Here is a 70,959-nt window from a genome sequence, read left to right as displayed (position 1 = left end):
TAGTCCCAGCTTCTTGGGAGGCTGAGGTGGGAGGATCACTTGAGCCCAGGAGGTTTGAGACTGCAGTGAGCCATGATCACACCACTGCACTCCAGCCTGGACAACAGAGTGAGACCTTGTCTCAAAAAAAAAAAAAAAAAAAAAAAGGCCCAACCCCCTTCAAGTAACTGAACGGACCACATCTTGGCCAAGTGAACCCCAGAGTAACTTTGAAAACTAAGTTCTTGGCTGGGCATTGTGACTCACACCTGGAATCCCAGCATTTTCGGAGGCCAAGGCAGAAGATCTCTTGAGGCCAGGAATTCAAGACCAGCCTGGGCAACATAGTGAGACCTCATCTTTACAAAAAAAATTTAAAAATTAGCTGGGCTGGCCGGGCATGGTGGTTCACGCCCGTAATCCCAGCACTTTGGGAGACCGAGGCGGGCAGATCACGATGTCAAGACATTGAGACCACCCTGGCCAACATGGTGAAACCCCATCTCTACTAAAAATACAAAAACCAGCCAGGCGTGGTGGTGCACACCTGTAGTCCCAGCTACTGGGGAGGCTGAGGCAGGAAAATCGCTTGAACCCAGGAGTTGGAGGTTGCAGTGAGCCGAGATCGCGCCACTGTACTCCAGCCAGGTGACAGAGCAAGACACTGTCTCAAAAATAAATAAATAAATAAATAAATAAATTAGCTGGGCTTGGTGGTGCACACCTGTATCCCAGCTGTTTGGGAGGCGGAGGTGGGAAGATCACTTGAACCTGAGAGGTCAGATCTGCAATGAGCCACGATTATGCCACTGCACTCCAGCCTTGGCAGACAGGATGCGGATCAGGCACACCTCCTTATACGCCCTCCCTCACTAACTATGATTAACCTTTTTCCCTAAGGGCTTAGAAGAAACCAGCTCTTTCAAAAGATTCCACCGCTGATGTCAACCAATGGGGATGCTGCCCCTTCTTTTTTGACCTGGTAAGAGACCCAGTAGGGTTTTCACCTCCTCTGCTTCACATTTTGACATCTGAGGGCCAAAAACCCCACCTTCAGATCATGCCAACCTGGCCGTTCTTTTATTCATGGAACCCATGATGCTCAGTGTTTTTCCTTTCATAAATATTCATGACTCCTCCTATAGCTTTTTGAATATGTATATTTGGCCGCACTGTCCAGCATACATTCCTGTTCCCTTTGCCCCTCCCTCCAAGTGTCTGTTTCTGGCTTCTAGCAGGAGGCTGTGCTTCGCAGCCTGTCAGAATGGCCACCTGCAGGCTGCAACCCTTTCTGAGAAATAAAGCTGTCCTTTGCAGATTTATGAACCGCCTCATTCTTCAGCTGACAATGTATACCAATGAAAAGATGGATGAAGACATAGATAGTGCCGGCTCATGCCGGTAATCCCAGCACTTTGAAAGACCAAGGTTTCAGGATCGCTTGAGCCCAGGAGTTCAAGACCAGCCTGGGCAACATAATGAGACACCATCTCTACAAAAAATGCAAAAATTAGCTGAGCATGGTGGCACACACCTGTAGTCCCAGCTACCTGGGATGCTGAGTTGGGAGGATCACTTGAGCCCAGGAAGTCACAGCTGCAGTGAGCCATGATCGTACCACTGCACTCCAGCCTGAGCAACAGTGTAAGACCCTGTTTTTTATTTATTTATTTTTATTTATTTATTTTTTAAAGACATAGATAGGTAGCTAGAGTAATACAGAGATGAAAGGGAGAGTATTCACACATGCTTCTTAAAATAGAAATTACTAAATTTTATTTTACTTAAAGTTAACAGAAAATGACATATTTGTGAAATCAAAGAATTTTTTTTTTACTAGTAGAGATATTAATTCCCAAAAGAGTCATTTAACATTAAGAAAAATGATTATGGTTAGAAAAACTACTAAATGGGCATATTTCACAGCACACACACAGACATACACACACAGTCACACACGCACAACTCTAAGAGTGATTCTGTGTTTTCTAGGGGAGAAAATATAATTTATTTTCTTTCCCTCATAGGTTCTTAGGTGAAATAGCCTCCTAAAAATAAAAGTCAGCAGAAGTTTGGCTGGGCACTGTGGCTCATGCCTGTAATCCTCGCAATTTGGGAGGCTGAGACAGGTGAATCACCTAAGGTCAGGAGTTTGAGACCAGACTGGACAACATGGTGAAACCCATCTCTACTAAAAATACAGAAAGTAGCCAGGTGTGGTGGCAGGCGCCTGTAATCTCAGCTACTCAAGAGGCTGAGGCAGGAGAATCGCTTGGACCTGGGAGGCAGAGGTTGCAGTGAGCCAAGATCGTGCCTCTGCACTCCAGACTGGGCAACAGAGCAAGACTCCATGTCAAAAAAAAAAAAAAAGTTTATTGAGTCATTGCTGTACCCATCATACAGGAAAGGCTTCTCAGTTCAAATGGATTTCTTTCTCAAGGCAGTGGCTTAGGGGCCTTGCTTAAATAGTATTTTAACAAAGACTCATAAATCCTATATAGACAAGAAAGCATCTTCAGGTTTCCAAAAGGTGGGAAAATGTCAGAAGGTAAATCTATGGGAAGAGTAAAGTCTCTGGCACTTTTGTCTATGAGCTTATAAGCAAACCCTGCAAATCCTATCTTTAGGTGGGAAAGGCAGAGAGGAGGCAGGAAGACCTTTTGTCTTTGTAAATTGCTGTCCTGCCATCAGGCAAGCAGAGGGAAGGGTAGAGCGTCCCCTGCCCTTTAATCTTCTTCAACTCCACAATCCCTAGTATATTACAGAAGAATATTTTGGTTTCTTTCAGTGTTAGCCACATATTTCCACTTTTAAAGCATCCATTGATATCCTGGTACATGGTAAAACGTTCTCTTTGGTAGACTGCTGCAGATATCCAATTCCAAGAATGTCTGTAAGGACTTCATCACTGTTACACTCTCTCCCACTACTCCCTTTTGCTGACCTCTTTATTATTATTGCTTAGAATTCTTTTTCTTTTTTGGCTTATGGCTATGATGTGGCTGGAAGGTGCACTGTCTTAAAAGAGGAGAAGGATAGCTTGGGATTTAAGTCTGATAAGGCCAGTATCATACATATTGTATTAGTCTATTCTCATGCTGCTATGAAGAAATACCCGAGACTGGGCAATTTATAAAGGAAAGAAGTTTAATTGGCTCACAGTTCCACAGGGCTAGGGAGGCCTCAGGAAACTTACAATCATGGGAGAAGGGGAAGCAAACACGTCCTTCTTCACATGGAGGCAGCAAGGAGAAGTGCTGAGCAATGAGGGGAAAGCCCCTTATAAAACCATAGGATCTGGTGAGAACTCACTCACTATCACCAGAACAGCATGGAGGTAACAACCCTCATGATTCAATTACCTCCCACCAGGTCCCTCCCACCACACGTGGGGATTATGGGAACTACAATTCAAGATGAGATTTGGGTGGGGACACAGCCAAAGCATATCACCAAACCATATCATATTCAGCAGGTTTGAGGGAAATGCTATACATATTTATAAGGGGATTGGGTAAACACATATGTCACATACATCCCACATTTACTTTAAGACTGAGTTTTAGCATTAAAACGAGATGGAATTTGGCTCTTTACAACAAAAAGTGAACTACAGGATACACAGACAGTTTGTGCAAATCCTCTATAAGCTGCTGAAACTGGCCAAAGGCCTGCAGTAGCTTATCAGAAAAGAATGTTTGTGAGGCCCGTCCTCTGTCCAATCAGAGTTGTAGTGGTCTGGGTTGTAAATCAGAATTGATAGCTCCTATTGTTAGAGAGTTTAGCCAAAGGAATTTAGACATTTGCCATGCCAGCCAGGCCCTGAACCCTCTGCCCGTAGATAACTTTATTTCCTGAAGCTTTGAGTGCAACTTAGTTGATAAAGTAGTGTCTATTTTGGTCTCTCAGATCACACACTTTCTTTTTCTTTTTTTCTTTTTTTTTTTTTTTTGAGATTACTCAGGGATTACAGGCCTAAGCCACCACACCTGGCTTCAGATCATACTTTCTTCCATGCCATTAATTTGCTTTCAGCCTTGTTTAGTCTGTTTCTTGTTGCATCTAGTTAATTTATTACATTTGTAATGTGGAGAAATATGAGTCAGTACAAAGAAGTAAGAAAGTAAAAAAAAGTAAAAATCAAAACCAAAACAGCAGAACAAAGAGAAAGTCCAAAATGGTGACTATCTTCTGTCTGTGTTGAAAAGACTGTGAATTAGGGCACACCTCCATAAGAGAAATCAAAGGGAGCCACATCTACCCACCCATATTTATGTCCTTTGACTTGCTTTTTTCTTCTTCTTTTGTGTTTATTCCTCCTCTGCAAGTAAGTCACTGCACTCAGGAGAGAGACCATTGGATAGGAGGGGGGAACAGGTGTTGTTCCTCTGGTGATCTTGGACATCAGATTATTTTTTTGCAACCTACAAAACTATAAAGTGAATTTTTGGCAGTTCCTCAGAAAGTTACCAGTGGAGTTTCTTTTTCTTTTTCTTTAACAAGAAGTTTATTTAAACAACAAGACGGTTGACTTGAAGGGAAAACTATCTAGAATTCTTTTTTGTTTTAGAGTAGTTTATCCCTACTTAAAGACAGACTGCCCTACATGTAACAGCTACATACAAAAAAGTTATAAAATTGTCCTTGGTTTTACAATGATACATGAAAAACATTAAAATTCTGCAATTGAACAAGGTATGTAAGGATTTTTATGGGTTTTTTTTTGTTGTTGTTGTTGTTGTTAAAACAGTGAGAGCAAAATAACTTACTGGAATATAAAGATAAGAGCTGAATGAGCATGCCACTAATGGAGAAAGGGGGTATTTTCACAGAATCAGTGTTTCTCCCCATCCCGTCTCCACTTGATGTCAATCAAAACATACCAATGGCTGTTTAGTTAAAAAAAAAATGCAATATGCTTGTGCACATATACCAGCTACTTTATGTACAATAAAGGAATGGGGAAGGGGGAAATGAAAGAATAGAGAAAACTATACGGTAGTAGTCAGGATGTGGTGGAACCAAATTGCAGTTTTATAATTGAGGATATAATCTTGGTCTTTAAAGAACAGAGTTCTGGAGTAAAGAAGCAGTTTCCCTTTTCAGTAGACACCTCCCGTCTGCTATTGGAACACATCAATTGTATCTTCATCCTCCATTTCCAACTGTGCAGGTGTGTCTTTCATTGATTGGTTGCCCGTCGAATCGGAATCTCATCTGCCTCACTGAAAATCCCTGTCGTTCACAATAGGCTTTCATTAGTTTACTAAGTGGTGTATGCCTCTTAATCTTAAACTGCACCACAGAACCATCCTGCCCTGCCACCTTCAAATTAATATGATCGTTGTTCTCAGACTTGACTCCTTCCTTGGGCTTTTCATTGGCCATGGCGAGCGCTGGAGTCTCCTCAGCTGCTGCTTCACAAAAGAGGTACCAGGTCCGCACCAAACGAGCACACCAGCAGCACCAGGAACAGCAGAAGAAGGAGGCGGCAGCGGTGGACGAGGATAGAGGATAGAGCTACCAGTGGAGTTTCATATGATCCAGTAATTCCATTCCTAGTTAGTGTCAGGTTTTTTTTTGTTGTTTTTTTTTTGAGATGGAGTCTAGCTCTGTTGCTCAGGCTGGAGTGGCGGGATCTTAGCTCACTGTAACCTCGCCTCTCAGGTTCTAGCAATTCTCCTACCTCAGCCTCCCAAGTAGCTGAGACTGCAGGTGTGTGCCACCACAGCCGTCTAAGTTTTGTGTTTTTAGTAGAGATGGGATTTCACCATGTTGGCCAGGCTGGTCTTGAACTCCTGATCTCAGGAGATCCACCTGCCTCAGCCTCCCAAAGTGCTGGGATTACAGGTGTGAGCCGCTGCACCGGGCCCCATACTGTCAGTTCTCATTATATGTAGTAATTATGTTATAAAGTCCCAGCAAATACTGAACTAGCACACACTGAACCATTGCTTTTAGGAGAAATTCTGGGTTAGGTTTCTGCAAGGCTTTGGTCACAATATTCCCTCAATTGATCAATACATAATCTTATTTTATGTGTGTTTCTGTTTAAAGACAGTTTATTGGCCGGCTCGCACCTGTAATCCCAGCACTTTGGGAGGCCGAGGTGGGTGGATCATGAGGTCAGGAGATCGAAACCATCCTGGCTAACACGGTGAAATCCCGTCTCTACTAAAAATACAAAAAATTAGCCGGGCGTGGTGGTGGGCGCCTGTAGTCCCAGCTACTTGGGAGGCTGAGGCAGGAGAATGCAGTGAACCCGGGAGGCGAAGCTTGCAGTAAGCTGAGATAGCGCCACTGCACTGCAGCCTGGGTGACAGAGCCAGACTCCATCTCAAAAAACAAACAAAAAAAAGTTTATTTAGGCTAATTGCTTTCGGGCCTGAGTGAAGCTTATCTAACACATATTTTTTTCTCATCATCAGGGTTCACTTGTACTTAAGAACACAAGACAGCCCTTCAGCACTGTGCTTAGGGCCGCTTAAAAGAGCAAAATCACCAATAAAAAGCACAAAAATGCAAAAAACATGACACTAAATATACTGTGAAAATTATGCTTGTTTACAGTATGAGAGCTGAAACAAAGGCAGATCTTTCTTGACCTCGGCTGAAAATATGGACCATTTTTTCTTTTTTCTTTTTTAAAAAATTGAGGTATAATTTTAAAGTGAAATGCGTAGATCTTAACTGCATATTTTGATGAGTTTTTTTCCTTTTTTTTTTTTTTTAAGACAGGGTTTCACTGTATCACCCAGGCTGGTCTTGAAGTGCTGGGCTCAAACAATCCTCCTGCCTCCGTCTCTTCAGTAGCTGGGACTACAGGCACAAGACACTATCCCTGGCTCCACAAACTTTCCTACTCAATTATTTTTCTCACACAAATGTCCACAAAATGTAAAAATGGCAGATGTGGCCAGGCATGGTGGCTCACTCCTGTAATCCCAACACTTTGGGATGCCAAGGCTGGCGGATCACGAGATCAGGAGATTGAGACCATCCTGGCCAACATGGTGAAATCCCATCTCTACTAAAAATACAAAAAGTTAGCTGGGCATGGTGGCACACACCTGTAGTCCAAGCTACTCTGGAGGCTGAGGCAGGAGAATCGCTTGAACCAGGGAGGCGGAGGTTGCAGTGGGTTGAGATCACGCCACTGCACTCCAGCCTGGGCGACAGAGTGAGACTCCATCTCAAACAAAAAAACAAAGACAAAACAAAACAAAAAATGCCAAACATACTGATTTTGAGGTTATAAATAAACTGTAGCAAGTAGGCTAATTTGCAAATAGGGTATCTTCGAACAAGGATCAACTCTATCCTCATTTTACAAGAAACGAAAATACGTGACCACACAAAAACTTGCTCACAAATGCTCATAGTAGCATTATTCACAATAACTAAAAAGTGGAAAAATCCAAATGTCCTTCAACTGATACACTGAGTAAATATAAAAAATAATAAATATTTAAAATTTAAAAATACTATTAATATTCTAAATATATTCTTCCAGGATTTTATGCATACTTAGAATTTTATTTCTAAAAATATCATGATGTGAATACTGTTTGGAAGCCAGCATCTTCACATAATATATCATCTAATATATTGTATCTTTCCTTATCATTACATATTCTTATAAAAACATCATCTTGATGTCCGTTAAACACCTTTTCTCTTACCTAAGAAGTTTGTTACAAATGCTTAGAATATTTGAAATGTATTAAAAAATTTACAAGAGATTTGTCTTAGTGGAGCACAGTGGCTCACGCCTGTAATCCCAGCACTTTGGGAGGCAAAGGTAGTAGGATTGCTTGAGCCCAGGAGTTCAAGACAAGCTTGGGCAACATACGGAGACCCTGTCTCTACAAATAATTTTTTTTTTTTTTTTTGGAGACGGAGTCTCACTCTGTCCCCCAGGCTGGAGTGCAGTGGCGCCATCTCGGCTCACTGCAAACTCTGCCTCCCAGGTTCAGGCCATTCTCCTGCCTCAGCCACCCGAGTAGCTGGGACTACAGGCGCCGGCCACCATGCCTAGCTAATTTTTTGTATTTTTAGTAGAGACGGGGTTTCACCATGTTAGCCAGGATGGTTTTGATCTCCTGACCTCGTGCTCTGCCCACCTCGGCCTCCCAAAGTGTGGGATTACAGGCGTAAGCCACCGCGCCCGGCCGACCGTTTTTTAATATGCTTTTTAAAAATAAACATTTTCCAATATCAATAAGTATATTTTTATAACACGACTTTTATGGCTGTGTAGATGTATGATAATTAATTGAAAGTTTCATATTGGATTATTTCTATTACTAATGATACTGTAAAGCATATTCTTACAGCTGAGTCTCTGCCTGTATTCTTAATTACTTCCTTGGGGTAAATTGGTAGAAATGCTGTTGCTGGGTCAAGCTTATACCCATTCATAGAGCTTTTGTTACATATGGTCAAATTCTTCTACAAGTTACTCTTAACTCTTTGTGGTTTCCCCTTCTGGGGAATGATTTCCAAACCACAGGGTGGGCTCCAGTAGTTAAGTCTGCACTACAAAGCACTGGTCTGCTCATAGCTGATTGGTGGGCAGGGCTGCAGTCCCAAGCCAGTGATGTAAAACACTGATGCTGGGAAAGACCTATTTTCTTTCTGGTAATGGAGCTGCCAGATGTTCAAGTTGAGAGATGTCAAGGGCATTGTTTTTTGATATGTGGCAGAAGACAATCTGCATCTTAGAACAAAGCCCATATACAAACATGCAGAAACAAGAAACGGAGACAGAGCATGTCAGCAAACAGCCATATTGGTTCTAGTGATTCCCGAACTCCTCCTAGCAGGGGAAACCTGGCCACTTCTTTGAATTGGATACAACTCCTCAATTGAGTGAAAACCTCTGGTATTCCTCAAATGATTTTTTTAAATTCCCTATGTGAAATTTGGAGTTCTGTTACTTGGCATCAAAAAACTTGGCCGGGCGCAGTGGCTCATGCCTGTAATCTCAGCACTTTGGGAGGCCGAGGCGGGCGGATCACGAGGTCAGGAGATCGAGACCATCCTGGCTAACACGGTGAAACCCCGTCTCTACTAAACACACAAAAAAATTAGCCAGGCATGGTGGCAGGCTCCTGTAGTCCCAGCTACTCGGGAGGCTGTGGCAGGAGAATGGCGTAAATCCGGGAGGCGGAGCTTGCAGTGAGCTGAGATCACGCCACTGCACTCCAACCTGGGTGACAGAGACTCCGTCTCAAAATAAAAAACCAACAAACAAACAAACAAACAAAACTAAACCAAAACAACAACAACAACAAAACAAAACAAAATCATGCATCCCTTTAAATGCTGTAACAATGTACTTCATTGTCTTAATTTTCTTTTCTTTTTTTGAGGAAAGTTGAGACCTTTTATTTTCTGAGAAACAGTCTATAGATTGGGGAGGTGCAGCCTTTGGTACAAGTGAAAGTACACTCTCTATTTTTTTTCTTTTTTGTTTTTGAGACAGAGTCTTGCTCTGTCACCCAGGCTTGAGTGCAGTGGTGTGATCCGGACTCACTGACACCTCCACCTCCCAGGTTCAAGTGATTCTCCTGCCTCAGCCTCCCCAGTAGCTGGGATTACAGGCACGTGCTACCACACCTAGCTAATTTTTGTATTTTTAGTAGAGACAGGGTTTCAGCATGTTGGCCAGGCTGGTCTCGAACTCCTGACCTCCAGTGATCCGCCTGCCTCGGCCTTCCAAAGTGCTGGGATTACAGGTGTGAGCCACCGCACCCAGCATATTTTATTTTCTTGATTACTAGTGAGGGTGAATATATTTATTTGCATTTCCTCTTTTCTGAAGTCTTCGCCTATGTATTCTGACTTCAGTTTTGTTGTACTGCTGCATAATATACTACCCCAAAGTTTAAAAACAACAATCTAATATGCTTACAAATTCTGTGGGTCAGGAATTTTGGCAGGATATAGCAGTCATGGCTTTGTCTGCTACATGATTTTTACTGCTCAAATGGCTGGGCTGACTTGAACATACGGCAGATGGCTAATCCAGGGGCTGCTTTACTCACATTTTTGCTACCTATGCTGGGTGGCTGAGGTATGGGCTCAGGTGTGAATGTCAATCACAGAGTCTGCCTGTGACCTCCCCAGCATGGAGGCCTCTGGGTAGTGGGACTTCTTACAGGGATGAGGACTTAAGGGGCAAGTATTCCAGTGAACCAGGTGGAAACAACATGGCCTTTTATGATCTAGCCCAGAAGTCACGGCCCATCAGTTAGACTGTATTCTATTGGTCAGCACAGCTGCGGGCCTATCCAGATTCAACAGGATAATCATAAACTCCACTTCTCAATGGGAGGAGACTTAAAGAATTTCAGGCCAACACAGATGGGGTATTCACTTACACTTACACATTTGTTTTGTCATATAGTCATAAGGGTTTTTTTGTTTGTTTCTTTTGAGACAGAGTCTCACTCCATCTCCCAGGCTGGAGTGCAGTGGTACGATCTCGGCTCACTGCAATCTCTGTCCCCGGGGTTCAAGCGATTCTCTTGCCTTAGCCTCCTGAGTAGCTGGGATTACAGGCGCCTGCCACCACACTCAGCTAATTTTTGTATTTTTAGTAGAGACGGGGTTTCACCATCTTGGCCAGGCTGGTCTTGAACTCCTGACCTCGTGATCCACCCGCCTCAGCCTCCCAAAGTGCTGGGATTACAGGCGTGAGCCACCATGCCCGGCCGTAAGTATTTTTTTTTTTTTTTTTTTTTTTTTGAGATGGAGTCTTGCTCTGTGGCCAGGCTGGAGTGCAGTGGCGCGATCTCAACTCACTGCAAGCTCCCCCTTCCGGGTTCACGCCATTCTCCCGCCTCAGCCTCTTGAGTAGCTGGGACTACAGGCGCCTGCTACCATGCCCAGCTAATTTTTGTATTTTTAGTAGAGATGGGGTTTCACCATGTTAGCCAGGATGGTCTCGATTTCCTGTCCTCGCGATCTGCCCACCTTGGCCTCCCAAAGTGTTGGGATTACAGGCGTGAGCCACAGCGCCTGGCCAAGTATTTTTTTAACTTATCATTTCTCTTTAAAAAATTTGTGACATTTTTTAATAACAAGATTTTTTTTTTTCTTTTTTGAGACAGAATCTTGGTATGTTGCCCAGGCTGGACTTGAAATTCTGGGCTCAAGAGATCCTCCCACCTCAGGCTCTCAAGTAGTTAGGACTACAGGCTCCTGGATCCTGCCACCACAAGCAGACGTTCGTTTTTATTTTATTTTATGTATATTTTTAGACAGGTTCTCACTCTGTCACCTAGGCTGGAGTGCAGTGGTGTGATCATAACTCATTGCACCCTCCATCTTCTAGGTTGAAGGTGATCTTCCCACCGCAGCCTCCGAAGTAACTGAACGGGGACTACAGGTGCAGGCCACCCTGCTCCGCCATTTTTTTTTTTTTTTTTTTTTTTTCGAGACAAGGTCTCTCTCTGTCACCCAGGCGGATTATGCAGTGGCGCAATCATGGCTCACTGCAGCCTCAACATCCAGGGCTCAAGCGATCCTCCAACATCAGCTTCCCAAATAGCTGGGACTATAGGCACACACCACCACATCTGGCTAATTTTTGTTTGGTTTTTGTTTTTCTTTTTGAGACAGGGTATCACTCAGTTGCCCAGGCTGGAGTTTATTTTTTCTGTAAAGTAGTGATTATACCTATGACCTTATACAGAGTTGTCATGAAGATTGGACTTCTTGGCATCTAGTTCAAATGATCAAGTTTCAAATCCCAAGTCTTTACCAATTAATATGTACTGTATGTTTAGCGTCTGAGCCTAGAAACTAATTCAGCAACAAGATATTTCCCCAAATTGCCATAAGAGGTCAGTAGGCAAGATAAGTATAATCTGTTTTATAGTCAAGGGTGGAAGTAAGAAGTTACCTGACTTGCCTGAAGCCACAGAGACATAAGTGAAGCAAAGACTGGACCAAAGTATATGTGTAGTGAATGAACTGAATGTCTGAATTCATGCCAATAAAATGTATAACAATTTTTATTATCAATGATTATATACTTCAAAATCAAGGTATTGTTTGACAATACAAAGATGACATGCAAAAGTACTTTTTGGTGGTCAATGCCATTAATAGACTTAATAGACTGCAATCAGAAAGTTTTTTCTTCTTTTTTTTTTTTAGAGATAGAGTTTTGCTCAGTCGCCCAGGCTGGAGTGCAATTGTGCGGTCTTGGCTCAGTGCAACCTCTGCCTCTGTGGTTCAAGCGATTCTCCTGCCTCAGCCACCAGAGTAGCTGGGATTATAGGCATGCAACACCACACCCGGCTAATTTTTGTACTTTTAGTAGAGATGGGGTTTCGCCAGGTTGCCCAGGCTGGTCTCAAACTCCTGAGATCAAGCAATCTGCCCCCGTTGGCCTCCCAAAGTGCTGGGATTACAGGGGTGAGTACTTTTTGTATTTTTTTGTAGAAGTGGGGTTTTGCCATGTTGCCCAGGCTGGTCTCAAACTCCTGGGCTCAAGTGATCCTCCTGCCTCGGCCTTCTAAATTGCTAGGATTACAGGAGTGAGCCACCAGCCCCTCTGTTTGTTTTTAAAATCAGAGGTAGATGTTGAATTTTATCTCATGCCGTTTTGAGTCTATGGCCACATGATCTTAGAGCTTTTTTTCCCCTCTTCTGTCCTATAATTTTATTAATAGGTGTTCTATTTCTAGAATAAGCTCTAAGATGAACAATGAACATTTTTCTTGTTATTCATGTAGTTTCTCATTCGATCCCTGAAACCTAATAGATTATAATAATCTTATAATTATTGTTTTATCTTCATCTTACAGAGAACACTGACATTTTGTTAATTTGCAGAAGCTCATCTAGGTAGTCCATGTAATGGTATATTTTTCCTTTAACATACATTTTTTATTTTTTATTTATTTATTTTTTTTGAGGTGCAGTCTCACTCTGTCGCCTGGGCTGGAGTGCAGTGGTGCAATTTAGTGGCACAATCTCGACTCACTGCAACCTTTGACTCCCAGGTTCCAGCAATTTTTCTGCCTCAGCCTCCCAAGTAGCTGGGGCTACAGGCCGTGCCACCACACCCTGCTAATTTTTGTATTTTTAGTAGAGACAGGGTTTCACCATGTTGGCCAGGCTGGTCTTGAACTCCTGACTTCAGGTGATCCAACGACCTCGGCCTCCCAAAGTGCTGGGGTTATAGGTGTGAGCCACTGCGCCTGGCCTAATATACTGTTGAATCCAATTTTATCAAGTTTTATTCAGTATTTTTGCATTTATATTTATGAGTTAGATCGTGCCCTGTGTTTTCAGTTTTATTTTTCTTTTTTGTTGCTCTCTTTGCCAGGTTTTGGTATCAGAATTGTGATTTGCTTTCATTATTCCAAAATTTTAATAAATTATAACAGCCAATTCCAATTCCAAGTGCATCTGATTAATGGATTCCTGTGGCATCTGGGTCTCTATGATGAAGTCCTCCCTGGCATAGGCTCGTATATGGGAGCTTGTGGGATGTCTGCAAGTATCAGCTCACAGTGAGGCCACTGATGGCTTGGGGGACCCTCACGGTGCCTTAAAACTTTTGCCTAGACAACTGTCACGGGAGCCTCTCGCAATACATGCCTCCCTTTTCTTTTTTTGGAGACAGAGTCTCGTACTATCGCCAGGGCTGGTGTGCAGTGGCGCGATCTCGGCTCGCTGCAACCTCTGCCTCCCGGGTTCAAGCGATTCTCCTGCCTCAGCCTCCCGAGTAGCTGGGACTACAGGCACGCGCAACCACGCCTGGCTAATTTTTTTGTATTTTTAGTATAGACGGGGTTTCATTATGTTGGCCAGGATGGTCTCCATCTCCTGACCTCGTGATCCGCCTGCCTCGGCCTCCCAAAGCGTTGGGATTACAGGCGTGAACCACGGCGCCCGGCCTCCCTTTTCCTTTAAGTAGTACAAAAAAAAAAAAAAAAAAAAAAAAATCCTGAAGGATGGTTTCAGTCTCTTTCAAGGTAGTCCATACCCTTGTAACTAAGTTTAAAAAAATAAAATCTAATTTTCCCTCCCTCTCCAAAGCAGCAGGGGGAAATTGGATCCACGGCCACGTAGGAGCCCCTCACGGCACCAAACCCGGTGTCTCCAGGGAGGGGCGGAGACCAGCGGGTGGGCTTGGGCAGTACGCGCTTTTCTCTTCCGACTTTGGGCCAAAGCCTTGTCCGGAGATCCCAGTGTCTCGCTCGGGGACACGCCCTCCCTAGGCCCAGACTGGGTCCCCACTGGAGTTCCCAGCCCCCCTCCCCGCTCCGGCACGCACATTCCCAAGGCCGGGCGGGGCAGGGCGCAGCAGGCCCGCCCTCGGCGCGCGGCCAGGCTGGGCTCCTCCCCTCGAGCTGCGGCCGGGGGGCGGGGGAGAGGGGGTGGTGGCTGCAGCCCGGGTAGGGCCAGGAGACCGTTCCACGTTTGCAAACGCAGCCGCACGTCCAGGCCGACCCGTGCCGCCCGAGATCCGCGCTGCGTCCGCGCCACTCTCCTCGCCGCCCCGATGGCGTTCCAGGGCTGGAGGCCCCCACCGCCACCGCTGCTCCTGCTGCTGCTCTGGGTGACCGGGCAGGCAGCGCCCGTGGCGGGCCTGGGCTCTGACGCGGAGCTGCAGATCGAGCGGCGCTTCGTGCCCGACGAGTGCCCGCGCACCGTGCGCAGCGGCGACTTCGTGCGCTACCACTACGTGGGGACGTTCCCCGACGGCCAGAAGTTCGACTCCAGGTACCGCGCCCTTGGCGCCCGGCGCGGCCTCAGCGGATGCGCGTCCCTCTCTCCGGACAGGCCTTTCCCTCCTGCCGGACCTCCCCTAGCTCCGCCCCGTGCATCCGCGCTCCTCCCTTCTTCCGCTGCCCAGATCCTCCCGGACCCTAGACCCTCCGCCGTGGGTGAGCCTCCCGGCCCTCACGTGCCCTAGGCCGCCAGCCGGGGACTGGACCCTTGGAGGACCTTGGAGCAGCGGGGTGGGGGCAGACCACGCCCTCCCTTTCCTCCCAGCGCATGGACACACGCAAAATCAGTGTAAAATAATCAGTGTAAGTGGGGGCCACGTTGCACAACTGGACCCCCAAGAGTGGATGTTCGTGCCTGCCTCTCTTCTCCCTTTCCTGTTCCTTCCCTCTGCTCCGTTGGGAATCTATTCAGATGGTGCTTCTCACACAGAACGATGATGAAGAGGCTAGCAGCCCCAAACATACAATGAGCTGTTAACAATGTGTAGGTGTAGTTCTAAGTACTTTCCATATTGTAGTGAACTCATTTAATTGTACAGCAGTCTTGTGAGGTAGGTACTATCACTACCCTCATTTTATCAGTAAGGTAACAAGCAACTGAGGCTAAGAAACGTATTTAAACAATGGAGTCAGATTGTTTAATCCAACTCCAGAGTCTGTGTGCGCAACTACCACTGCCCTTCCTTTCCTGCCATACAAAAACCTCTCTTGGGGCTGGGCGTGGTGGCTCGTGCCTGTAGTCCCAGCACTTTGGGAGGCCGAGGCGGGAGGATCGCTTGAGCCCAGGAGTTTGGGGCTGCTGTGAGCTATGATCATGCCACTGCACTCCAGCCTAGGAGACAGAGAGAGATCCCATCACAAAACAAAACACAACACAACACCTCTCTTGGGCAGGAGGTAGTCCAGGACCTTCACTCCGCTTTGCACCAGGCCCTATGCCAGGTCCAGAACTCCTTCTCTCAGCTCTGCCTCAGGATCACAGCACCGCTCTCCAGTTTCCCTCCAGTTTAGGTTCGGGGTTAACAGGCCTCTCTTCGTCCAGCACCAGGCTACTCCTCCCCAATGCTTTTGTTACAAACCCTGGTCTGTGCCAGCACTTCCCTTCGTGAATCACTAGATCAGGCAGAGAGAGCTATTTGTTGAGTCCCTGCTATGTGCCCCAAGGCCTAGGGTCATTATGAATATTTTGTAGACTCTTGACTTTTTTGAAGTTCCAGACAATGAATATACAAAAGCTGTTCAGCATAGTATGTGGCACTAGCAAGCGCTTAGAAATGGTCGTTCTTACTACTATTTTAGTTGCTTTAAAAAAAAAAAAGCTTTATTGAAATATAATGCCATACAATTTGCCCATTTGGTGTGTGCAATTCAGTGTTTTTTAGTATATTCACAGAGTTGTGCAAACATCACATCTAGCTAATTCTGGAACATTTTCATCACCCCAAAAAAAGAAACGCTGGACCCATTATCACTCACTCCCCCAACCCCAGTTAGACTGCCCTCCAGTCCCTTTCAACCATGAATCCACTTTATGTCTCTATGGATTTGCCTCTTCTGGACATTTTGTATAAATGGAATCATATAATTTGAGGTGCTTTGTATAATTGGCTTCTTTCATGGTTCATTTACGTTGTAAGCTATATCAGTACTTCATTCCTTTTTGTGGCTGTATATGTAATATTCCATTGTGTCCATTCATTAGTTGATGGACATTTGGATTGCTTACACTTTTTGGCTATCACGAATGATGATGTTATGAACATTCATGTGCAAGGTTTTGTGTGGATGTGCCTTTTCCTTTTTTTTGGATGTATACCTAGGAGTTGGAATTGCTGCGTCCTGTGGCACCTATGTTATAAACGTTTTGAAGAATAGCCAACCCGTTTCCCCACAATGGCTGCGCCATTTTACATTCCCACCAGCAGTGTATGAAGGTTCATAGTTCTCCACAGTCTCAACAACACTTCTACTTGTCTTTTTTTTTTTTTGAGACGGAATTTCGCTCTTGTCACCCAGGCTGGAGTGCAATGGTGCGATCACAGCTCACTGCAACCTCCCTGCCTCCCGGGTTCAAGCAATTCTCTTGTCTCAGCCTCCTGAGTAGCTGGGATTACAGGTGCCTGCCACCACGCCTGGCTAATTTTTGTATTTTTAGTAGAGACGGGGTTTCACCATGTTAGCCAGGCTGGTCTCGAACTCTGACCTCAGGTGATCTGCCCACCTCGGCCTCCCAAAGTGCTGGGATTACAGGCGTGAGCCACCGCGCCCGGCCTGTGTCTTTGGTTATAACCATTTAGTGGGTGTGAAATGATATCTCATTGTGGTTTTGATCTGTATTTCTCTAATGGCTAACGATGTTGAGCATCATGTGCTTGTTGACCATTTGTGTATGTTCTTTCATGTGCTTCTTTCATAGGGAAGAATTTCCTGCTTGAGTTGATGGTAATTAATTCCAGTAGAACAAGTTGTCCTACTATCTAGAACATCTCTAGGGCTGGCAGCCACTGCGAGGCAGTGTAGGGCAGTTGAAAGAGCATGGAGGATCTACCATCCATTCATCAAACATTTTGCAGTGTCTATCCCTCAAGACAGAGACTAGTCCTAGTCTAGTATGTCTCTTCCCCATCCCTACCACTTACAGCCTAGGCTATTACAACATAGTGTGATAAGTACAGTAAGACAATGGCGCACACTCTGTCTCTCATAGAGTTCACGCATAGTTCTTACCATGTGCCTTCACATATGTTAACTCATTTAATCTTAGAAGAATTTGTTTAACTTCACAAGACAGTGAGGTAGGTACCTCATTACAAATGAAGAAACTGAGGCTCAGAAAGTTCAAATGATTTGCCCAAGGAACCTAACTACTAAGTGGTTGAGTGGAGATTCGAACCCAGGTAGTTCATGGCCATAATCTATGCTCTGTAGTCCACCCGCGTATATGATAGAAGAAAGGTAAGTAGCTATGAAAGCACAGAGAAGGCTTAACTATATGTTTGTGTGTCTGTGTGTGGGGGAGGTTAGGATGGAATCCTGGGATGGCAGGGATAAGACCCAAGGATGACTAAAATTCACCAGGGAGGAGCTCAGGGGTGTGTCTGCAGACCCCAAGGTCCAGGCTTGTCTTTTGATAAATATTATTATGTGCCTACCACATACCTTTTTGGGTATACAGAGTTCTAGATGCTCTAGCACAGTAGTGTTTAAACTGCATATACTTCTGAATCACGTAGAGAGCTTGTTATACGGTTTCCGATTCAGTAGCTCTGGGATAGGGCCTAGGAATTTGCTTTTCTGATAAGTTCCCAGCTGATGCTACTGGTCTGAGGACCACACCTTGAGAACCATTGCTCTAAAACAGGAGTACTGAAATGGGATATCAATTTACAAAAATAAATAAATAAGTAAATAAATAAATAAAACAGGGGTCCCTAACGCCTGGGCCATGGACCTGTTGTGGTCTGTGGCCTGTTAGGAACTGGGCTGCACAGCCGGAGGTGAGCAGCAGGTGAGCAAGCAAAGTTTCATCTGTATTTATAGTCTCTCCCCACTGCTCACATCACCGCCTGACCTCGGCCCTCTGTCAGATCAGCAGGGGCATTAGATTCTCATAGGCACATGAACCCTATCGTGAACTGCACATGGGAGGGATCTAGGTTGCATGCCCCTTATGAGAATCTAATGCCTGCTGATCTGTCACTGTCTCCCATAGCCCCCAGATGGGGCCATCTAGTTGCAGGAAAACAAGCTCAGGGCTCCCACTGATTCTACACTATGGTGAGTTGTATAATTATTTCATTATATATTACGGCATAATAATAATGGAAATAAAGTGCACAATAAATGTAATGTATCTGAATAATCCCAAAACCGTCCCCCCACCCCGGTCATGGAAAAAGTGAATTCCTTTCATGAAACTGGTCCTTGGGGCCAAAAAGTTTAGGGACCACTGCTCTAAAAGAATCACAGACTCGGCCGGGCGTGGTGGCTCACACCTCTAATCCCAGCACTTTGGGAGGCCGAGGCGGGCAGGTCACCTGAGGGAGTTTGAGACCAGCCTGACCAACATGGAGAAACTCTGTCTCTACTAAAAATACAAAAAATTAGCCAGTTGTGGTGGCGCATGCCTGTAATCCCAGCTACTTGAGAGGCTGAGGCAGGAGAATTGCTTGAACCTGGGAGGTGGAGGTTGCGGTGAGCCGAGATCGCACCATTGCACTATAGCCTGGGCAACAAGAGCTAAACTCCGTCTCAAAAACTAACTAACTAAATAAAAGAATCATGAACTCATTAACAGGGATCAACTTCATTTCATATATTCATTCATTTATTCATTTATTCATTCCATTTTTTTTTTTTTTGAGACACCTTCTCACTCTGCTGCCCAGGCTGGAGTGCAGTGATGCAGTCTCACATCACTGCAGCCTCTGCTTCCTGGGTTCAAGCAATTCTTGTGCCTCAGCCTCCTAAGTAGCTGGGATTACAGGCGTGCAACACCACACCCGGCTAATTTTTGTATGTTTAGTAGAGATCGGGTTTCGCCATCTTGGCCAGGCTAGAATTCATTTATTCATCCAACAAATATTTACTGAGTACCAACTCTTGGAGGTGCTAAGGATGTAACAGTGAATGAAACAGAAATCTCTGCCCTCATGGAGCTTACATACTAGTGAGAGGACAGACATACTCTTAAGTTATATGGCAAAGTAGAAGTTGGTGAGGGCTATGGAGAAAAAGCAGTAGGAGTGAGGGTTGGGAGGATGGGGCAACAGGCCCAGAAAGGTGAGAGGACAGTGGCCACCCAGTTAATATAACTGACCTCCAGATTCTGGACTGGATGCTCTGATGCCTCACACAAAGCAGACAGCATGCAGTGAGTGCCTTGTGAGTAGTATGCATAGATACCTCTACCCATTCCAGGGAGGGAAGGATTTCTTCTTGCTGAAGCCATAGGAGAGGCTTTGAGGAGGAGCTGATGCTTGAGTTGGGCCTTGAGCATGGATGGGATTTCATTCCTTGAAGCGGGGAGTGTGTTTAAGAGAGTGGGTGGTGTGGACCAGGGTCTGGGCCTGAACAGTGCATGCTCAAGGAACAGTGAGAGGCCCCAATATTTAGGTCAGGAGGCAGGGGACCTGGCACTGGAAGGGTGTGGGAGAACCAGTCCATGGGATGCCTGGGTGGCTGGGCTGGGTGTTGTGGACTTTGGTATTTTTTTTTTCATCCCATAGATTCAAATTGCCCTGAATATATGCTTCTGTTCAGAATCTTGTGAAGGGAAGGTTTTTGTTCAGAGGAGTAAGGGGATTGAGGTGCTCAGTGGATGGACTGATAGTGTAAGTAGAAATTCTAGAGATCAGCCTCATTGGGGCTTCCTTTTACACAGGGATTCATCCAGCTTCTAACATTCCAGGTACTGGGATACAGCAGAGGATAAAGCTGACAAAAGTCCCTGCCCTCAAGTCAGGGTTGGGGCAAACACAAGCCTGTTCCTGCAGACTTAAGCAGAAAGGAGTGGGAATTTATTGGAAGGATCTCCAATTCCTTGTGAGGGTCCAGAATCATGGACTGAGGTGACTTTCTGCCTCTCCCCAAGAGGTTGCAAACGGGGCTTCATTCTCTCCCACTAGAAAGAGAGTGCTCCAGTAAGCTCCCCATGCTGCACACATGACCTCTGGGATCCAGCACCAACGCCGACAAACTGGACTTTCTCACTTCTAGGTTTCCAGGAAATAATCTGATGGGTCCTGCTTGGGGCAGGTGTCCACCCTATTGGGTGTTAAGTCACATGGTCCTAAGTGGGGGCCCTGGCTCACCCTTTCAGCAGGACTGGTCCTCAGGGAAGAGCCAGTGGGCTGGGCAGCAGCCAAGATGGAGTCAGGGGGGCCTGACAGGCAGTGGTGTCAGAGCGACTGGCCAGGTCAGGACATGCTAACTTAGGAGTTGTTTAGAGTGTGACTCCACATCGCAGCTCTTTCTGTGGAGAAGGGGAGTGCTGAAAGGGAGGCTGCTATCGTGCGTTAGCCCTGTGCGTTTCTGCTAACTAGGGGAAGATCCTAGCCACTTCTCACTGCGGTCTCCTGAGGCCATTGGCAGCTGGCCAAGCACCCCTGGTGAAGACTTATTAGCAGGGCTTTGAATTTTCATTTGTGGGTCATTGCGAGCAATTACACATTTATATTAACAACTTAATTTGGCTGTATGGTATTTTACTGGGCTAAGCCCTGTGAAAGATGGGAATCATCTATAGGGATCTGACATTTTAATTTGTGCGGTTGCTTAAAAACAAAAATCCATAACAGCAATGGATTTTGCTTTGCTTTGCAAAGTTTTTCATTTAATGATGTTTTAATGGGTCAAAGCCCATCCAAGCCAACAGCTCATGTTTCAGGGTCTGATTCTCTGAGGAGCTGTGAATGGAGGCGTTCTCCCTCATTTCTCCTCTGTTCCCGCCTGCTCCCTCTCTCTTCCCTCACCTCCTCTAACCTTCCTCCTCTGCAGCGTTCTCACACTTTCCCGTCTGGGTAGTTTGCCGGTTCATTAACTGCTTTTCTTTTCTCCCTGGCATGTCTCATTAGCTACTGGGAGAGATGGTTGTTTGAGGGAAATAGTCTTGTGCAAAGGCTCTAGAAAGCCCAGAGTCCGCTTTGGGAGTGAATGTGTGGAGAGGGAGGTGGGAGGCCGAAAAGCCAGACTCTGCCTCCCTGCTTTCAAGTCTGCAGTAAGATCCAGTCTCAGTGGTGAAACTCAGCCAGCAGAGGGGGTGAGTCTCAGCTGGAAGCTAGGCGGCCAGTGGGGAGGTGAGTTTCAGTCCCATTCGTGAAGGGCGGTGGCAGGACCACAGTCCAAACATCAAGCAGGTCCCCTGTGAGTCAGCCATCTGAGTTGGCCCAAGTGAGACAGGACCAACTTTGAGGCCCCCAAAGGGTAGTTCCCGGGCTCAGTGGACTTGTTCTTCCTTACTTTGCTTCCCTTCTGTTAGGGGTTCTCAAAATATGGCAGTTTTTTTTTTTTTTTCTTTCTTTTTGAGACAGGGTCTCACTGTTTCCCAGGCTGGAGTGCAGTGGTGCTCACTGCAACCTCTGCCTCCTGGGTTCAAGCAATTCTCATGCCTCAGCCACCCCAGTAGCTAGGATCGCAGGTGTGTGCTACCACACCTGGCTAATTTTTGTATTTTTGGTAGAGACAAGGTTTTGCCATGTTGCCCAGGCTGGTCTCTAACTCCTGAGCTCAAGTGATCCACCCGCCTCAGCCTCCCAAAGTGCTGGGATTACCGATTGAGCCACCGTGCCCAGCCTGTCATTTGTCCTTTTAAAAGTTCGTTCTTATTGCAGATTTAAACATACATTTAGAAGCCCCATTATGCCTTAAGAATATAGCCATGGGGGCCAGGCACGGTGGCTCATGCCTGTGATCCCAGCACGCTGGGAGGCCGAGGCAGGTGGATCATGAGGTCAGGAGTTCAAGTCAGCCTGACCAACATGGTGAAACCCCATCTCTACTAAAAATGCAAAAATTAGTTAGGCGTGGTGGCGTGCGCCTGTAATCCCAGCTACTCAGGAGGCTGAGACAGGAAAATTGCTTGAACCTGGGAGGTGGAGGTTGCAGTGAACCGAGATCATGCCACTGCACTCCAGCCTGGGTGACAGAGCGAGATTCCATCTCAAAAAAAAAAAAAAAAAAAATATATATATATATATATATATATATATATACATATATATAGCCATGGGGGGCTGGGCGTGGTGGCTCATGCTTCTAATCCCAGCACTTTGGGAGGCCAACGCAGGTGGATCACCTGAGGTCAGGAGTTCAAGACCAGCCTGGCCAACATGGTGAAACCGAATCTTTACTAAAAATACAAAAATTAGCTGGGCGTGGTAGCGTGTGCCTGTAATCCCAGCTTCTAGGGAGGCTGAGGCAGGAGAATTGCTTGAACATGAGAGGCAGAGGTTGTAGTGAGCCAAGATCGTGCCACTGCACTCCAGCCTGGGTGACAGTGAGACGCCATCTCAAAAAAAAAAAAAAAAATATATAGACATGAGGATAGTTATTTATCTCAAGTAACGTGTTGCCAATATAATGTGAGCTTTTGTGTAGGCAGTTTAGTGTGTTGACTATGATGTCTCTTGTCTTAGTGGCCCTTGGGTTAATAATTGTAAAGAACATCATCAGAGGGTGCTACAGACAACTTTCCCATCACCCCCCTGGGGCAGTGATGGAAGGGGACAAAAATAAGCTGGTGGAGAGGAAAGGAGGGTGTTGGATGTGCTAGGTGGTTTCCATTTGCCTTTCTAGGTCCACCCTTCACCTGTTCCATTTGCTTTTTGCTCTGGGAGGCTGACACATACGGACTACATGTGCATAGTATGGGTTGCATTAATGACCCTTTGTCTTCTGGCTTTGGTTGGGTTCAGCCAATCAGACATTGTGATAGGCCATTCCTGCATCACTGGAAAGAAATACTCAAGGCTGGGTAATTTATAAGAAAAGAGGTTTAATTGGCTTACAGTTCTGCAGGCTGCACAGGAAGCATAGCATGCTGTCGTCAGCTTCTGGTGAGGACCTCAGGAGATTTAGAGTCATGGTGGAAGGGAAAAGGGGAGCAGACATCTCACATGGCAAGAGCAGGAGCAAGAGAGAGAGGTTGGGAGGTGCCACCCACTTTTAAACAAGCAGATCTGTGAACTCATTCATCACCAAGGGGATGGCGCTAAGCCCTGCCACCAGGCCCCACCTCCAACACTGGGGATTACATTTCAACATGAGATTTGGCATGGACACAGATCCAAACCCTATCAGGCATCAGATATTCAAAGGGAGGGAAGAGAGTGAGGTGAAGGTATTTATTCCTCTGGCTTCCTGTCTGTAGGGTCACCATGGATTGTGGCCCTAAACTAAAGGGCCCAGTTCCTGTCAGGTAGCCCCTAGCTGCCCTCTCTGTCTCTGTCATTCAAGCTCAGGTGTGATAGCAGCATTCCCTACCCAGCCACAGAGGTACTATCCCTTGTGTTTTGCTGTGTTCTGTACACACCTTTGCACACACCCACTTTGTTATTACTTTAAAAAAACCATAAAGTTTACCATCATAACCATTTTGAACTGTATAATAGTGTTAGCTATATTCACACTGTTGTGCAATATATCTCTAGAATTTTTCCATCTTGCAAAATTGAGACTTTATGCCCATTGAACAACTTCTCTGCATTTTTCCCTCTTCCTTGTCCCCTGATAACAACATTCCACTTTCTGTTTCTATGATTTTGACTACTTTAGATACCTCATATAATTCATGGAATCATGCAGTATTTGTCTTTCTGTGGCTGGCTTGTTTCACTTTACGTAATGTCCTGAAGGTTCATCCATATCGCAGCATGTGATAGGATTTCCTTCCTTTTTAAGGCTGAATAATATTTCATTGTGTGTATATGCCACATATTTTTTTATCAATTTATTTGTCTATGGACATTTAGATTGCTTCTAGCTTTTAGCTATTGTAAATCTTGCTGAGTTGAACATGTGTGTGCAAATATCTGAGTTGTTGTTGTCTTGTTTTTGTTTTAGTTTAGACAGAGTGGTTTTTTTGTTTTGTTTTGTTTTTTGAGATAGAGTTTTGATCTTATTGCCTGGGCTGGAGTGCAATAGTGCGATCACAGCTCATCACAACCTCCACCTCCCAGGTTCAAGTGATTCTCCTGCCTCAGCCTCCTGAGTAGCTGGGATTACAGGCACCCATCACTACGCCCAGCTGATTTTTGTATTTTTAGTAGAGACAGGGTTTCTCCATGTTGGTCAGGCTGGTTTCTAACTCCTGACCTCAGGTGATCCACCCGCCTCAGCCTCCCAAAGTGTTGGGATTACAGGCGTGAGCCACCGCGCCCAGCTTAGACAGAGTCTTTTGTTCTGTTGCCCAGGGTCGAGTGCAGTGGCATGATCACAGCTTACTGCAGCCTTGACCTCCTGAGCCCAAGCGATCCTGTCACTTCAACCTCCCGAGTACCTGGGACTACAGTACCTATGCACCACCACACATGGCTAATTTTTGTGTTTTTGTAAAGATGGTGTTTCACCAGGTAGCCTAGGCTGGTCTTGAACTCTTGGGCTCAAGCTTCAACCTTGTATTACAGGCATGAGCCACTGTGTCCGGCCTGATTCTGTTTTCAGTTCCTTTGGGTATACACCAAGAGATAGGATTGCTAGATCATACAGTACTTCTATTTTTAATTGTTTGAGGAGCCTACAGACCATTTTCTAGAGCAAGTACAACATTTTGCATTCCCATCAAAGTGCACAAAGATTCCGATTTCTCCATATCCTCTCCATCACTTTTTATTTTCCAGTTTTTTGATAGTGGCTATTCTAACAAGTGTGTGTGAGGTAATATTGCATTGCGGTTTTCTTTTTCTTTCTTTTTTTTTTTGAGACAGAGTTTCACTTTTGTCGCCCAGGCAGGAGTGCAATGGCGTGATCTTAGCTCACTGCAACCTCTGCCTCCTAGGTTCAAGCGATTCTCCTGCCTCAGCCCCCCGAGTAACTGGGACTACAGGCATATGCCACCATGCCTGGCTAATTTTTGTATTTTTAGTAGAGACGGGGTTTTGCCATGTTGGCCAGGCTGGTCTTGAACTCCTGACCTCAGGTGATCCACCCACCTCAGTCTCCCAAAGTGCTGGGATTACAGGCGTGAGCCACCATGCCTGGCCTGCATTGTGGTTTTTGATTTGCATTTCTCTGCTGTTTAGTAATATGGAGCATCTTTTCATATGCTTGTTGGCCATTTGTATGTCTTCTTTGGAGAAATATTCATTCAATCCCTTTGCTTATTTTAAAATTGGATTATTTTGTGGTTGTTGAGTTTTAGGAGTTCTTTATATATTCTAGATATTAATCCCTTATCATATATGAGGTTTGCAAACATTTTCTCCCATTTTTTAGGTTGCCTTTTTACTCTGTTGATTGTTTTCTTTGCTGCTGAGAGTTTTAAAGTTTGACAAAGTCCCCTTTGTCTGTTTTTGTTTTTGTTACCTGTGCTTTTGGTGTCATATCCAATCCAATGTCATGATGCTTTTCCCTTGTGTTTTTTTCCTAGTTTTATAGTTTTGGATCTTATATTTATGCATTTAATCCATTTTTAATTGATTGTTTCCTATGGTATAAAGTAAAAATCTCCAACTTCATTCTTTTGCATGTGGAGATCTAATTTTCCCAGCACCATTTATTGAAGAGACCGTCCTTTACCCACTGTGTAGCCTTAGCCCTTGTCAAAGATCATTTGACCATATAGGCAAAAGTTTATTTCTGGGCTATTTTGATCTATTGGTCTATGTGTCTGTATTTGGGCCAGTACCATGCTGCCTTGATTACGATAGCTTCATAATATGTTTCAAAATCAGGAAGTGTGAGGCCTCCAGCTTTGTTCTTCTTTCTCAGGATTGTTTTGGCTCTTTAGAGTCCTTCAAGATTCCAAGGCCAGGCACCGTGGCTGTCACCTGTAATCCCAGCACTTTGGGAGGCCGAGGCAGTCTGATCACCTGAGGTTAGGAGTTCAAGACCAGCCTGGCCAACATGGTGAAACCCTGTCTCTACTAAAAATACAAAAATTAGCCGGGCATGGTGGCGGGCCCCTGTAATCCCAGCTACTCAGGAAGCGGAGGCAGAATTGCTTGAACCCGGGAGGTGGAAGTTGCAGTGAGCCGAGATTGCACCACTGCACTCTAGCCTGGGCGACAGAGTGAGACTCTATCTCAAAAAAAAAAAAAAAAAAAAAAAAAAAAAATTCCATATGAATTTTAGTTTAGTTTAGTTTTTTGTTTTTTTTTTCTATTTCTGCAAAAAATGCCATCAGGATTTTGGTAGGAATTGCATTGAATCAATAGATTGCTTTGGTTAGTGTGGACATCTTAGCCATATTAAGTCTTCCTGTCCATGAACAAGAAAATATCTTTCCATTTATTTGTGTCCTCTTTAATTTCTTTCTTTCCTTCTTTTTTTAGAGACAGAGTCTCACTCTGTTGCCTAGACTGGAGCGAAGTGGTGCAATCTTGGCTCACCACAATCTCCACCTCCCAGGTTCAAGCGATTCTCCTGTCTCAGCCTCCCAAGTAGCTGGGATTACAGGCATATGCCACCATGCCTGGCTAATTTTTGTATTTTTAGTAGAGACAGATTTCACCATGTTGGCCAGGCTGGTCTCAAACTCCTGACCCCAGGTGATCCGCCCGCCTTGGCCTCCCAAAGTGCAGAGATTACATGCATGAGCCACTGCGCCTGGCCCTCTTTAATTTCTTTCAGAATGTTTTTCTAGTTTCCATTGTAGTCTTTTGCCTCCTTGGTTAGGTTTAATCCTAAGTATTCCATTCTTCTTGATGCTATTGTGAATAGAATTATTTTGTTCATTTCCTTTTTTAAGATTGTTCATTATTAGTGTATAGAAATGCAACTGATTTTGGAGTGTTGATTTTGTATCCTGCAACTTTGCCAAATTTGTTTATTAGTTGTTTTTTCTTTCCCCACAGAACCATCAAGTCCAATGTTTATTAGTTTTAACAGCTTTTTTTATGGACTCTTATAGGGTTTTCTATATATAAAGCTATTTCGTCTGTTAAAAGAGATATTTTTACTTCTTCCTTTCCAATTTCTGTGCCATGTATTTCTTTTTCTTGCTTAATTGCTCTAGCTAGGAGTTCCAGGACCATGCTGAATAGAAGTGTTGAAAGCAAGCATCTTTTCCTTGTTCCCAATCACAGGGGAAAGCCTTTCAGTTTTTCACTATTGATTATGATCTCAGCTGTGCACAACCCCATTATTAAACTTTCCTGGAACAGCTTCGTTTGGGTGTGTCATCTGTTTCCTGCAGGCCCCTGAATGAGATGCCTGTAAAAGGTGTAAATAAGCCAGATCCCAGGACAGGTTGTATAAATGCTTACTCCAGAGTGTGCAGAAGTAATTTTCATGACCAGTTCTGGGCTTGATGCTGCCCATGAGTTTGTGCCAGTTGTGCTGATCAGAATAAATTTGTTCAGAACAACTTTATTTTTCCAGATGGTCAGAATTTTAAGCAGTAGATAAGACTGGTCTTGCATTGTTAGCCTTTTATATAAATGTATACATTATTAATGTATAAATTATACATTTTCTTTCAGAAAGGTTTTTTGGTTTTTAGCACTTTGGTGCTTAATTGTTCACAGTGCTTAGGCAACATCAAATGAAGAAGTTAACACTGTGAGGCAACAACTGTTTCTTTCTTCCTTTCTTCCTTTCTTTCTTTCCTTTCTTTCCTTTCTTTCTTTCCAGGATCTCACTCTGTCACCCAGGATGGAGTGCCAGGGTATGATCTTGGCTCACTGCAGCCTCTGCCTCCCAGGTTCAAGCGATTCTCCCACCTCAGTGTCCCAAGTAGCTGGGACCACATGCGCATACCACCATGCTCAGCTAATTTTTTGTATTTTTAGTAGAGATGGGATTTCACAATGTTGCCCAAGCTGGGCAACAACTGTGTCTGTACACCTCTAGGGAGGCCCTGACCCTGGAGTGTGAGATTCAGATGGTCCTAGATTCTTGCTTTTTTCCCTCCTCATGTTTAATTTCATAAGCTTGGGAAATTTTGTAACCTCCAAAGAGCCTGAGTATCATAGCACCCACCTTAAAGTATTGTATGAGGATTAAATGGTGTAGTATATATTGAAGAGCTTAGTTTGCTACTGTGCCCAACAAATAATAGATACTCTGTAAATGGTAGTTAGTATTAAAAAGTTTTGTTAAATTTGGGAAGTATATTCGGGTTCTGCGAATGAAAAAAATATTTTTAAAGTAGTTTCTTGCCGGTGCATTGTTGCTGCTTGTGTGTGTGTTCTGTGCTAGGGAGTCTTTGAGGTCTTGCTTTCTGGCCCATTATTATAATAAATCTGCCAATCTGATGATGGCTTAGTGGCAGGGTGAGTCCCCAGCCAAGTGTAATTCAAGAGCGGGCATTCCAGGGGGTGGGGATTGGGGCCCCGGAGGTAGAGGGTGGAGGTGTAAAGCTGACTTGGCCACAAAACTGGCCATGTGCTTTTGTCCTCTGACTTGTTGGCCTGTACGTGAAATCTTGCTTCCTGTTCACTGACCTTGAAGAAAAGAAACTTATTAAAATAGGCTGTAAAACTAGGAGGAGAAAGAGAAGAGGGCCAGGTCTCAGGAAGCTGCCCTGAGGGGAGTGGTGAGGTGGACTCTGTTGCTTGCCCAAACTGTTCATTAGGGAAAAAGAGGAAAAAGTGAAAGTATTTTGCAAGATGAAGGGTGACACATTCTCATGAAGTAAACCCAGCAGCTCTTAACATTTTATTACATAAGTAATTATATGATCATTTTGAAAAGTAAGATAATTAAAGAGAAAACAAATTCAGTCACCTGAAGTCCTCTACCTGTAGATGATAGATAATATTTCATGTATTGCCTTGTGGATTTTTTCATATGCATCTATATATGTAAGTTGAAAATAGGGTGATTTTATACTGTGTTAACCTGTCCCCCCCCACCCTTTTTGAGACAAAGTTTCACTCTGTCACCCAGGCTGGATGACAGTGCAGTGGCACCATCTCAGCTCACTGCAACCTTCACCTCCCAGGTTCAAGCAATGCTTGTGCCTCAGGCTCCCAAGTAGCTGGGACTACAGGTGCACACCACCATGCCCGGCTAATTTTGTATTTTTAGTAGAGATGAGGTGTCACCATGTTGGCCAGGTTGGTCTCGAGCTCCTGACCTCAAGTGATCCACCCTCCTTGGCCTCCCAAAGTGCTGGGATTACAGGCATGAGCCACCACGCCTAGCATTGTAACCTTCCCTTTACTCTTATTGTATATATCCCTCCATGTCAGTGAGTAAAAATCTGTTATTATAAAATGCCATAGAGCATTTTATTTTGTGTCTTCTGAAACCCTGTGGGTCTCTATCATCAGTTTATAAGGCACTTGTAGGCAAAGTCCATGCCTTGTACTTTATATCCCCCAAAGCACCTGGCACAGTCCCCTAATAGGCAAACCCCTGTTGATTGCTAAATTTGACATTGAAGAAGATAAAGGTGTGAGTCACAGCCATGATTTCCTTATTTATCTTTTGATCTAAGGCCATTGCGTATCAGCCTTTAAAACACGTATATTAGTGATCATAAGACTACATCATACTTTCTATTACCTGTGATAATTATAGCAATATTGGCATACCACTTAGATTTTCAGAGCATTTTTCACGTTGTTATACAGATCCTGGGAAGTCTGTTATTATTATTTGCATTTTGCAGTGGAGGAAACAGGTTAAAAGAGTTTAGGCCGGGCTCGGTGGTTCACGCCTGTAATCCCAGCACTTTGGGAGGCTGAGGCGGGCGGATCACAAGGTCAGGAGATCGAGATCATCCTGGCTAACATGGTGAAACCCCGTCTCTACTAAAAATACAAAAAATTAGCCGGGCGTGGTGGCGGGCGCCTGTAATCCCAGCTCCTCGGGAGGCCGAGGCAGGAGAATGGCATGAACCCGGGAGGCAGAGCTGGCAGTGAGCCGAGATTGCACCACTGCACTCTGGCCTGGGCGACAGAGCGGGACTCCATCTCAAAAAAAAAAAAAAAAAAAAAAGAGTTTAAGTATGTTTTATGCTCTTACTATGCTGCCTCTGTGTTTGACTTAGCTGGATGACTTTTAAAAAAAAATCAAGTGTGTGTGTATGTGTCTGTGTGTGTGTATTAACTTTGGCCATTAGTACCTATGATGTTGCTTTTGGGTACCAATCACATACAAAATGAAGTAAAGTTTTTTTTGTTGTTGTTTTTGTTTTTTTTTTTTTTTTTTTTTTGAGACAGAGTCTCGCTCTGTTGCCTAGGCTGGAGTGCAGTGGCATGATCTCAGCTCACTGCAGTCTCCACCTCCCGGGTTCAAGCAATTCTCCTGCCTCAGCTTCCCGAGTTGCTGGGACTACAGGCGTGTGCCACCACACCTGGCTAATTTTTTGTATTTTTAGTAGAGACGGGGTTTCACCGTGTTGGCCAGGCTGGTTTCAAACTGCTGACCTCAGGTGGTCCATTCTCCTCGGCCTCCCAAAGTGTTGGGATTACAGGCGTGAGCCACTGCACCCGGCCGTAAAGTCTATTTTATTTTATTTTATTTTATTTTGTTTCATTTCATTTCTTTTCTTTTCTTATTTTATTTTAATTTTTTGAGACTCTGTTGCCCAGGCTGGAGTGCAGTGGTGCAATCATAGCTCACTGCAGCCTCAAACTCTTGGGCTCAAGCGATCCTCCCACCTCAGCTTCCAAGGTAGCTGGGACTATAGGCATGCACCACCACACCTGGCTAATTATATGTATTTATTTATTTAGTAGAGAGGGGGGGGCCTCACTTTGTTGCCCCGGCTGGTCTCGAACTCCTAACTTCAACTTAACTCCTCTTGCCTTGGCCTTCCAAAGCCCTGGCATGACCACAGCCAACTCTTTCTTTTTTTGTGTGTGTGAAAGAATAGGTAACTATTTTGCAAAATCAGCTTAACACATTTTTTTTTTCTAGAGAGAGTTATGCTGATTCTTATTGAACTAGATTTGCTGGCAATATTCAAGGTAGTCTAAAATTTCCAACACTACAAGTACTGTCCAGTGGAGATGTTCCTGTATCAGTAACTCCTTGGCAGGCTTTTTGCTTTGCTGTGGCCACATTGCATCTGTGGGCACATTTTTACAGGTTGGTTTTTACTGAGGAAGGGACTATTTATACTTTTCTTTCTCTTTCCCTACCCTTTGGGTCTTCAGCTATGACAGAGACTCCACTTTCAACGTGTTTGTGGGAAAAGGACAGCTGATCACAGGGATGGACCAGGCTCTTGTTGGGATGTGCGTAAACGAGAGACGTTTCGTGAAGATTCCCCCAAAGCTTGCCTACGGAAGTGAAGGAGTTTGTAAGCTTTTCTTCCTCGTTTATAAACACATCAGCAGAAACAATGAGAACATTTTTAGGATGTTAAGTCAAACAGACTGGAGAATCTTGGAAGCTTTAGATTGGGAGAAAATGAAAAGCAGTGAACTCAGACACAGCTGAAATTTCCATCTTAGGTTTATTTCTTCTAGATGTGAAAGAAAGTGTCATTAACACAGATGTATTGAATGATACCCTCAATGAGAAGAAAACTGTTTTTTCTCTTTCAATTTCATTTGGAGGAAAGAGGGAGGAAGAATGGGTCATTTTGGGATTGTATAGCAGTGACTCCTTGAACCCTTTTGGCCCACGTTCACCTTGGGAGCATCCTAGGTGTTTATTTATCTGGCCTGAAAGGCAGCAACTGTGAACTCAGTGTGAAATCTTTAATTTCTAGCTGGTGTAATCCCCCCCAATTCAATGCTTCATTTTGATGTACTTCTGATGGATATTTGGAATTCTGAAGACCAGGTTCAGATTCACACCTATTTCAAGCCCCCGAGTTGCCCTCGGACCATCCAGGTGTCTGATTTTGTGAGGTACCACTACAACGGGACGTTCCTGGATGGAACTCTGTTTGATTCGAGGTAAGTCCTGTCGTTAATGGCAGTATCAGTGAAATGTCCCATGCATAGTTCTTTCCTTCTGTCTTACTTGCTTTTTATGCCAATGGGGAAACCAGAATAAGAACTCTTCTCAACTGTAACCAGTACGGAACTCATCTGCTTAAGACTTTTGGTCAGTGTTGCATCTTCTCTGGTGCCAGAGTCAAAATTTTAATACATCTTAGAAACATTGAAGAGCAATGTTTATCTAACTTAACAGTATTTTGAGATCTCATCATTAAGTGAAAGGCTCTATTTTTTCTTTTTTTTCTTTTTTTTTTTTTGAGATGGACTCTCACCCTGTCACCCAGGCTGGAGTGCAGTGGCACGATCTTGGCTCACTGCAAACTCTGCCTCCTGGGTTCAAGCGATTCTCCTGCCTCAGCCTCCCAAGTAGCTGGGACTACAAGCGCATGCCACCACGCCAAGCTAATTTTTTGTATTTTTAGTAGAGACGGGGTTTCAGCGTATTAGCCAGGGTGTTCTCCATCTCCTGACCTCATGATCTGCCTGCCTTGGCCTCCCAAAGTGCTGGGATTACAGGCATGAGCCACCGCGCCCGGCCGTGTAAGTCTCTATTTCTAAGGAGGCTTATGCACGTTTTGGTTCATTTTTATAGCTTTCCCATGGAAGTAAGAGGGAAAAGATGAATGTATATGAAGCTATGGAGAGGCATGGGGCTACACGGGAGATCAAGGAACCCTTTGCAATTTCTTCTCATTAGAGCGTGTTTGATTAGTGGAATAGCTAGCCTGTTTTTGTCTATCACTAGTATAAATGCATGCTTTTTATTTCTTTCTAAACTTGAGGACATCTGCCCTGTGTTTGGGGGCAAAGATCCATAAATGTCTATCTCTAGGGAGGGGTATGGGATCATTGTTTAGCTGATATTTGGGTAACAAAAACCATACTGAGAAATGAGTTGGAAATAGCCCCATGGTGTGGAACTTTTTCCCTTTCTCATTACCTTTCAGTCACAATCGCATGAAAACATATGACACGTATGTGGGAATTGGCTGGCTGATTCCTGGAATGGATAAAGGGCTGCTGGGAATGTGTGTGGGTGAGAAGCGCATCATCACCATTCCTCCTTTTCTGGCCTATGGAGAGGATGGAGATGGTAAGTCCTTCTCCTTCTTGGAGCCACTGTCTCCTACCCTTATTTTTATTGCAGTGGTTAATTCAATTGTCACCACATGAAACCCATTAGACCTTTTGGTCTAGACCTACACTGTCCAATATGGTAACCACTAGCTACATGTGGCTATTTATATTCAAATGGAAACAAGTTAAAATTAGCTAAAATTTAAAATTCAGTTCCTTGGTCACACTGCTACATTTTAGGTACCCAATAGCCTCACGTTGCTGAGGGCCACCCTAGTGGACAGTGCAGATACAGACCCAGATCATTTCCATCACTCAGAAAGTTCTATTTGACAGTGCTAGTCTGGATTGTCTGCTGTCTGATGATTGAGTTGCAGGAATTTCCACTTACTTATGGTCATTGGCATTCATAAGTAACCCCCTCTGCCCCTGCCGTACCTGCCGTGGCCTTGGCCACCAACCTGTCTGGCTTTAACAGTTGTGAAATGAGACTTGAACTAGACACTATAAAAGTTGCAGATATCCAGGTAGAAATTTAGCCATACGATGTCAGAATTGCCAAATTTCCCTATTTGCACCTCTACAATGGGTTTTCCTATGACATTAACTCCATATGGACAAAAGCAAAGTGTAATGTTAGAAAACACACTAATTAGAATTAGTGTCCTGTTTGTAGTTTTACTGTGACAGAAAACACATAATATTGACGGATAAATGGAATTCTCAGGTACTCATGTTTGAATTTCAGGTGCGTTTAGTCATATTGACATGCTGGCACAACATAGAGACCTGTAGGCGTTTAAACAGCAGATGGATACAGTGATGTGTTGATTAATAGTGGGGATATGTTCTGAGAAAGGCATCATTAGGCAATTGCATTGTTGTGCAAATGCCATAGAGTGCACTTACACAATCCTAGGTGCTACAGCCTGCTGCACACTTAGGCTGTGTAGTGTAACCTGTTTCCTCTAGGCTGCAAACCTGCACAGCATGTGTACTGAATCCTGTGAGCTACTGTAACACAATGGTAAGAATTTGTGTATCAAAACATAGAAAAGGTAAAGACATGATACGATAATCTCATGGGACCACTCTCATATATGTGGTCTGTTGTTGACCAAAACTTCATTATGCAGCACATGACTTTATAGTTAAGGATATAAATGAGAACATAATGCTTCTTAAGAAGTTTACTGATAGTGATAGCCAACTTAGAATAGCCAATATGTTTTCGATGTTGTTTCCTGGCTCTGTGGAGCGGAGCAGTAGGAGAAGGGAGCCTGAGGTGATGGGGCTCAGCCTTCTCTCCTCTCTACCTCCATATATATATACTCATATATATATATACTTTTATATATATATGCACTCATATATATATATACTTTTATATATATATGCACTTATATCTATATATACTTTTATATATATACAATTTATATATATATATATATATACTTTTTTTTTTTTTTTTTTGAGACAGAGTCTCACTCTTTTGCCCGGGCTGGAGTGCAGTGGTGCGATCTCAGCTCACTGCAACCTCTACCTCCTGGGTTCAAGAGATTCTCCTGCCTCAGCCTCCTGGGTAGCTTGGACTACAGGCATATGCCACCATGCCTGGCAAATTTTTGTATTTTTAGTAGAGACAGCGTTTTGCCATATTGGCCAGACTGGTCTCAAACTGCTGAGGTCAAGCCATCCATCCACCTCGGCCTCCCAAAGTGCTGAGATTACAGGTGTGAACCACTGTGCCTGGCCCACTTTTATATATTTTACATGCTGGGGATCTGCAGATGGTTTCTTAAAAAGAGTATTAGGGGTGGGATTCCCTACTAAAAGAAAAATAAAGTTTAAAGTAGTGCCATAAATATGTCTTAATTCTCCCCCACACCGAGATGTAAGATATTATTATTATTTTTAGAGACGGGATCTCACTCTGTCACCCAGACTGGAGTGACTCCATCATAGCTCACTGTAACCTCAAACTCCTGGGTGATCTTCCTGCCTCAGCCTCCCGAATAGTTAGGACTACAGGCGTGTGCCACCATGCTTGGCTAGTTAAAAAAATTTTTTTTAGAGATAGTGTCTTGCTACATTACCCAGGCTCACCTTGAAATCCTGGACTCAAGCGATCCTCCCACCTCAGCCTCCCAAAGCGCTGGGATTACGGGTGGGAGCCACTGTGCCTGGCAGTTACTGTTTTCTTATTGATGTTCAAATGGTCTTGTCCTTGGCCCCAAGAAGTTCATTCACATTGGCTCCCAGATCCTTTTGTCATCAGCCACATAACAAAACCAGATGTGAGCCTAATATGAGAAATATTATTTATTTATTTTAAATAAATAATAGTTTATTTAGAGTAGTTATTTTTGAATACTTTGTACTTGAATACTGTGCTTGGCTATCCAAGTGTAACTTTAAATGGGTGAACTGTATGGTATGTGAATTATATCTCTGCAAAGTTGCTATAGAAAACATTATTCATTTAGTACACATTAATGCTAGAAAAATTGAAACCCCAGGCCAGGCGCAGTGGCTCGCGCCTGTAATTCCAGCACTTTGGGAGGCTGAATTGGGTGGATCGCCTGAGGTCGGGAGTTCAAGACCAGCCTGGCCAGCATGAGGAAACCCCGTCTCTACTAAAAATACAAAATTTAGCCGGGCGTGGTAGCAGGTGCCTGTAATCCCAGCTACTCAGGAAGCTGAGGCAGGAGAATCGCTTGAACCCAGGAGGTGAAGGTTGCAGTGAGCTGAGATCGTGCTATTACACTCCAGCCTGGGCAACAGAGCAAGACTCCATCTCAAAAAAAAAAAAAAAAAAGAAAGAAAAGAAAAATTTAAACCCCATGGTTACTTTTAAGGCTTTCATTTTTCTCTTAAATGAAAAGATACAGTAAGGCACAAAAGATTAATATTCTGTCTCCCACACATGTGATTTAGAGATTGACCACACCTTGCATTCCAGGGGCTGACTCAGCAGCCGGCTTTCAGCAGATTTCATCATTCCTTGGAGGGGAAGGAGATGCAGGGTGGCTTTGCCAAAGGCCAGTGGAAGGAGCTCAGGCTTGGCGGCATCTATTTTGCTTGTCTGGGCCTACTCCTTTGCATGGTATAACAAATGGCAAGTAAAAGTGAGGGATTGGTTTGTTGGTTAACTTTCTACTATCCCAAATTACTGGATTTTGAGTTATTTATTGGTTGATGTTGATCTTTGCAGGAAGAACTAGTGTTCTGTAATCTCTTCATGTGGATTTCATTTTGCAGATATTCAAAATATTCCCACTGGCAGGAACATCCAAGAGAGGCAGTACTACCCAGAAGTGAGATAGAAGTGATTTGAGGACTATTTATTTATATTTTGGATTGTGGGTGCCATTTTTTTCTCTGTTATTCTGCTTTCATCTTATTTATATCTTGCTTTGGATATACTTAAAGCGTTTTTACTTTTTGCCTCTAAAACATTGGCCGTTCGTTTCAAAGAACAAGTCTGTGTACAGTTCTCCAGAACCAGACCAGAGATTTGGAATTTTCTCCTTTAAATGTCTGTGGTTTGCATTTATTCACAAACAGAAACCCACACAGGTATGTATTTGGGTTTGCCTGTGGGTGCCTGCCCGCCTACACAGAGCCTTGATTGTCCAGCATGAGCCCAGAAAATACGGTCATGGTAGTCTCTTATGTCATTAATATCAATTTTCTCATTTTGCTGAGTCAGGTTTCAGATTATACCATCAGCCCATGGTTGGACACCATGGGGGCCCATTCAAGACCTGGAAGAACATTTGTTTCCTTGGCTTCAAAACCTCAAGAAATGAATAACACCAACCCCAAGGCTTTTGAGTTGTAAAGTAGTTCCTAAATCCTGTGTCCTGTTTAATCATCTTCTCCCATTCCATTCTAGGGAAAGACATTCCCGGTCAGGCATCTCTGGTGTTTGATGTTGCATTATTGGACCTCCATAACCCCAAGGACAGCATTTCCATTGAGAATAAGGTAGTACCTGAAAACTGTGAGCGGATAAGTCAAAGTGGGGACTTTCTCAGGTATCATTACAATGGCACGCTTCTGGATGGCACCCTCTTTGATTCCAGGTAAGGAAATGATTAAAGTCTTCAATTGCCAGAACATTGTATTAAACAAAGCCTGCCATTGGCTGGACCATGATTTAAATACTCTGTCAATGCTGATTTGTAGTTGGCATTTTCATCTCTAATACAGGTTTCTGTTTTCTGATACTTAGTTCTTTCCTCCCTTCCTTCCTTCCTTTCTTTCTTTTTTTTTTTTTTTGAGACAGGGTCTCATTCTGTTATCCAGTCTGGAGTGCAGTGCAGCTGCATGATCGTGGCTTTCTGCAGCCTTGAACTCCTGGACTCAAGCAATTCTCTCATCTCAGCCTCCTCAGTAGCTAGGACGATAGGCATGTGCCACCACGCTTGGCTAATGTTTTATTTTTTGTAGAGATGGGCTTAAGTTTCTTCATAGGCTCTTGTAACCATTTCTTTCTTGGGGGCTGTTTTAGATGGTTCTGCAGGAAGACAGGAGAGACTCACCCTCGACTCTCACCAACCCCCTATACTGTGCTTAGCTATCCAGTTATAAACCTCATTATGGGGCCCAAGATGAGGAGTGGCCAGAAGTGATGTCAAGGAGGTACAGTGGGCAGAGAATGGGCTTGATGCCAAGAGAGCTGGGCTCTAGCCCCTGTCTGTGGTGCACTAGCTGTATGACTTTGGATAGTGTTTGACTGCCTTGGACTTCATTTTTCCCTATTCCAGCACCTTTGTCAAGTAGATGGTTAGATTAAAGAGATAAGATATGTGTCACAGTGCTTTACAAATTTCAGAGGCTGATCAGCTGGACGGCACTGGTTGGATGCATTCAGCTCCCTTCTGGATGCTGGGTGCCCTAGAGGCTAATTACTGGCCTCTTTTGTTGTTCAAAGTTTTGTTTTGTTTATCAGGCAGGGCCTGCAATTGTAAAGATGGCTTGTGTTTGGCCTGTTTTGCTCATTCTAGTGGCACGTGTTGTTTGAAACTACTCCTTTAGCTTCCCGTAGAGCAAACAAGTAGTGACAGCAACCTCTCTGTCTCTGAGGTGATAGACTTCTAGTTAATGTAGTCATCCAAAACCATTACAGAAGATTTGTATGTGGCATTATTTCATTTGAATAATTCATTCTTGTTCCTAGGATCTCTTTTAAATTTGTCATTTAAATTTTTTGGAAAAGAGTAATAGTTACATAGCTCAAAACCAAAACAAAGTATGCATTAAGATATGTTGTAAATTAGCCAGGCATGGTGGCGGTGCCTGTAATCCCAGCTACTCAGGAGGCTGAGTCAAGAGAATGACTTGAACCCAGGAGGCGGAGGTTGCAGTGAGCTGAGATCACGACACTGCACTCCAGCCTGGGCAACAGAGCGAGACTCTGTCTCAAAAAAAAAAAAAAGAAAAGATATGTTGTATACCTGTTCCTGTCTGCCTAACCTCCCTCTCTCCCCTAACCCTTAGAGTTAACCATCTTTATTGGTTTCTATTTTTAATTTTTCCAATGTCTGGATTTCTTTTTTTTTTTTTTTGAGGCTGAGTCTCACTCTCGTCACCCAGGCTGCAGTGCAGTGGCACAATCTCGGCTCACTGCAACCTCCACCTCCCGGGTTCAAGTGATTCCCCTGCCTCAGCCTCCCAGGTAGCTGGGGTTACAGGCACACATCACCACGCCTGGCTAATTTTTGTATTTTTAGTAGAAACGGGGTTTCACCATATTGGCCAGGCTGGTCTCGAACTCCTGACCTCAGGTGATCCACCCAGCGCAGCCTCCCAAAGTGCTGGGATTATAGTCATGAGCCACTGTGCCCAGCCTAATGTGTGGATTTTTAGAAATGCAAATATAAGCAAACACAAATGTTATTTTCTCCTCTTTAAAGTATATGGCTTTCAGAATATAGTATTACTAGGGAACAAAGTGTTGTTCTCCTTGATTTTTGTTACTCTGGGATTTTTCCATACTAATACATAGAAATCCTTTATTTTTTACTTCTACATGGTGTCCCATTGGGTGAGTATATTGTATTTAGATAACCATTCCCCTATTGATGAACATTTGAGTTGTTTTTATCTTTTTCTGTTACCAAAAAAAAAAAATCATTTAGTGCATATGTGTATTATTCTTTGTTACATTCCAGTGTGGTTCTGTTCTTTATTCCCTGGAATTATATTTCCAATTGAAAGACCACTTTTCTGTGTACACCAGATTTCTGTTCATATAATGGAACCACAGTTTTCTTAGGTTTCAAGAGCTTTCCATTTTAGTATAGTGGGATCTAGCCCATTCTAACAGCTGCATATATTTCATTGTATAGATTTGCCTATATTTAGGTAATCAATCCTTGTTGTTTGTCCTGTATGTTTCCTGTATTTTGACATTTAAGGCTGCAGTAATTATTTTTGTAGGAAAATCTGAAAATATATGATTAATTGTTTCCCTGGGATACATCTCCAGAAGAATCTCTGGGTCAAAGGTTATGTGTTTTTTTTTTTTTTTTTTTGAGACGGAGTTTCGTTCTTCTTGCCCAGGCTGGAGTGCAATGGCGTGATCTCAACACACTGCAACCTACATCTCCTGGGTTCAAGCGATTCTCGTGTCTCAGCCTCCTGAGTAGCTGGGATTACAGGCATGAGCCACGACTCCCAGCTAATTTTGTATTTTTAGTAGAGATAGGGGTTTCATCATATTGGCCAGGCTGGTCTTGAACTCCTGACCTCAGGTGATCTGCCCGCCTCAGCCTCCCAAAGTGTTGGGATTATACGTGTGAGCCACCACGCCCTGCCTTTTTTTTTTTTTTTTTTTTGAGACAGTATCTTGCTTTGTCACCGAGGCTGGAGTGCAGTGATGTGACCTCGGCTCACTGCAACCTCCACCTGCTGGGTTCAAGTGATTCTCCTGCCTCAGCCTCCCAAGTAGCTAGGATTACAGGCGCCTGCCACCACACCAGGCTAATTTTTGTATTTTTGATAGAGACAGGGTTTTGCCATGTTGGCCAGGCTGGTCTCGAACTTCTGACCTCAAGTGATCTGCCCGCCTCAGCCTCCCAAAGTGCTGGCATTATAGGCATGAGCCACTGCGCCCAGTGGTTATGCATATTTTTATACCTTTTGATACGTACTACCAAGTTGCCCTCAAGGAAGATTTTACTCAGCATCACAGTTTAAGAGTATCCCAGGCTGGGCGCAGTGGCTCACGCCTGTAATCCCAGCACTTTGGGAGGCCGAGGCGGGCGGATCACAAGGTCAGGAGATCGAGACCATCCTGGCTAACGCGGTGAAACCCTGTCTCTACTAAAAATACAAAAATTAGCCGGGCGTGGTGGCGGGCTCCTGTAATCCCAGCTACTCGGGAGGCTGAGGCAGGAGAATGGCGTGAACCTGGGAGGCGGAGCTTGCAGTGAGCAGATATCGCGCCACTGCACTCCAGCCTGGGCGACAGAGCAAGACTCTGTCTCAAAAAAAAAAAAAAAAAAAAAAAAGTATCCCATTCCCTGCAAATTCAGTAACACTGGGTATCGTTTAAAAATAATCTTGGCTAATTTATAGGAGAAAAAAATGATACCTGTGGTTTTAATCTGAATTTTCTATTGCTATTGGGATTGAAATTCCTTTGGGTGTTTGAGGACCTTCTTTTGTGAACTACCTGTTCAGGTCCTTTGCCTATTTTTCTATTTTCTATTTTCTATTTTAGTTTTTATTTTTTTTATCTTTTTATTTTTTTGAGACAGAGTCTCGCTGTCACCCAGGCTGGAGTGCAGTGGCGCAATCTCGGCTCACTGCAGGCTCCGCCCCCCGGGGTTCACACCATTCTCCTGCCTCAGCCTCCCGAGTAGCTGGGACTACAGGCGCCCGCCACCACGCCCGGCTAATTTTTTTTGTATTTTTAGTAGAGATGGGGTTTCACTGTGTTAGCCAGGATGGTCTCGATCTCCTGACCTCGTGATCCGCCCGCCTCGGCCTCCCAAAGTGCTGGGATTACAGGCATGAGCCACCGCACCCGGCCGCCTATTTTTCTATTTAGGGCATTGGCATTTGTCTATTTCTTGTTGATTTGAAGAGCTCTACACATTAAAAATATTAATTATTTTATGGCTGCATATTATTAAAAACATTTTCCTCATTTTCCTCAATTTGTTTGTTTGTTAATTTTGGTTATGTTGATTTTTGGCCCATTTAACTGTAAACCTTTTATGTTGTTAGATACATTAGACTTCCTCATTATGGTTCCTGTCTTTGGTGACTTGTTACAAAGTCTGTCCTCTTCCTAGAGTATATAAATGTTTGCCTGTATTTCCCTCAAGCCTTTTAATGGTTTTTTTTTTTATTCTTTAAGATATTCTTTATTAGAATTTTTATTTTCAAAAGTGATATATTCTTTTTTTTTTTGAGACAGAGTCTCACTCTGTTGCCCAGGCTGGAGTGCAGTGATGTGATTGCAGCCCACTGCAACCTCCACCTCCCAGGTTCAAGCAATTCTTCTGCCTCAGCCTCCTGAGTAGCTAGGACTACAGGTGTGCACCATCACACCCGGCTAATTTTTTTGTATTTTTAGTAGAGATGAGGTTTCACCATGTCGGCCTGGCTGGTGTCAAACTCCTGGCCTCAAGTGATCCACTTGCTGGGCCTCTCAAAGTGCTGGGATTACAGGCATGAGCCACTGCGCTGGACCAGAGGTAATATGTCCTAATTGCATAATGGAAACAATGCAAAAATGTATAGCAAAAAATGTAAATTTTCTGTCAGCCCCTTCCATTCTCACTACCATGAGATAACCAGTGTTAACATTCCGCAGTTTCTCTCTATGCTCATAAATGCTTTCATATTTAAGTCTTTAATCCATCTGGAATTTATTGTGGTATCACTCTGACAGGAAGTAACTTTATTTTTTTCCGGGTGGTTAGCCAGTTTTTCCAACATCCGTCATGAATGACTCTATCATTTCCTGACCGCTCTAAAAGGTGATTTTTGTTATGAACTAAATTCTTATATGTACTTTTGAGTCTTTGTGTAGAATTTTTATCCTTTACCTTCTATCTGTTCCTAGGGCAGCATCACACCTTTAACTATGATTAACTAGTGTTAGCTTTTTAATTAGTATAGTAAAGGGCATTCTTTTTCTTTTTTAAAAAGTAACTTTTTCTACTAAGTGATGCATTGACGTGATTTAAAACCCTGGAAGTATGAAAAAGTATACAATGACAAATTTCCCTCCTATCCTTGTCCCACCTCCCTCTTCATAGGGAACCAGTTGTTATTAATTTCTTTTTCTTTTTTTTTTTTTTTTTTGGAGGCAGAGCCTCACTTCTTTGCCCAGGCTGGAGTGCAATGGTACGATCTCGGCTCACTGCAACCTCTCCCTCCCAGGTTCAAGCGATTCTCCTGCCCTCAGCCTCCCGAGTAGCTGGGATTACAGGCACATGCCACTAGGCCCGGCTGATTTTTTTAGTATTTTTAGTAGAAATAGGGTTTCACCATGTTGGGCCGGGCTGGTCATGAACTCCTGACCTCAAGTGATCACCCACCTTGGCCTCCCAAAGTGCTGGGATTACAGGTGTGACCCACTGCCCCTGGCCCAGTGTTATTAATTTCATAGGTGTTCCATACATATATAATGAAGTACATATATGTATATATTTCCCTCTTAATTTTTTACAAGAATGATAGCTTGCTATATACTGCACCTTAAAAACAGCATTCTTAATTATTTCTTTTTTCAGATGAATTTTAGCCTTACTTTACTGAGCTCCTCACCACCACCAGATACACACCCCTGGGATTTTGATTGGGATTGCTTTAAAATTTGTAAGTTAGTTTGGGCCAGCCGTGGTGGCTTAGGCCAGGCACGATGGCTCACACCTGTAATCCCAGCACTTTGGGAGGCCGAGGCAGGTGGATCACTTGAAGACAGGAGTTCAAGACCAGCCTGGCCAACATGGTGAAACCCTGTCTCTACCAAAAATACAAAAGTTAGCTGAGTGTGGTGGTGCATGCCTGTAATCCCAACTACTTGGGAGGCTGAGGCAGGAGAATCACTTGAACCCAGAAGACGGAGGTTGCAGTGAGCCGAGATCTTACCATTGCACTCCAGCCTCAGCGACAGAGTGACACTCTGTCTCAAAAAAAAGAAAAGATAAAAGAACTTATAAGTTAGTTTAGGGGAGGACTGATGACTTTGCTTTTCCATTGGGGAACAGGATGGTTTTCCATTTACTTGTCTTTAACTTTTAAAGTTATTCAGCATTCACTACAATTCAAGCCCACCCCGCCACTCCGTCTCTCCTTCTGAGGCTCTTTCCTGCCTCTCGGCTTGGCCCTTGCTGCCAGACCATTGCTCTTCCCTTAGGCAGATCCCACAGCCTTCGGTGTCTGCTGTCTCCCCTCTGCCATGGAATCTTTGCGACTATTCCAGTGGGCAGCAATCCCCGCTGTGGGTACCTGCCGTCTCTCTCACTACTTGGTGTCCCTTCGTTGGGAGCCCACCATGTAGGTATCCTTCTCTTCCCTGAATGCCTGGCAGTGGCTGCACATTGCTGGTGATCCCCAGGGTCCTGCAGGTGGGAACCTGGGGAGGGTGAGCCCTGCTCTGGCTGGAGGATGCTGGGACCCGGCACGGTCCTCCTCTTCCCTGCTTGTTCCCCTCCAGGCCGTCCTGGCCAGTGCACCAGGAGGAGGCTTGGAGCTGCTCAGCGTGGGGTGCTGTTCTCAGTGGGTGGGAAGGGGGACTCACAGCCTCCTCTGGGAGTTTATGTGGACAATCTCCTGCTTCCTGGGTGAGGAGAGACATCTGTTGTGATTCTTTCTTCGTGCCCCATGACTTTGTGGTCTCTGAGGGGTATTGAGAAGGGAGAACCCCCACAGCTCTGCCTGTGTATCAGCCTGGCCCCACTTGGGGGTCCTTCTTCTCCGGGGCATCATGCCCTGGCTGTGAGGTGAGGGAATGGCAGGACTGATTGGCTCTTTCAGGACAGGCTTTCTGCCTCATCGGCACCAGGTGGTGTGGGGAAGGGGTGCAGGTCACATGGTCCAGTTTGATAGTGGACTTGTGGCAAATGGAGTTTTATTATTTTATTCTGGAATCATTATGCTGTGGGGAATTGATTCCTCTTTTTACCAAACTCATGGTAATAGACTCACTCGGCAGTTTACACACAGGCTGGATCTCTCTGCTGAGTGGACTTGGGGCTCCTGCCAGGAGCACTTGGAAAACCCAAGTATTCACCAGGGTGGCGGGGTGAGCAGGGGTGATAGTGGGGGCCTTTTGTCGGGGTGTGGTGGAGACTGCGGAATTCATTACTCTCAGTGTGTATGCTGCTTTCCTGGCGATCGGAATCTTCATGTCAGGCTGGGTGCTGTGGCTCAGGCCTGTAATTCCACACTTTGGGAGGCCAGGGCAGGCAGATCGCTTGAGCCCAGGAGTTCGAGACCAACCTGGGCAACGTGTTGAAACCCCGTCTCTACTAAAAATACAAAAATGAGCCAGGCATGTTATTGCATGCTGTAGCCCCAATCACTTGAGGGGCTGAGGTGGGAGGATCACTTGAGCCCAGGAGGTTGAGGCTGCAGTGAGCTGAGACCAGACCACTTCACTCCAGTCTGGGAGACAGAGCAAGACCCTGTCTCAAAAAAAAAAAAAAAAAAAATTAAAAAGTAATTAACAAATAAAAACAGAATATTCATGTCCCACATATGCAGATATTTTCTCTTTAGATATTGGAGACATTGTCCTTGTGACACATTCGTAGTTTCTGATAAGGGCTACTTTTGATTCTGTTTTTTGTTTTCAAGACAGGGTCTCACTCTGTCACCCAGGCTGGAGTGCAGTGTTGTGATCTTGGCTCACTGCAACCTCAACCTCTCCGGCTCAAGCAGTCCTCTGACTTCAGCCTCCTGAGTAGCTGGGACTATAGGTGTGTGCCACCACATCCAGCTAAGTTTTGTAATTTTGTAGTGACAGAGTTTTGCCATGTTGCCCAGGCTGGTTGAGAGCTTGATTGTTTTCATTAACTTGACATGGTTATAGAGTGTACAGGCTGGGCATGGTGGCTCATGCCTGTCAACCTAGCACTTTGGGAGGCCAAGGCAGGAGGATCACTTGATCCAGGAGCTCAAGACCAGGCTGAGCAACATAGTGGGACCCCATCTCTACAAAAAAAAAAAAAAAAAAAAGTTGTATTAGCTAGGCATGGTAGCATGTGTTTGTAGTCCCAGCTACTTGGGAGGCTGAGGTGGGAGGATTGCTTGAGCCTGGGAGGTTGAGGCTGCAGTGAGCTGTCTATGATGGTGCCACTGCACACCAGCCTGGGTGACAGAGTGAGACCTTGCCTCAGAAAAAGAAAGTATAGTGTTCAATTTACATTAGCTCCATTTCTGTGTGGTGCTTCTCATAACCCACACTGCATTCATAACCTGACGAAACTGGAGGGCCACACGGCGTGTCTCTACAGGTGGCTGTTCACATGCTGTGTGGGGGTTCCTATTTACCCTTCCAGGGGAGCATGTTTCCTGGCTGTATTGTCAGGTACTGTGGTTTACGCTATTCCAGAGTCTGGAGGCCTCTGTGTGCCTTTGCATCTCTTTCCCAACTAATTTGCACAGCTGCTGTGGAGGCCCTCGTGAATGACCTCTTTCTTTCCTTTCTTCTTTTCTAGCTACTCTCGGAACCGCACGTTTGACACGTACATTGGGCAGGGCTACGTGATTCCTGGGATGGATGAAGGTCTACTTGGTGTTTGCATTGGAGAGAAGCGAAGGATTGTGGTCCCCCCTCACCTGGGGTATGGAGAGGAAGGAAGAGGTGAGCATCAGCATCACCTGCCTTCCTCACTAGCTGTGGCTGCTTCCACATTGCTTGGAACAGGGCTTCCTTTTTCTTTTTCTTCTTTTTTTTGAGATGGGGTCTCCCTCTGTCGCCCAGGCTGGGAAGTGTAGTGTGTGATCATCTTGTACTATGGCCTGGAACTCTTGGCCTCAAGCGATCCTCTTGCCTCAGGCTTCGGAGTAGCTGGCACTACAGGCACGCGCCACCACACCCTGCACAGAGCTTCTTGAGGGCCAAAATATTGAAGCTAAAGTCGAGCTCAAGACTGGAATGCCCAAATAGATTTAGTTTCTAGAGTTGTCCTGTTATTTCTCCTTGTTTCTCTGCCCATTTTCCTTTACGTTTTGAAAATGTTAAATTCTACACCAAAGTCAAAAGCACTTTACAGTGAATTCCGCTTTGTTTTGCCAGTTGTTAACATTTTGCTATATTTGATCTCTTTTTATATTTATTTATTTATTTTGGGCTGAACCATTTGAAAGTAAGTGCAAAAGCCCCTCTTTGGTTTCTGTTTTATATGTTATAAAATTCACCCACTTAAGTATACAATTTAATGACTTTTAGAACATTTAGTGGGTTATGCCACCATCACTATAATCCTGTTTTAGAACATTTTTGTCACCTTCATACCACGCTTCCTTTTAGAAGTTACACGAATCATACATGTTGACTTTAGAAAAAGAAAATACAGATAAGCAAAGAAATCCTGCCACCCAGAAATAAATATTTTTTTCCTTTTTTTCTTTTTTTTTTTTTTTTTGAGATAGTCTCATTCTGTCACCCAGGCTGGAGTACAGTGGCACAATCTTGGCTCACTGCAACCTCTGCCTCCTGGGTTCAGGTGAGTCTCATGCCTTAGCCTCCCAAGTAGCTGGGACTACAGGCATGTGCCACCACGCCTGGCTAATTTTTCTAAAAATCTTCAGTAGAGAGATAGGGTTTCACTGTGTTGGCCAGGCTAGTCTCAAACTCTTGGCCTCAAGTGATCTGCCCACCTTGGCTTCCCAAAGTGCTGGGATTATAGATGTGAGCGCCATGCCATGCCAGAAATAAATATTGTTAATCTTAATCTGGTAGGCAGAACATTCAGCCCCTCAAAGTATCTATGTTCTAATCCCCAGAACCTGTGAGTATGTTACCTTACTTTATTTATTTTGTTTTGAGACAAAGTCTTGTTCTGTTGCCCAGGCTGGAGTGCAGTGGTAAGATAAGCTCCTAACTCACTGCAGCCTCCAGCTTCTGTGTTAAAGTGATCCTCCTGCATCAGCCTCCTGAGTAGCTAGGACTACATGTGTGTGCTACCATGCACGGCTAATTCAAAAGCAATTTTTTTTTTTTTTGTAATGACAGACATGGTCTCGCTATGTTTCCCAGGCTTGTCTGGAACTCCTGAGCTCAAGCAATCCTCCCACCTTGGCCTTCTGAAGTTCTGGGATGACAGGTGTGAGTCACCATGCCTAGCCTCCTGTTACCTTATTAAAAGGGACTTTACAGATTTGATTAAGGATGTTGAGGTAGGAATAGTATCCTGGATTATCCAGGTGGCCTCAAAATACTTGCAACAGTCTTTGTAAAAGGGAGGCAGGCGGTCAGACCAGGGAAAAAGTGCTAAACTGCTGACTTAGAAGATACAGAAGGAGGACCCTGTCAGGGAATGAAGGTGGCCCCGAGAGGCTGGAAAAGGTAGGAAATACATTCCCCCCGGCAGCCTCCAAAAGGAACACACCACTAACAATATCTTGAATTTATGCTTCTGCCTTCCAGAATTAGGGGAATCCGTTTGCATTGTTTTAAGCCAACAAGTTTGTGGTATTTTGCTGCAGCAACCGTAGGAAACAAATGCAGCCATGAAGTGAACGTCCTTCTGTACCTTTGAGTGTATGTATAGGTTTAAAAAAAATGCCCACCTACACTAATCAATAAGGACAAAGATGGGATTGTCTATGCGTATTACTTTGTAATTTCTCTCTTCACCCAATTTGTGGTGAACAACAGATATGTTTTGAACAACTTTCTATGCTATGTATTTTAATGGCTGCTCCCTCGCTTAGGAATAGTTGATGCAGTATTTATTTTGTTTTCGTATTCTTTTGCTGACGGAGGCTGGCCTTGCTGGCTGTACATTTATTTTGTTAGTTCTGTTCTGTTTTTTTGTTAATACATCATATGGATCTTGAGAGTTTTCCCAGTAGTGTTCATCCCAGAGGATCCAAGAAATGTCAAGTTGGTTGGAAAGTAGGTTGTACCATGGAGAAATATTTTTTTCTCCCTGACTTAAATTTCTGATTGATTAAACCACAACAGATCACAGCTTGAGATCCATTTGACAGGCCTTTCTTCACACGTCCTGCTTGTCTCGTGTCTTGATGCTGTATTGCTTTTTATCGTGTAGATTTCTACTTCTAGTCAAATATAAACAGAAACAGATAAATACTTTCTGAATGTTCTTGTTTCATTATGGCCTGAGGACTAATCTTTCCTTTCTTTGAAAAGAATGCATTGATGGAAAACATTTGCTTAAATTACTTTTTTTCCTCTTGGCTTTCTATCAAGTATGAGACAGAGCTCTGTAAAGAATTATATAAGCCTCTGGGAAGCAGCCGAAGGCTCATAAATTTTCTGGGCAATGAGACTGCTTCATCCTGAATCACGTTGCTGTGGGAGGAGGGCACTCTGAGTGACCCTGAGGTATAAACCCCAAGTGCTCTTGAGTGGAGTCTGCCTCTGTCCTCTCCTGATCAGCACCCTTGGCCTCTTTGTGGGGGTTCCATAGGAGCTCATGCTGATGCCTGAGGGGTGACCCGAGAGGGGTAAGGATGCTGAAGCTGTCTACTTAGTGGCTTCTTCACTGCATACCACAGGGCCAGGCACATTGTGAATGTTTGGCAAATATTTGTGGAAGGAATGAATTGTGGGCTGTCCGTGTGCTCTCAGCCTCTATCAGCACTTCATTCTGTCACAGCCATTTTCCCCTGCAATATTGATGGAGGGGAAAGGGTTGGCCTCCTGGGAGAGGTTCTGGATCTTTCTGCCATCTGCTTTGTTCCATGGGTCAGCCCTGAAATTAGGGCACTTGGATGGGTTTGCAGCCTCAAAGCGGAGAATGGATTCTGCCTGCGAGGTTGTGTAAGCATCACTTCATCGATGGCCTACTGTTACTCAACTTCCAGATTGCCTTTTGAGCACCCTTTTAGGAAACAGAGGAAAGTTAATAAATTACATTTTACCCACTGTATGTCTGGGACTCCTTGCACATGAACTCATTCAAACCTGGAAATAGTCTTCTGAAGCATCATTACCCTCGTTGTTTAGAAAGATAATGAGGCCCAGAGAGTTCCACCCATGTGTCCAAGGCCACAATAGCTAATCCATGATGGAGCTGGAATTGCACCCAGGGCTCTCTGACCCGTGTGTGTCCTAGACAGACAGAAAGAATGAGTCCCCATTAGGTAGTGATTTGTTGATACCCATATGTGGAGAACTGAGACCTCAAACCAGAAGTCTCAGAGCCCTCAGAGGAAACACACCTTCCTCAGAGGAAACCCACTCCCCTCAGAAGAAACCCACACCCTCAGAAGAAACTGACTCTCCGCAGAGGAAACCCACCCCCAGCAGGAGGTGCAGAGTTTCTTACGTGGGCTATTGGCTGCTTTAAGTTTTTCTCATCTGTATCTCTTCTGAGGGAGGCATCCTCATGGTGAGGACAGAATGACTTCTGCATTGGTTAAGGGTTTATACAGAGAGGAGGTTGGTGTTGGGGCCATGTTGGACTATTGCTGCCTGTTTGTTGGTCAGCACTCATTTCTATACTTAATCTACAAATAGCTTTGTGGAAGTCAGAGCAAGATAGAGGGATAGACGTTCGAGGCCTTGGTGCTGCCTGGGGTAGTGGGGTCTATGGTTCAAGGTTCTGATCTTCGTTTTTGCAGGCCGAGAAACTCCATCTATCCATCCATCAAAGATTTATTGAGTTTCTTCATGACCAGGCCCTGCTCATGGTGTTAGGGATTCAGCAGAAAGAAACACAAACAAAACTTCCTACGCACACAGAGAGTGTTTCCTTGTTGACGCCCTCAATAATGTGTGTGCCTCAGAGGTTATCAGGTACCTGGGAGACTGACTCACATTAACTTCCTAGAAGCTGACATACCCACCTGATGCTACCTGGTTCCTTGACTGGGTGTGAATCGACCTCTACACTGGTTGGAATTCTTGTGCCTGGAATCCTCGGGGCCTGAGAGGCTGAGTTCATTTGACTGCTGACATCAGATCCCAGGGATGTGGGTGGTTCCAGATGCGTTCCTTTTTGCCCTAGAGAAGGCCGTGCACCCGAATGCATCTTGGAGGGGAGATTATATTTGAATTGACAAAATTTGGTGACTGTTTAGTTCAGTGTTAGAAGTTTTTAAAATTTGTGGTAAAATATACTTAACATCTTTACCTTTTTAACCATTTTAAGTGTACAGTTTAGTGGCATCAAATATATTCACAATGTTGTATAACCATTACTATCATCTACACTCAGAACTCTTTCATCATCCCCAACATAAACCCATTACACAGTAACTCCCGATTCCTCCCTCATCTCAACCTCTGGCAACCACCTTTCTTTCTGTCTCTACCAATTTGCCTATTCTAAGTGCCTCATTTAAGTGGAATCATACAATATTTCTCTTTCTGTGTCTTATTTTACTTAGCATAATGTTTTCAAGGTCTATTTATATTTTAGCATTTATCAAAATTTCAAGCTGGGCGCGGTGGCTCACGCCTGTAATCCCAGCACTTTGGGAGGCTGAAGCAGGCGGATAACCTGAGGTCAGGAGTTCAAGATCAGCCTGGCTAACATGGTGAAACCCTGTCTCTACTAAAAACACAAAAATTAGCCAGGTGTGGTGGTACGTGTCTGTAATCTCAGCTGAGGCAAGGGAATCGCATGAACCCCGGGGATGGAGGTTGCAGTGAGGTGAGAACACGCCACTGCACTCCAGCCTGGATGACAGGGCAAGACTCCCATCTCAAAAAAAATATATATTAATTCCTCTTTTCTGGCTAATAAATTTCATTCTTTTTTATTGCTGAATGAATATTCCATTGGATGTATATACTACATTTTGTTTATCAGTTCGTCTGGTGATGAACACTTAGGCTGTTTCTACTTTTTGTCTATTGTGAATAATGCTTAATGCTTCTGTGAATATGAGTGTACAAATATCTGTTCGCATCTCTAGCTTCAATTCTTTTGTATATATACCCAAGAGAGATATTTTTATTTAATGTTTTATTGAAATATAATTCACATACTATGAAAGTAATCATGTTAAAGTTTACAATTTAGTTGTTTTTAGTATATTAACTAGGTAACATAACCATTACCTCTACCTAATTCCAGCACAGTTTCATCACTCCAAAAAATAACCCATAACCATTAACGGTCACTCTCCATACCCTGTCCTCATCCACCCACTGCCCCCACGCTGGCAACAGGTAATCTATTTCTTGTCTTTATGGATTTGCTTATGCTGGACGTTTCCATATCCTGGAATCCTGCAGTATGTGTAGCCTTTTGTGTCTGGCTTTTTTCACCTAGCATAATGTTTTCGGGTTCATTCTCAGGTGATTTTAATGGGTTGCCAAGGTTGAGAAACCATAGATCTGCCTCTGCAGACACCCACCCTGTCCACGTGTGTTAGCTTCCCACACAGAGCCATCCGTGGCCCTGGCTCTGAACAGCCTTCTGGCCAATGGCAGGTTGTATTTCCTGGTTCCTGTGGGAAGGAGCCTGCACCCCACTCCACCCACACCAGCAGCCCCTGTTTTGAGTGAATAGCAGGCACCTGTGTTCTGCTATTAAAGCACACGCTTCTCAAATTATTACCTTTAACTTTGGCCAGCCCCAAAATTTGTACCTCCATTTTCTCAGGATTTTAATGAGAATTAAACAATACATGTTTAATTTAGAACAATGCCTGGTACTCAAAAAATGCCTATTAAATATGAATATGAGTGTGTTTCTATTAGAGAGAGATAGGAGAGAGACCAATCAAGAAACAGACACAGAAAAGTATTTGTGGGGATGGGAGGCGAGGAAGAGCTGTTGGTGTTTGTGTATCTCTATCTGAATTTTGTCATTAGCTGTGTTATTCTCTTGAATAAGTACTGTGATGTCTGAATTTTTCTTTTCTTTCTTTCTTTCTTTTTTGAGGACAGAGTCTCACTCTGTTGCCCAGGCTAGAGTACAGTGGTGCAATCCTAGTTCACTGTAGCCTTGACCTCCTGGCCTCAAGCAATCCTCCTGCCTCAGCCTCCCGAGTATCTGGGACTACAAGTGCTCACCACCACGCCCAGCTAATTTTTTTGTTGAGACATTTAGCTGTGTTGCCCAGGCTGGTCTCGAACCCTTGGCCTCAAGTGATCCTCCCACCTTGGCCTCGCAGAGTTGAGATTATAGGCATGAGCCACCACCATACCTAACCTGAGTTGGTTTTCTTATATGTAAAATGCTGATGATAATACAATATGTCCTTGACTCTGGGTAACATGATTTAAAAATATTTTGCATTTAAAATTCTCTGAAATGATTTGGGCTGGGGGATGTATTACAACTGATGCATATGTTTAAGTGTCCCCCACGCCCCTGGGAAGCTGTCGTTAAATTCCTGGGGTTATGGCCATGCCTACCCCATAAGGTTGCTGCAGGGATTTAAAGGGAAAATGTAGGTGAAAAATACTTTGGCAAACTGTAAAATATTATTCAGATGTGAGCTACTGTCTTCAAAAGTGGATATTATGGAAAAGTTAATTAATAATTTAGTATAGAACAAATAGGATGTATTCTAAAAGCACCTTGTGACTGTTAGGTGTACGATCATAAGGGGCCAATTTTGAGGGAGAGGTGTCTTTTTCTTTATGAAGTTTATGTTATGTTTTTCTTGAGCAGTGGTAGGACATTGGAGTGATTTCACTCTACGGCTGATTTTCTCACCCCACCTCTTACTTCCGGTGGGTGAGGGGCAAGTATTAATTTGGCTGGGCTTGAGTTTCCTCATCTGTGATCAACGTAGCCACTCATCTTTCAGGCTCAACCATTCCATGGGGCCATAGTCCATAGTCTTGAATTTTAGTCCAGACTGTGCTCATTACAGGCTGTGGGACCCAGGGCAAATCTGTGCCTCCGTTTATCCACCTGTAAAATGAGGATGAGGTTACATCCAACGGCCCTTTCAGCATCAGTCTTGGAGTCCTCCTAGGGTTCTGTATCTGGGTGCCCGTTTTCCTCACTTGGAGGGCCTTGAGGACATACCTGGTGATACTGGGGAGGCCCATGTGCTGCAGCCTGCAGGGGTCATTCATTAATTTCCTGTGTCTGTCCTTTAGGGAATATACCCGGCTCAGCTGTGCTGGTGTTTGACATCCATGTGATCGACTTCCACAACCCTTCGGACTCCATCAGCATCACCTCCCACTACAAACCCCCCGACTGCTCAGTGCTGAGTAAGAAAGGAGATTACCTCAAATACCACTACAATGCCTCACTTCTGGATGGGACCCTGCTGGACTCCACGTAAGGGCAACCAGAATGGTGTGGGAGTGAGCCTGGAGGGTGACAGTCGTGTGCTCCCACCATTCTCCTCTCTTGGGGTTAGAGCTTTTATCTCCATGCTGCCCCACTGCATAGCTCGCGCCTGCATCACTGCTCAGGTGCATTATGTTAAGAGTTTCCGATTAATGGTCTTGCCCTGCTCCAGGTCATTTTTCACCCCATGAAATTGTCTTTCTGAAAAACAGGTCGCATCGTATAACTGCTGTCTTTCTTTCCTTCCTTCCTTCCTTCCTTCCTTCCTTCCTTCCTTCCTTCCATCCTTCCTTCCTACCTTCCTTCTTTCCTCCCTCCCTCCCTGCCTCCCTTCCTTCCCCTTCTTTCCTTTCTTTCTTTTCTTTTCTTTTCTTTCTTTTTTTGGTTGGGGGATGGTGTCTCACTCTGTCACCAAGGCTAGGATACAGTGGCATGATCTCGACTCACTGCAACCTCTGCCTCCCGGGTTCAAGCAATTCTCGTGCCTCAGCCTGCCAAGTAGCTGGGACTACAGGTGCACACCAACACACCCAGCTAATTTTTTGTATTTTTAGTAGAGACGGGGTTTCACCATGTTGGCCAGGCTGGTCTCGAACTCCTGACCTCAGGTGATCCGCCCACCTCGGCCTCCCAAATTGCTGGGATTACAGGTGTGAGCCACTGTGCCCAGCCTCTTCTCTTCTCTTCTCTTCTCTTCTCTTCTCTTCTCTTCTCTTCTCTTCTCTTCTCTTCTCTCTTCTCTTCTCTCTCTTTTCTTTCTTGCAGGGTCTCACTCTATCACCCAGGATGGAATGAGGGAAGTGACCATAGCTCACTGCAGCCTCGACCTCCTGGACTCAAGCAATCCTCTCACTTCAGCCTCCCAAGTAGCTGAGACCACAAGCATGTGCCACCACACCTGGCTAATTTTTATTTTTTGAGACAAGGCCTTGCTCTGTTGCCCAGGCTGGAGTGCAGTGGCATGATCATAGCTCATTGCAACATCTATCTCCTGGGCTCAAGCAATCTTCATGCCTCAGCCTCCCAAGTAGCTGGGATTACAGGTACGCACCACTATACTTGGCTAATTTTGTTTAATTTTTAGCAGAGAGAAGGTTTTGCCATGTTGCCCTGGCTGGTCTCAAACTCCTGGGTTCAAGTGATCCTCCTCCTTCAGTTTCCCAAAGTGGTAGGATTACAGGTGTGAGTCACTGCACCTGGCCCAGGCTAATTTTTTTAATTTTTTTAGAGTGGAGGGGGGCGGTCTCACTATGTTGCCCAGGCTGGTCTCGAACTGCTAACCTCAAATGATCCTCCCATCTTGGCCTCCCAAAGTGCTGGGAGTTACCGGTTTGAGCCATCATGCCCAGCCAAACTGCTTTCTTTAAAAATTGATGCACAGAGGCCGGACGTCATGGCTTATGCCTGTAATCCTAGCACTTTGGCAGGCCGAGGTAGGCAGATCACGAGGTCAAGAGATCAAGACCATCCTGGCCAACTTGGTGAAACCCCGTCACTAAAAATACAAAAATTAGCCAGGCATAGTGGCGGGCATCTGTAATCCCAGCTACTCAGGAGGCTAAGGCAGGAGAATTGCTTGAACCCCGGGAGGCGGGGGTTGCAGTGAGCCAAGATCGTGCCACTACACTCCAGCCTGGCGACAGAGCAAGACTACGTCTCAAAAAAAAGAAAAAGAAAAAGAAATTGATGCACAGATAAAGGCCAGACTCCGGAGTCTGGCACATAAGGCTCTCTGTCAGCTCTGTTCTGCCTCACCAGTCTCTTCTGCCGGGGCCCATCTTCTGCCTTCCAGGGCTGCTATGTGTAGTAGTGAAGATTGTTACAGTTTTTCTTCCTTTTTCTGGCCAACTTCTGCCCTGGCTTAAATGTTCTATTTTTTCCTCAAAATCTTTCCTTAATTCATAGAAGAATCAACTGCTGCTGCTTCTGTAGTCTCATGACACATTATGCATTACCTGTCTTTTAGTTTTGTTTCTATCTCTCTTGCTGGTGTAAATACCTTAGGGACACTCAGTGCATTTATTTACATTTTTATGCCCTACACCTTGCCCAGAGCATAGCACAAGAGCAGCATTGTATAAATGTCCGTTGATTGAGATAAATCTGAGAAATTATTAAATACAAACCGACAGCATAAACTAGTGTCAGGCATGTAGAAGGAGCTTTGCTTCTTGTGAATCTGAATCTTCAGATGTATCTGTAAGTTAATATAATATTATCTTCTTTGGGAAAGAAACATTTTCAGCATTAAATAAATTTTTTTGAGACAGGGTCTTGCTCTGTGAGCAGTGGCGAAATCAGGACTTACTTTAACCTTAAAGTCCTGGGCTCAAGAGATCCTCCTGCCTCAGCCATCCAAAGATTTGGGATTACAGGTGTGAGTCACCATGCCTGGCTAATTTCAGCAGTTTTTATATATCCATTTTTGTACTGAGCCTGACTTAGTTTCCTAAGTTTGGTCTTGGGGAGAAAAAAAGCTTCGCATAAGCAGGTATGTGCTACTGCATTGATCCTAGATGTGCGGGGTCCTCTCTTCCTTCCACCTGTCCCTCTGCCTTCTAGCTTTGGGCGACTCTGTGGCTGTGGAGTTTGACCAGCCTGGCCAACATGGTGAAACCCTGGCTTTACTAAAAATACAAAAATTAGCTGGGCATGGTGGCACGCACCTTTAATCCCAGCTACTCAAGAGGCTGAGGCAGGAGAATCGCTTGAATCTGGGAGGTAGAGGTTGTAGTGAGCCGAGATCGCGCCGCTGCACTGCAGCCTGAGCAACAGAGTGAGACTCTGTCTCCAAAAAGAAAGAAAAAGAAAAGACCCTATGGATATACTCTTCAGAGCTCTCCCCCTGGGGTACAGGATCCTGTATGCTAATGCATTTAATGTATTTCATCAACTCTAAAGAGCGTGATGGAAACATTATTTCATGTATCTCTGACCAAGTAAAAACGCTGACAGATGACATACTGTCAGTCATAAAATGTATCCTAATTATAGCAAGGTTACACTGTGAAAAAATATGCATTTTAGAATCAATGAAATATGTGCTAGGCTTCCAGGGCCCAGATTTACAGGGACCTGGCTTACAACAGACCTTGCAAAGAAATCCCAACCACTGACTATTGGAAGCTAGCGGGAGGCATGGCAGCAGGGAAGGGGCATGGCTTGTAGTGCTTTTGTGGATCAAGTGAGCTCCTAAGAGTGAAAATGGTCCGTGAGGTTAGAAGGCTCTGTAAGGTCTGTGGCTGCTGTCACTGCTCTTGCTGATGTTCATATTCCTGTCCGCTGATCCTGAGGCTGAGGAAAGGGGAAGTGGGCGTGGGGAATGAACAAAGGAATTCCTTCTCGGAGGGTCCAAGATCTGCTTCTCACATGGGACAGGGAGAGTCGGTCTCCCTGCCTCCTGCTTGTGTTTGGAGGACTCATAACATCCTGGTAGAGCACTCGGGAGCCACAAGAGCCAGGGCTCCTCATCAGGAAGTGCATTTTGTACTCTGAGAGCCTCTGTATTGCATATAAATCTGCAGCAGAAGAGTGGCAGCTGGTGTCCCTTCTGGTGTCTTCCTGGTGTGAGCTTCAGAATAGTGGGCTAATGGAAAGCTTGGCCAGCACCTGCCTATCTGGTCCCAGCTAGAGTCCCCGTGTGGGCTGGGCCCCATTCGTCAGGACTAAGGCAGCAGCTGCTGCCTAGAAGGGAGGAGAGGAGTGGGAGTGAGCCAGGAAGGGTGAAGCAGGCAGGAAGCTGCAGGCCGGCCGTGGATGGGGCCAGGAAGCACGCAGGGGGAGTGAGGACCGTGTTTGAGAGAAACACTGCCCAAAAGAGAAAGAAAGAAAATCACAGGACCCGAGGAAAAAGAATGAGTGGTGTGTTCAGAGATGACACATGACAACAAATTGTTTGCTTGGAGGATTTTCTTACGTGTGTGTGTTTAAACTGGCCTCAAGAAGGAAGAAGAAACATGCATTCCTGGATGACTAAGTGAGTTCTGGAATATTCTGTCATAAGGCTTCGCAAATGGAGTAGCCCCAGAGAAAGGCAGGCAGTGGGAGTTGGCTCCCTCCCACAAGGCATTGTTTCGGGTTCCTCCCAGGTGGGAAAACACAAACCCTGTCTTGGTTTGCTGGTAATCAGCTGGAGGAGGGAAAGAAGCGGCTGCCCTGGGCCCAGGGGAGGTCTGGAAGCCTGAGAAGAGGATGTGACCCAAAGGGGCACCCGTCCATGTTGTCACCAGCTGCTCATGGGCATCAAGGGGGGTGAGGGGGCTTTTCTCCTTGGAGTAAAGAACATAAACGCTGTTTGCCTTTAGGAAGTGATAGGAATGGCATAGATTTTGAAGTAGATTTATTTTTAGTAGTGACTGAAGTGATAGAGCAAACTTTTTTTTAACTGGCTTCCTGAGGCCCATGGCCATCAAGGATAATTAAACTCTTGGTGGTCTTTTTTTTTTTTTTTTTTAGTCTTAGACTGTTACAGACATAAACGCTTTACACCTCAAGGCCAAACATTTATTGAGCCCTTTGTACTTCCTCTCCGCTGTGCCAAGCATAACATGTTATTTGCGATTTAAAACATCCCTGTGAGATAGCTATATTTGTTGTCTCCGTTTCATAGACAAAGTAACTGAGAGATTACATTTCTCAGGGTCAAATTAAGTGGCAGAACCAGGAATCCATCTCAGGTCTTGCTGAATCCAAAACCCAGGGTTTTTTGTTTTGTTTTTGTTTTTGTTTTTGAGACAGAGTCTTACTCTGTCTCCCAGGCTGGAGTGCAGGGGCACGATCTTGGCTCACTGCAGCCTCCAACTTCTGGGCTCAAGCAAAAAGGACCCCATTCCACTATGCTTCTCCACTCTGGAGCTTCCACAATCTTGCCTGGATTTTCATGGCCTTGACAGTTTTGAGGATGACAGCCAGACATTTTTCAGCATGTGCCCCGATTTATTTTTGTCTGATGTTTCCTCATGATTAGATAGGGATTTTTATTTCTTTGGTAAGAATATCCTAGGAGTGATGTGTCTTTCTCATGGGAACACTCTCAGTGCCAATGGGTTGGTGACCTAACATGAGGCTCTTCTGTTTCATTTTAGGTGGAATTTAGGCAAAACTTACAATATTGTCCTGGGATCTGGGCAAGTTGTGTTGGGGATGGACATGGGTCTCAGAGAGATGTGCGTTGGCGAGAAACGGACAGTGATCATTCCGCCCCACCTGGGCTATGGGGAAGCTGGCGTGGGTGAGTAAGCAACAGTATTCAAGGGTGTTGGGGGCCCGCTTCCTATCTGAATTTTGTGCTTTTTGGGGTGCCATAGTTAGAATCACAGCATGCTTCTTACATGTAATACACAAAGAGTGTGTGGTTTCTATTTTTAAAAAATTAGTTAGTATTTTTGTTTGGAGACCCCTGTGAATTCAGTGAGCTACGTCAATGCTCCATTACCCTCTTGAAAAGAACCAGTTTGAGTGAAATAAATCTTGGATTTTCAGACCCATGTGTGGGAGGTGTCCCCGGGGGAGCTGTCCGGGAGGTTTCTCTGGGGTCAGACTGAGCACATCCTTCTGGAACTGTTGCCTGGGACCGGTGGAATGCTATAGGCCGTTGCTTTTCACTTCTGAGCCTATAGGCTGTCCAAGACAGTTTCCTTTGGGAGAGATTAGTTGCAAGTTCTGGAAATACTGGCTTTACCTCATCCTCACAGTGATTATGTTTTACTCCATCATTTCAGCCACAATGTGTCCTCCACATGGGGATTCAATAACTTTTTTTTTTTTTTTTTTTTTTTTGAGACGGAGTCTCGCTCCATCGCCCAGGCTGGAGTGCAGTGGCGCGATCTCGGCTCACTGCAAGCTCCGCCTCCCGGGTTCACGCCATTCTCCTGCCTCAGCCTCTCCGAGTAGCTGGGACTACAGGCGCCCGCCACCACGCCCGGCTAATTTTTTGTATTTTTAGTAGAGACGGGGTTTCACTGTGGTCTCGATCTCCTGACCTCGTGATCCGCCCGCCTCGGCCTCCCAAAGTGCTGGGATTACAAGCGTGAGCCACCACGCCCAGCTTTTTTTTTTTTTTTTTTTTTTTCAGAGACAGGGTCTCACTCTGTCACCCAGGCTGGAGTGCAGTGGCACCATCATGGCTGACTGCAGCCTTGAACTCCTGGGCTCAAGCAATCTTCCCACCTCAGTCTCCCGAGTAGCTGGGACTACAGGCATGCACCACCTTGCCTGGCTAATTTTTTATTTTTTAGAGACTGAGTCTCGCTATCTTTCCCATGCTGGTCTTAACTCCTGGGCTCAAGCGAGTCTCCTGCTTAGGCCTCCCAAAGCACTAGGATTACCGGTGTGAGCCACTGTGCCTGGCCCCAGGACCCCCTTCTTTTCAGTGTTTTCACACTGCTGATATCTGGACGTGGAGGAGATAGGAAGAGCTAACTGGTAACAATGATAGGCACTGTGGATTGATATTTTTTCCCCATAAAAGAATTGAAAAGTACATTTGTTCTTCCTACCAGTCCCAGAAGAAACCGTTTAAAAATTGGTGTATATTCTGGCCGGGTGCGGTGGCTCATGCCTGTAATCCCAGCACTTTGGGAGGCCGAGGTGTGCAGATTATGAGGTCAGGAGATCGAGACCATCCTGGCTAACATGTTGAAACCCCATCTCTACTAAAAGTACAAAAAATTAGCCGGGCATGGTGATGGGCACCTATAATCCCAGCTACTTGGGAGGCTGAGGCAGGAGAATGGTGTGAACCCGGGAGGCGGAGCTTGCAGTGAGCCGAGATCACGCCACTGCACTCCAGCCTGGCGACAGAGCAAGACTCCATCTCAGAAAAAAAAAGAAAAAAAAAAAAATTGTTGTATATCCTTTAAGACTTTTTCTGTGATATATTATTAATAATTATAATACATATTATATATAACATATAATCTAGATAAGATATAATAATTTGGAATAATACACATTACCTTTATATATTCCATACTTAGATAACTTCTTTGGGCCTATACTATATACACTGTTCTTGAATTTGTCCTTATAGTCAAATCTTGGATCATCATCTTCAGGCGTATTGTTCCAATTCTAAAAGTTCTGCTGTTAGATTTACTTAAAAGTTTTACCATTGTATTGTAGTCTCTACAAGCAGCTTTCAAACTTTTTTCCACAAGACACACAGTAAGAAATATACTTTATTTCCCAATCTGTATTACAAAAACATACAGTTACACATATACACATTTATTTGTTTATTTTTAATCAACACATCACAAATTTGCATGTCCTGTTTGCACAGAGGTCATGCTATTCTTCTCAGTATGGTTCCAATTTTAGTATGTGTTGCTGAAGTGAGCATTACTTTTAGTTTTATATATAAAATTTAAACTCAAGTTTCATGACACAATACCTATCTTTTCTACAGGTACAAAGTATTCTGTTCCTTTTTTTTTTTTTTTTTTGAGATGGAGTCTCACTTGGTTGCCCAGGCTGAAGTGCAATGGTGCGACCTCGGCTCACTGCAATGTTTGCCTCCCTGGTTCAAGCAATTCTCATGCCTCAGCTTCCCAAGTAGCTGGGACTACAGGTGCCCACCACCACACCAGCCAACTTTTCTTTTTAGTAGAGATGGAGTTTCACCATGTTGGCCAGGCTGATCTTGAACTCCTAATCTCAAGTGATCCGCCCAAGTCGGCCTCCCAAAGTGCTGGAATTATAGGCGTGAGCCACCATGCCTGGCCTCTATTCTATTCCTTAATTTAAAAAATAACAAAACGCTGGTCACCACCCTCTAAACTGATTTCATGACTCATTAACGGGCCGCTGCCTACAGTGAGAAAGTGACTAGCCTCTGCTCCGATTTCTTGCTTTGGTCAGAAGTCCCACCCTGAGGTGGGACTGGGTGGTCAGGGTGGGTGCTGACTGATGGGCTTGACTGCTGCCTGCTGGCTGACACCGCCTCCCACTCCTGTCACCTGGACAGATGGAGAAGTGCCTGGCAGTGCTGTATTAGTGTTTGACATCGAGCTCCTGGAGCTGGTGGCTGGCCTTCCCGAGGGGTACATGTTCATATGGAATGGTGAGGTGTCACCCAACCTCTTTGAAGAAATTGACAAGGATGGCAACGGAGAAGTCCTCCTGGAAGAGGTAACTAACTGGCCTCTGTAGGAAGGTGGGACAGAAGAGCTCAGGGAGCCTGGTGAGGCCACGGGGCCAGTTCTGAAGGTGAGGCCTTCTAAGGGTGAGGCCAGTTGGCTGGAGGGATTGTGAGATGACCAGCACACTTGTGTGCCAAGCGCTTTTACACACGCCCTCTCGATGGAAGCTTACCATTCCTCTCTGAAGAAACCGATTCCCTGAGAGGTGTAGGGCTTGATTCCAGGGCACACAGTCTGTATTCAGTTCTTGTTACTGGGTGCTCAACGCCTGCCTGTGTGTTCTGAGTGTATTCTCTGGTTCGGCCCTCACAACAGCTGTGTCTTAGAAGAAACTGCACAAAGAAGGTAAATGACTTGTCCAAGGTCACACAGCTACTCAGTCGTTTGAAGCTGGGCAATAGAACCGTCTGTCCTGTCCCACCCCTGGGGAATTCCAGCTCCCTGCCTCTTCCACATCCGCTATTGAAGCACATCCTTCAGCCTTTTCCTCTCTCTCTCCACATCATCAGCACTTCTGGATCTTTCTTATTTGCATACAAATGTGCTATTATTTTCCCTTCCCTGGATGTGTCTGTTTCTTTCATTACTTTCCTTCCTTTACAGCAAAAACTTCGAAAGAATTGTGTGTCTTTTCTGCCTCCAATTCCTCTCCTCCCATTCCCTCCTAAACCCACTCCTGTCTGGCATTTGTCCATCGATGCCTCTGAGCCGAACCTTGCCAGGGTGGCCAGTGTCTTCCGTATTGCGGAATCCAGTGGTCAGCTCCCACACTCCTCTTAACTTCAACACAGCTGATTCCCCTACAGGATGCATCTTTCTCTGGCTTCCAGGACACCACACTTCATGGTGTTCCTTCTGCCTCCCTGGTACATCCCTCTCAGGCCTCTTGTCCCTGATCGCTTCATGTTGGAGTACCCTGGGCTAAGTCTTGACCTTTGTTCTTTTCTCTGTCTTTAAGTCACTCGCTTGGTGGTCTTATCGGGTTCATATCCTGATGGCGTCTGGATTTGTAGCTCCAGTCCAGTCTTCTCTCTCCACTTCACACTCATGTGTTCAGCTGCCTGCTTGATGTCCTCATTTGCGGAACCCCTGCTATCCACCCACACACCCTGCTTGGGGTCTGCTTTACCCAAAGCCTTTCCCGTCACAGTCAGTGGCATCACTGGCCTCCAGTGGCTCAGGCGAGAGCACTCGGTGATCTCTGACTCCTCTTTTTCTCTCGTAGGCCGTAATAGTCCTCAGGAAATCATTCCAGCTCTACCTTGACAGCACATGCAGAACCTGGCACTTCTCACCACCCCTACCCTGTAGCATCTTAGCCCGGGGCCTGTCATCTCTTTCCCGGGTCACATCACAGCAGTGGTGTTCATGAAGCTCCTCCTGCCCTCACAGTGGCCGTTCTCACACAGGAGCTGGGTCAGACCTGCAGAGGCCCCTGTCCACAGGGCCTCACAGTAGTCTGTGAAGACCCTGCACTTTCTGCTCGCTGTAACCTCTTCGCCGGCTGTCGCCCTCTGCCCACTTTACCCGGCCACACCCGCCCCCAGTGCTGTCTGTGACCAGCCAAGCATGCGTCCACCTTGAGCCCTGGCACCGGCTGCCCTCTCTGCTGAGGAGACATCTACCCCAGATAACTTGTTCGGCCCTTTCCTTCTCATCTTTCAAGCCTTTGCACAAATCTTCCCTTCTCCTTAAAGTTTTGTCCTGACCACTGAATTGAACACTTCATCCCTTTCTCCCTTCCTTACTGAGCTCCGCTGTTTGATTTTTTTCTGGAGCATTTCACTTTGTAACTTAATGTGTAATTTACCTATTTTTATGTTCATGTCTAATTGTCTGTTTTTCCACCAGAATGCAAGCATTGCAGGGGCAGGGTGTTTGTTTATGTATTGATGTATTTCAAGATCTAGAACAGTGTGCTCAGCACATAGTAGACCGTATGTTTTGATCACGTGAATGAATGCATGCATCCGAGAATGTTCTTACAGTCTTGGGTGGTCGTGGGGGTCAGCCTTTGATGGGTAACCAAGTTGGGAGAAGGGATAGCTCTGACGGCTGCTGGGTATTGGCTACCTGAATAATAAGGGCTCTTGGAGTCATTTAGTACAAGGGTTTTTCACCTGCGTTTAGAGAAAAAAACAAAACAAAACACAGGTCATAGGTCATGTAGCTGCCAAAAAGATCTTGTCTGTGTTGGTAGCCCAGACTCAAGTTCCAGCCCTGTCACCCCCAGACTGCTCTGTTTCTGGCCCCAGGCCTGGCGTTCATGGCAGCCGAACTCATGGTCTTTCCTGTCCCCTTCTTTTCCAGTTCTCAGAGTACATTCACGCCCAGGTGGCATCTGGCAAAGGGAAACTCGCTCCTGGCTTTGATGCTGAGCTGATTGTGAAGAATATGTTCACCAACCAGGACCGGAATGGAGATGGGAAGGTCACAGCCGAGGAATTTAAACTCAAAGACCAGGAAGCCAAACACGATGAACTCTAATCCTGGCACGAACCAGATGGTGCCAGGGAGTACGTGACACCAAGCCACCTGTTGTGGCAGAACATGCAGTGAGGGTGCAAGGGTCTTTCAGAAGTTGCATCATTAGCCAGTAGTAGGTGGGTCACATAGTACCTGGTGTACATACACATCGGGGTGGGTTGATATATGGGGTGAGAAGTTTAGGCTGATCGCCAGTGATAGTAAACAAAATCTGTGCAGAGGGCCTTAGCATGGGATGTGTCCAGTATTGAAAAGGCTGCGCTGCCAACCATGATTTGTGAGCCTTCTGGGAAATTTTGTTATTAAAGGAATATATAGTGTCAGACGGAAGTTATAATCATCTTGGAGGAACCATAAGAAAAAGTGTCCAGGGTATCTATATAAAGAGGGTTAATTTTTTTTTTAACTTGCTGGTTAAAACATTTTAGAAATATTCTTGAGATGGGCAGGAGAGTCAAAGGGCTTGCTTGCCCCAGCAGGGTTCCCAGCAGACAGCTATGGCTCTTCCTAGCAGCCTGTGCAAACTCCGATGATGGCCCCACCTCCGCACACACACACACACATCATGCTTTTCCAGCTCATCACACCCCGCCCCACTGTGGGCCTCCCATTAATAGTGTATAACTTGGAGGTTAAAGGAGCCTTTTGGACAGAAAACTGGGCCAGGAAAAGGCATCTCGGACCACAAATAGAGAATTTGTTTCCTCATTTGCAACATAAGGTCATCTGCTTAGCTTTTTCTTTTTTTTTCTTTTTTTTTTTTTTGGAGACAGAGTCTCGCTTTGTCACCAGGCTGGAGTGCAATGGCGCCATCTTGGCTCACTGTAGCACCGTCTCGGCTCACTGCAGCCTCTGCCTCCGTATTCAAGTGATTCTCCTGTCTCAGCCTTCTGAGTAGCTGGGACTACAGGTGTGCACCACCACGCCCGGCTAATTTTTGTATTTTTAGTAGAGACAGGGTTTCACCATGTTGGCCAGGATGGTCTCAATCTAGACCTCGTGATCCACCTGCCTCGGCCTCCCAAAGTGCTGGGATTACAGGCGTGAACCACCATGCCCAGCCACTTAGCTTGTTCTCGTTCCCACCTTTCTATCCCATAGAACACTCTTTTTTATCCTCCCTGAACCATATTGATAACATAAATAGGGCTGAGGGCTGGGCCCCGCTGGTCACTCAACAGAGTATTTCCCTTGGCCGAGATGGAAGTTTCGTCCCAATAGATGAGCTGCTGAGCATCAACAAGGTGACATTTTTCTGCTGCCCATTTGTGTCCTGGAGACAGTGGTACCCTGAAGGCAGAGGCCAGCTGCCGCAAGACAGCACTGACAGTCCACCTGCCGGCCTGATTCCTGCATCATGGAATAACCACATGGCTACCTTCTATCCTCTGTTCCCAAATGGTGATGGCACTTATCCTGAAGTCGTCAATGATTTCCCCTTGAAACTACTTTATTTTACTAATTTAAACTATTTTGTACTGATGTAGCCCTGAGGTAGTTCATGAAAATGCTGTGCACTCATTCCACGGAATAAATGTTGGAAAGCTGATCTTTTCTGATATAAAATGTTGAATTATATTATCTGGTTTTCTGATGTTTTACTGGAAGGCTGAAGACCTATGAGAATGCACCATGCAGTCAGAATCCCCTTGATGAAAACAGCAGGACTTCACTGCAGTTACTGAGGGAGCACACTCTATGCTTACAGGGAGTGTCAGTCAGGGTCCTGGCCCTCCTCCAGTACTCCTGAAGAGAAGCTAAGGAAAGGACTGTTTAGAGGGGTGTGGGCGAGGCTGGGGAAACAGAGGCTGTTGAGTGCCGGTGACAGCAGTGTTGGCCACCACAGGAGGCTGCTACCACCAGGGCCTGAGGGCTCAAGAGGAGGCAGTGGGAGCAGCACAGGAAGGGCTACCTGGAGGCGTCACAGAGGGATGCAGCCAGCACTAGCAGTGCGGCTGACACTGCAGCAGAGCGAGGGACAAACTCCCCATCCCCTCTGTGCCCCCATTCTCTGATGCCTGCCACTGGCTCCCATTAGTGGAACCATGTTGGAAGCCAGAGGGTAAGAGGAGCTCAGAGACTGGAGTTCTCAGAGGTTGGCCCCTTGGGTGCAGAGAAAGGTGGAGAATGAATCTGAGGTAGGGATGGGGTGGGTGGGAGCAAATGGAGAATTACTGGCATATGTATAGAGAAACTGTGTGCGTGTGTGTGTGCGTGCTTGTGTGTGTGTGTGTGTGTGTAGTGCAATTATATATTTAAAAGCAATTATTTTAATATATATTAATATACATAAAATAGATGTATTATATATACATACAATTGCTGTTAAAAAGCAAATGTTGGCCATGTGCAGTGGCTCGTGCCTATAATCCCAGCACTTTGGGAGGCTGAGGTGGGTGGATCATTTGAGGTTCAGGAGTTCAAGACCAGCCTGGCCAACATGGTGAAAACTCGTCTATACTAAAAATGCAAAAAAAAAAAAAAATTAGCCAGGCATGGTGGTGCGCACCTGTAATCCCAGCTGCTCAGGAGGCTGAGGCAGGAAAATTGCTTGAACCCGGGAGGCGGAGGCTGCAGTAAGCCAAGATGGCACCACTGCACTCCAGCCTGGGTGACAGAGCAAGACTATGTCTCAAAAAAAAAAAAAAAAAATTTTTTTTTTTTTTGCTTCTTGCTAAGTTGAATTGGGCTTTGGAATGCATTTGACTTCATTAGCCTTACCCGCCTTATGAAGAGAAGAACCTTGTGCTTATTCTCTACCGCAGATTTTTATTTGCCTATTTGAATTTCTTCACAGGCTGTTTTCTGTGATGGTGGAGACAGATGGGCTGAATCAGAAATAAGTTTCTTGGCCAGGGGCAGTGGTTCATGCCTGTAATCCCAGCATTTTGGGAGTCCAGGAATTCGAGAGCAGCCTGGGTAATATAGCAAGACCCCATCTCTAAAAAATTTTTAAAAATTAGCTGGGCATGGTGGCACGTGCCTGTAGTCCCAGCTACTTGGGAGGCCGAGGAGGGAGGATTGCTTGAGCCTGGGAAATTAAGGCTGCAGTGAATCGTGATTGCACCACTGCCCTCCAGCCTGTGCAACAGAGCGAAACCCTGACTCTAAAGAAAAAAAGAACATGGACCTTAGAACTTCAGGAATGGAGAGAAGCTTTGGCCTGTTGAATTCTGCCTAGGCACTCCTAGGAGGGCATTCAGTGATCAGGCGCGTTCATCTGTCTGCAAGGGGAAGCTGCTTAGCTGGCCCCACTTTATGCTATGGCTGCAACGCTTGCTTCTACTTACATTATGGTTATGGCCTATACTTCTGCCAACAAGGCTGTAAATACTAAATAAGGGGCCAAGTACGGGGTAGAGATGCCACACAGCAATTTTTGTTTTTGTTTTCTAAATCACTTCTCACCTGAGACAGACTTTTTTTTCTGTTTTTGAGACAAGGTTTGTCACCCAGGCTGGAGTACAATTGTGTGATCACAGCTCACTGCAGCCTTGACCTCCTGGGCTCAAGCAATCCTCCCATCTCAGCCTCCTGAGTAGCTGGGACCACAGGCAGGTGCCACCATGCCCAGCTATTTTTTTTGCCGAGATGGGATCTCACTATGTTACCCAGTCTCTTGAACTCTTGGCCTCAAGTGATCCTCCCACCTCTGTCTCCCAAAGTTTTTGGATTACAGGTGAGTCATTGTGCCTGGCCAGCCTCTGGACCTTCTGACAGGAACATTTATTGATAGGTACTATATTGTGACCACCTAACTCAGGATCTATACAGATTTTTGACCCTACATGTGAACTGGGTCATTGATACCTACTGTGGGATGACGGTCTAATAGAACATGAACATGACATCTGAGTATGTTTGATACAACTAGGCTGCCTGCAAATGTAAGCAATATGCACCATTTTATTAAAACCAGTGAGTTTTGATCTCTGATTATTTATGACTTTATAATTTTGTCCAAATACTTAAAAGATAGGAAAAAAATTCATTTTGGCAGGGAAATAGGTTTAACTGCAAGACTATACATAAACACTGGCCCCTGCCCCCTGCCCCCATCTGTTACTTTACTATCTCAGGTTTCCAGGGACAAAGCCTTTTTCCCTTCACTCTCTCAGGGATCTGGAGTTTTTACTTAGTAAGAATGCTGGGCTGGGTGCAGTGGCTCACGCCTGTAATCCCAGCACTTTGGGAGGCCAAGGTGGGAGGACTGCTTGAGCCTAGGAGTTTGAGACAATCCTGGGCAACACAGCTTATCTCTAAAAAAAATTTCAAAAAGTAGCCAGGCGTGGTGGCGCACACCTGTGGTCTGCTCAGGAGGCTGAGGTGGATCACTTGAGCCAGGGAGGTTGAGGCTGCAGTAAGCCCCAATAGTGCTGCTGCATTCCAGCCTGGGCAGAGGGAGACCCCCGCATCCCAAAAACAAAGTAATATTTATTCCTGATTATTTGTTGCTAGATGCAGATATAAAACATTTATGCTTATTAATAGTTTGTATGTGGTTTCCATGCTTAATGTTGGTAATTTTGATTGGTCAGGCAATTTCTTCCAGCTTACACTGGCCATATTTAAATCTCATTTAAATGCAGACAACACCCACATTTATAGTTCATGTTCAGATTTCTCCTTTGAGCTCTAGTCTGTCTATTTGGTATCTTCTCTTGTATGCCTCACAGGCACGTCAAACTTTGTATGTCCAAAACAGCATGTCTGTTCCCACTCCCTTGCCAACACCACCAAGCCTATTCCTCTCCAACTTCCCTGGCACCCATGTGTCCAAAGCAGACATCGGCAACCCCCTGCTCTCTCATCTCATCTTTACATATTTAAGCCAATAGCAAGTTTTGTCAATTCTGTCTCTAAGCCACTCCTGGAAATGACCCACTTCTCTCTGGTTCCACAGCCTCAGCCCCAAAAACCGACCATTATTTCTAGCTGGAACTGCTGTCCAGCCCCCCGACTGGTGTGCTTGGGTTTATCTGCCCTCACCAGTCCCTGCCCCACATGGCAGCAGTGATCCTGCCCCTCCTTTGCAAGGAGAGAAAAACCAAAGTTCTTATGATTTATAAAGCCCTCCATGATCTGGCACCCACCTACTTCCCGTTCAATGCCTGATGCCATTCTTCCCTTTGTTCATAATACTGTTAAACCAGTTCTCAGTTCTTCAAATGCCCTAAAACTTTCTCACTTAGGACCTTCGCATACCTTGTTCCCTCTCCTGGGAATGCTTCTCCCTCAACTCCTCACATGGCTAGCTCCTTATCCTTCAGACTTTGGCTTAAATATCACCTGAGAAGAGCTTCCTCTGACTACCATATCTAAAATAGATCTCTGTTGGATGGGTGTGGTGACTCACGCCTGTAACCCCAGCATTTTGGAGGCCGAGGTGGGCAGATCATGAGGTCAGAAGATCGAGACCATCTTGGCTAACACGGTGAAACCCCATCTCTACTAAAAATACAAAAAATTAGCCGGGCGTGGTGGCGGGCACCTGTAGTCCCAGCTACTCAGGAGGCTGAGGCAGGAGAATGGTGTGAACATGGGAGGCAGAGCTTGCAGTGAGCCCAGATCCGCAACACTGCACTCCAGCCTGGGCAACAGAGTGAGACTCCATTTCAAAAAATTAAAAAATAGGGAGGTGGAGCCAAGATGACTGAATAGGAACAGCTCCAGTCTACAGCTCCCAGCATGAGCGACGCACAAGATGGGTGATTTCTGCATTTCCAACTGAGGTACTGGGTTCATCTCACTGGGGAGTGTCAGAAAGTGGGTGCAGGACAGTGGGTGCAGTGCACCGAGTGTCAGCCAAAGCAGGGCGAGGCATCACCTCACCCGGGAAGCACAAGGGGTCAGGGAATTCCCTTTCCTAGTCTAAGAAAGGGGTGACAGATGGCACCTGGAAAATCAGGTCACTCCCACCCTAATACTGCACTTTTCCAACGGTCTTAGCAAATGGCACACCAGGAGATTATATCCTGCGCCTGGCTCAGAGGGTCCTACAGCCATGGAGCCTCACTCATTGCTAGCACAGCAGTCTGAGATCCAACTGCAAGGCGGCAGCGAGGCTGGGGGAGGGGCGCTCGCCATTGCTGAGGCTTGAGTAGGTAAACAAAGCGGCCTGGAAGCTCAAACTGGGTGGAGCCCACCAGAGCTCAAGGAGGCCTGCCTGCCTCTGTAGACTCCATCTCTGGGAGCAGGGCATTGCCAAACAAAAGGCAGCAGAATCCTCTGCAGACTTAAATGTCCCTGTCTGACAGCTTTGAAGAGTAGTGGTTCTCCCAGCACTCAGCTGGAGATCTGAGAACGGACAGACTGCCTCCTCAAGTGGGTCCCTGACCCCCAAGTAGCCTAAGTGGGAGGCACCCCCCAGTAAGGGCAGACTGACACCTCACACGGCCGGGTACTCCTCTGAGACAAAACTTCCAGAGGAACCATCAGGCAGCAACATTTGCTGTTCACCAATATCCACTGTTCTGCAGCTTCCGCTGCTGATACTCAGGCAAACAGGGTCTGGAGTGGACCTCCA

At 45.1% G+C, this 70,959-nt stretch overlaps 2 protein-coding genes and 1 non-coding gene across 4 annotated transcripts; 1 reads left to right on the top strand and 2 right to left on the bottom strand.

Moving 5' to 3' along the window:
- Positions 1-5,102: 5,102 nt before the first annotated feature.
- LOC100601131 (small ubiquitin-related modifier 2-like) lies at positions 5,103-5,426 on the bottom strand. Its single transcript, XM_030796334.1, has 2 exons — positions 5,206-5,426; positions 5,103-5,144 (listed from the first exon to the last, which is right to left on the bottom strand). The coding sequence occupies exons 1-2, from the start codon at positions 5,365-5,367 to the stop codon at positions 5,103-5,105; spliced, it is 204 nt and encodes a 67-aa protein (XP_030652194.1). The 5' UTR covers positions 5,368-5,426.
- Positions 5,427-14,340: 8,914 nt separating this feature from the next.
- On the top strand, positions 14,341-66,011 carry FKBP9 (FKBP prolyl isomerase 9). Of its 2 annotated transcripts, none has more exons than XM_030796332.1 (10): positions 14,341-14,727; positions 31,502-31,647; positions 32,062-32,251; positions 33,244-33,389; positions 37,272-37,461; positions 46,063-46,208; positions 53,607-53,793; positions 58,890-59,035; positions 61,772-61,935; positions 64,257-66,011. In XM_030796332.1, the coding sequence occupies exons 1-10, from the start codon at positions 14,507-14,509 to the stop codon at positions 64,431-64,433; spliced, it is 1,713 nt and encodes a 570-aa protein (XP_030652192.1). In that variant the 5' UTR covers positions 14,341-14,506; the 3' UTR covers positions 64,434-66,011. The 2 variants fall into 2 exon arrangements, with proteins under 2 accessions (XP_030652192.1, XP_030652193.1); XM_030796333.1 differs by lacking the exon at positions 14,341-14,727 and adding an exon at positions 21,513-21,532.
- LOC115831024 lies at positions 61,043-61,145 on the bottom strand. Its single transcript, XR_004026577.1, has one exon. It is a non-coding gene; the product is annotated as a U6 spliceosomal RNA (small nuclear RNA).
- Positions 66,012-70,959: the final 4,948 nt, after the last annotated feature.

This window comes from Nomascus leucogenys, chromosome 17 (genome assembly GCF_006542625.1).
Source record: "Nomascus leucogenys isolate Asia chromosome 17, Asia_NLE_v1, whole genome shotgun sequence".
NCBI classification, from domain to species: Eukaryota; Metazoa; Chordata; class Mammalia; order Primates; family Hylobatidae; genus Nomascus; species Nomascus leucogenys.
This window is presented reverse-complemented; position numbering and strand designations above follow the sequence as displayed.

Excerpts from the sequence above, each read along its gene's own strand:
- LOC100601131 (XM_030796334.1), bottom strand. The coding sequence starts at position 5,367 with ATGGCCAATGAAAAGCCCAAGGAAGGAGTCAAGTCTGAGAACAACGAT. Across the intron at positions 5,145-5,205 it reads GTGAACGACAGGGATTTTCA|TTGGAAATGGAGGATGAAGA; the intron begins GTGAGGCAGATG and ends ACACCTGCACAG.
- FKBP9 (XM_030796332.1), top strand. The coding sequence starts at position 14,507 with ATGGCGTTCCAGGGCTGGAGGCCCCCACCGCCACCGCTGCTCCTGCTG. Across the intron at positions 31,648-32,061 it reads CTACGGAAGTGAAGGAGTTT|CTGGTGTAATCCCCCCCAAT; the intron begins GTAAGCTTTTCT and ends TTTAATTTCTAG. Across the intron at positions 33,390-37,271 it reads CTATGGAGAGGATGGAGATG|GGAAAGACATTCCCGGTCAG; the intron begins GTAAGTCCTTCT and ends ATTCCATTCTAG.